Source organism: Triticum aestivum, chromosome 1A (assembly GCF_018294505.1).
Source record: "Triticum aestivum cultivar Chinese Spring chromosome 1A, IWGSC CS RefSeq v2.1, whole genome shotgun sequence".
Lineage (NCBI taxonomy): Eukaryota > Viridiplantae > Streptophyta > Magnoliopsida > Poales > Poaceae > Triticum > Triticum aestivum.
The window spans coordinates 589,103,319-589,175,407 of NC_057794.1; the positions used below are offsets into that span (position 1 = coordinate 589,103,319).

Below are 72,089 nucleotides of genomic sequence, written 5' to 3' on the forward strand. Positions count from 1 at the left end.
TGTCCCGGTTGGGGAACCGAGACTAAAGGGTCGTTACTAATGCCCTAGGCCTTTAGTCCCGGTTCTTATACTAACCGGGACAGATGGGCCTCCACGTGGCCGCTCCGGCGAGCCCAGGCAGGAGGTCCTTTGGTCCCGGTTTGTAGCACCAACCGGGACCAATAAGCTTCCACGCGTCAGCATTTCAGGGGCTGTTTTTTTAATGGAGGTGGTTTAGGGGTTTTGGGGGTTAATTTAGGTTGTTATAGGTAGCTAATAGAGAGATGTGTCCTCTCTTATCTCCGTGCTACTACTACTGCTATGCCTAAACATGACTTAGATTGAAGTGAGGCAACATGTGGTGCATGTCGAAAGTAATACTAATCCTAACTTGATCAAGTTTGGATTGTACTACTTTCGACATGCACCACATGCATGTTTCCTTCACTTCAATCCAATCCATGTTCATTTCACCCACATATATATAATAACTCTTCATGCTCGCATCATGCATCATCATAATAACAAGTCCTACTAATCATCATCATACAACTTCTACTCGTTATTAATAACAAGTCATACAATCATCATCCTGATAGTCATCGAACCAACCGTACTTAATTGTTCTTAGCACATGATCATCAGTATTAGGCAGGACCTAAATACCCTATTTAAGGTAAAATAGCATAAAACAATATAGACCATGACTCTCCATTATGGAGAATGGAGATCATCCTGTCTCCAATTCTTGCGCGGCGCTTCCTTTTGCTTCCAAGAACCTCCTTATGACTGTCCATACATTTTTTTTTCCATTCTCTGATTAGCATGTCTCCACTTCTTTTAGAAATTCGGTATGGACAGTTGAGATTCGTAGGATGACCTGGATATATGTTCAAAACACGAAGGCTGTTATTCTGATACATCAAATGAGGCACACAATCCTCTGGGATTCTCTGTTGAAAAACATAGTAATAACTTCATAGTTAGCAATGATGTACTAGTTTTAGAAGTATGCAAAAGATGCACGAATGTCGTAATAGTAAAAAATCTTACCAGGGTATCTCCATGGTAGTTACCGTAGTTCAACACGTGCACTAGTGGCACGTATTGACCATAGTGTTGAGGAGTTTAATTGTAGATATTGTAATTCTCAAGATCAGTACAAAATCCGACCAGATGATTTTTCTCCTGATAAGTTAACGTGGAGCCATCGGTGTAGTGGGTTTTATCTACCATGTTCCGCATATTGTTTGAACAATGAAAATAAGCTGTCAATGGAAATAAGTTGTCAACTATTTTGAAATAAACAATATAAATTAGTTAATAATTAACTATGTTTGAGAAACTCACATAGCGGTAGAACTGGAGGCGTATCAACAAGGATCCAAATGTCCATATTGTCTTGGTCGATGTCAGGATCACCAAGATCCATGGTGACAAGCATACCCTCATCAAAACCATACGTATTGCAAAATGCTTCTCAATTTTTGCAACTAAAATGGGTTACGCTCTCAGCATTATATAGATTTACTTGAAAATCCACATCATGATGGGTCCTTAGGTGGATTTTCTTCGTTTCAAAATTTCCATGGTCTTCAAAATCCATCCTCTCCAAGACATAGCGTCTTGCATGGCATGGGATAAGCTATACTCGAATTGTAAAAGATGAAAATTACACGTTGAAATAGTTGAAGTCATGCTTAATTACGAAAAAACACTTGTCGCTGTTGCGTACCGTTTCAACATCGAAGGTCTCCTCGAGCTTAATGCTGAAGCGTCGATCATCATCCAGGTGAGGCCTGTCGCACAAACCTCGATCATCGTGGCACCAGCGGCACTCCCCCGGGAGACTTTCATCGTCCAATGACGACATTTCCTACGTTCATAATTCAAAGATTAAACTTGTACAATTAAATATATGTACTACAAAAACTAAATTAGATCATTATTATTCATCACGGGTTGACTATCGGCCTGTCGAGTCTTTTCTTGAAAACTCTCAGCTCACGTGGTGTATACATTTGACCGTTGGTGATGGTCGCTCTTCCATTCGTCCCCGAGTGCATTACACCAAAATGTCTAGCACATGGGAACGAAGGAGAAGCGACCCCCACGACAACAGTCAGGATTCTTCGTCCTCTCATATATATATGGTGGAACTCTCCCTCACTGATTCCTCTCTGACATTTGTGACCGTCGGTGATGGTAGCTCCTACTTTCATTCCCGAGTGCATTACACCAAATTGTCTAGCACACAGGAACAAAGGAGAAGCTGCCCCACGACAGCAGTCGGGATTCTTCGTCCTCTCATATATGGTGGAGACTCGACAGACTTAAAGTCAACCCAAAATATCATTTAATTATCTTTCTAAAAAAGGATTTGGCTGCTCTCACCTTGAGGTTGGAGGGGGTCGGTGACGGGGACGACAGCGGGGATGATGGAGGAGGGCTCCTAGATTTCCGCGACAACAAAAACCCTATAAGCTATGAACTAATCATATGCATACGCCTTGCATAGTGCTCTCTAATTTTAGTATTCAAAGTAGGAGTAGTTTTCCAATTTGAGCATTCAATAAGCAAAACCAAATCGTAAACTAAAGTAGTATTCAAGTTAGCATGCATTCAATTATAAGCAAAACTACATCATCTCTTCCGTCCATACATCGTTGAATATTATCACTAATACACCTCGAATACTATCATACATATATATAGCATCGCTAATACAGCTAGAACCGTAGCGCCCGACGGGTATTGACGCGGGCGGTGGACACCCAAAGGGAAGGAACCATCACAGGATCATAGCTCCAGTGAGATCCCTGAAGAACCTGCCAGGTATTGTCGAACCTGCCCTCCAACGCATCCATGTAGCGACGGACATGCTCGTCCTCCTCGCTGGCACGGTGACGTACCACCTCCGCGGTGTCCGGAAGCCTAGGCACCGTCACTGGCCCACGCGACCGCCACCAAACAAGGATCGGGTCAACGACGGGCTGGCTCCTCACCAACCTATGCCCCCCGGAAGGTAGCACCTCCCAATACCAGCCCGGCGAGCCCAGTCTCGGACATGGCCCCTCTGATCAAGCCGGTCTCCTCCGCCGAGTCGATGACGAGGATGCGGGATAGGCATCGTCGACGTCGATGCGGGAATAATTGCTTGAACTAAAAAATAAACTAGTTCTATTCATTTTCTTGCTAAAAATAAACTACTTCTATAGTAAAATAAAGTAGTTTTATTAAATCAACTATTTCAACTACTAAGCACTTACTATAAATAAAATAAAGTAGTACTTACTAAAAATAAACTACTTCTATAGTAAAATAAAGTAGTTTTATTAAATCAACTAGTTCAACTACTAATTAAGCACTTACTATAAATAAAATAAAGTAATACTTACTAAACGTAAACTACTTCTATATATAGTAAAATAAAATAGTTTTATTAAATCAACTAGTTCAACTACTAAGCACTTACTATAAATAAAATAAAGTAGTACTTACTAAAAATAAACTACTTCTATAGTAAAATAAAGTAGTTTTATTAAATCAACTAGTTCAACTACTAAGCACTTACTACAAATAAAATAAAGTAGTACTTACTAAAAATAAACTAGTTTAACTAGTTCTATTATTTATCGACCCCCGCTCATGTTGAAGTTATCGGGGAGGGGTATATCGACAACGACATACCCGATAAAAAATAAGAAGAGAAAGAAGAAGAAAAAAAAGAGGAGAAGAAGAAAGGAATAGAGGAGAAGGTCGAAGAAAAAAATAAGGAGAAGAAGAAAGGAATAGAGGACTTTATTCCTTTCTTCTTCTCCTCATTTTCTTCTTCTTTTTTCCTCTTCTTATTTATTTCTCCACTTCTTCCTCTCCTCTTCTTCTTCTCCCTCTTCCTCTTCTTATTTTCCTTTTTCCTCTCCTTCTTTTTCTTCTTCTTCCTTCTTCCTTCTTCCTCTTTTCTTCCTTTTCATTATTTTACATTTCCCTCTCCGATCCACTAACCTAGAATCTACTATCCTAAAATGCACTAACAGTAGAACTAATAACCAAAAATGCACTAAATCAATTAACCTTAAATGTAACTTTTGCAACACAATTTTTTTTTCTAAATATGCACATATATCTATGAACATATATATACATAAATTGACAAAAAAAATCTATGAACAAAAAAATCATACATCAATGCATACACATCCATGGATCATACATACATCTGCATATTTATACATATACATACAACATCCATACACACACACACACACACACACACATCAATGAACAAAAAAGTGTATGAAAAAAAACAGAAAGCAAGCCGGGGCGGCGACGGCGCGCGGCAAAGCAGAGCAGCCCGGGGCGGTGGCGACGGCGCATGGTAAGCAAAGCAGGCAGGGGCGGTGGCGCGGAGGAAGGGAGGGGGCTCACTGGGCGTCGATGACGAGGCGCGGTAGAGGGTGGCGACGATGAGGTCGGGGCAGAGGGCAGCCACGTCAGGGCAGGGGTGGCGCGGGGCGGCGACGGCGTCGGGGCGGCGCGGGACGACGTCGGAGGGGCGCGGATGGCACGCGACGACGACGAGGCAGAGGGGCGGGATCGAAGAACTGAACGGAAATTTTCACAAGTGTTGATTATATAGACAGAGCATTGGTCGCGGTTCGTGCCACAAACCGGGACCAATGCCCACCTTTAGTCCCGGTTGTGCCACCAACCGGGACCAAAGGGTGGGCATTGGTTCTGGTTGGTACCATGAACCGGTACCAATGCATACCTTTAGTCCCGGTTGGTGGCACCAACCGGGACTAAAGGCCTTGTGCTGCCCGCGTCGCGGCACGAAAGTTTAGTCCCACCTCGCTAGTTGAGGGAGCTTGAGAGTGGTTAATAAGCCCCACTCCCGCTGCCCTCTCGAGCTCCTCTCAAATGCAGGCTTTCGGGCCTACACACACTGTATCTGCCTGTGGCCCTATTGGGCCTTCTACGGGCCTGAATCATGGCCCATGGGTGGGTTTCTAGTCATATTCACGCCATGGTGGTCCAGTAGGTGGCTTTTTATATTTTCCCCAGTTTATTTCTTTTCTTTTTTTCTTTATTTATTTTATTTTGTTTCTAATTACTACAAAATACTTATTTATTTTTATTTTGTTTCTAATTACTTATTTATTTTATTTTATGATAATTGTTTTTGCTATTAAAGTTTCTAACAAACAAAGTTCTTTATGAAAATTCTTTTTGCTTTAAATGATTTTGAACAGAAAAAAAACTTTGATAATTTTAGTTGCATCAATTTTATATAATTTTAGTTTCTATAATACTAGTGGTTGCTTATAATATTTTGAACAGAAAATACGTTGATAATTTTAGTTTCATAAATTTTATTTATGTTATTAAAGTTTATTTTATTTTGTTTCTACTTATATAGTTTATTAAAGTTTATTTTATTATCTTTCTAATTACTTATTTATTTTATTTTATGATATTTGTTATTTTTCATGTATTTACTGATTATTTTGAGCTATAAGACCCTGAAATTGAAAAGCACTACAAATGAACTCTGAAAAGGTTGAAAGTTAGCATGGTATCAGCATTTCACTCACATAGCATGTGCAAAAAAGTAGAGAGGGTTACGGCAAAAACTGCATGCACTTTGTGTACAAAACGGACAATCTCTTTTGAAGTATCAGAGTTTCATACGGAAACTCGTCTGTTATAAAGAGATTTCATTTTTTAGAACTTATTTGAACTTCATAGTTTTTCTGTGTTCAAAATGCACCATACAAAGCCACATCATCAATTTTCAACCCTTTCTGACTTTATTTGTTATTTTCCATGCATTTACTGATTATTTTGAGCTATAAGATCATGAAATTTAAAAGCACTACAAATGAACTCTGAAAAGGTTGAAAGTTGGCATGGTATCATCATTTCACCCACATAGCATGTGCAAGAAAGTAGATAGGGTTACGACAAAAATTGGATGCACTTCATGTACAAAACGGACAATCTGTTTCAAAGTATCAGGATTTCATACGGAAACTCGTCTATTACAACCGGAATTTCAAATGAACTACGAAAAGGTTCAAAGTTCGCATGGTATCATCATAAATAGTTGTGGAGAGAAAGTCTTTACTTTTTTTCGCTTGTGTGCTTTGCTTATTACGCCGTAACCATGGATAATCTTCATCGTTTATCAGGATGCATGGGTCTGCCTTGACTTTGAAGGGAGGAATTTCATGAAACTTTTCATAATCTTCAAACATGTCTGTCTTGCCCTCCACTCCCACGGTGTCCCTTTTTCCTGAAAGAACTATGTGGCGATTTGGCTCATCGTATGATGTATTCGCTTTCTTATCTTTTCTTTTTCTCGGTTTGGTAAACATGTCCTTCACATAGATAACCTGTGCCACATCATTGGCTAGGACGAATGGTTCGTCAGTGTACCCAAGATTGTTCAGATCCACTGTTGTCATTCTGTACTGTGGGTCTACCTGTACCCCACCTCCAGACAGATTGGCCCATTTGCACTTAAAAACAAATGGACCTTAAAATCATGTCCGTAGTCAAGTTCCCATATGTCCACTATGTAACCATAATATGTGTCCTTTCCCCTCTCGGTTGCTGCATCAAAGCGGACACCGCTGTTTTGGTTGGTGCTCTTTTGATCTTGGGCAATCGTGTAAAATGTATTCTCATTTATCTCGTATCCTTCGTAAGTCAATACAGTCGAAGATGGTCCTCTGGACAACGAGTACATCTCATCACAAACAGTGTTGTCACCTCTGAGACGTGTTTCCAACCAACTGCTGAAAGTCCTGATGTGTTCACATGTAATCCAGTCGTCACACTGCTCCGGGTGTTTGGAGCACAGACTGCTCTTGTGTTCATCGACATACGGGGTGACCAAGGCAGAGTTTTGTAGAACTGTGTAGTGTGCTTGAGACCAAGAATGCCCGTCCCTGCATATTATTGAGTCCGCTCCTAGCGTGCCTTTTTCAGTCAGTCTCCCATCATACCGCGATTTAGGAAGTCCTATCTTCTTAAGGCCAGGAATGAATCAACACAAAACCCAATGACATCCTCTCTTTGATGGCCCATGGAGATGCTTCCTTCTGGCCTAGCACGGTTACGGACATATTTCTTTAGGACTCCCATGAACCTCTCAAAGGGGTACATATTATGAAGAAATATGGGGCCCAGAATGACAATCTCGTCGACTAGATGAACTAGAATGTGCGTCATGATATTTAAGAAGGATGGTGGGAACACCAGCTCGAAACTGACAAGACATTGCGCCACATCACTCCTTAGTCTTGGTATGATTTCTGGATCGATCACCTTCTGAGAGAGTGCATTGAGAAATGCACATAGCTTCACAATGGCTAATCGGACGTTTTTCCGTAGAAGCCCCCTCAATGCAACCGGAAGCAGTTGCATCATAATCACGTGGCAGTCATGAGACTTTAGGTTCTAAAACTTTTTCTCTGGAATATTTATTATTCCCTTTATATTCGATGAGAAGCCAGTCGGGACCTTCATACTGAGCAGGCATTCAAAAAAGATTTCCTTCTCTTCTTTGGTAAGAGCGTAGCTGGCAGGACTTTCATACTGCTTTGGTGGCATGCCGTCTTTTTCGTGCAAACGTTGCAGGTCCTCCCGTGCCTCAGGTGTATCTTTTGTCTTCCCATACACGCCCAAGAAGCCTAACCGGTTTACGCACATGTTCTTCGTCACGTGCATCACGTCGATTGAAGAGTGTACCTCTAGCTCTTTCTAGTAGGGTAGGTCCCAAAATATAGATTTCTTCTTCCACATGGGTGTGCGTCCCTCGGCGTCATTCGGAACATCTAGTCCGCCGGGGCCCTTTCCAAATATTACGTGTAAATCAGAGACCAGAGCAAGTACCTGATCACCGGTGCGCATGGTGGGCTTCTTCCGGTGATCTGCCTCGCCTTTGAAATGCTTGCCTTTCTTTCGACATTGATGGTTGGTCGGGAGAAATCGATGATGGCCCAGGTACACATTCTTCTTTTGGTGTCAGCTAAACAGTGCGTGCATGCGTGGTATCCCTTGTTTGTCTGTCCTGAAAGGTTACTGAGAGGGGGCCAATCGTTGATGGTTACAAACAGCAACAGATGCAGATTAAATTCCTCCTGTTTGTGCTCATCCCACGCACGTACACCGTTTCCATTCCATAGCTGTAAAACTTCTTCAACTAATGGCCTTAGGTACACATCAATGTCGTTGCCGGGTTGCTTAGGGCCTTGGATGAGAATTGGCATCATAATGAACTTCCACTTCATACATATCCAAGGAGGAAGGTTGTACATACATAGAGTCATGGGCCAGGTGCTGTGATTGCTGCTCTGCTCCCCGAAAGGATTAATGCCATCCGCGCTTAAAGCAAACCATGCGTTCCTTGGGTCACTTGCAAACTGAGCCCAGTACTTTCTCTCGATTTTTCTCCATTGCGACCTGTCAGCGGGTGCTCTCAACTTCCCGTCTTTCTGACGGTCCTCACTGTGCCATCGCATCAACTTGGCATGCTCTTTGTTTCTGAACAGTCGTTTCAACCGTGGTATTATAGGAGCATACCATATCACCTTCGCATGAACCCTCTTCCTGCGGGGCTTGCCCTCAACATCACCAGGGCCATCTCGTCTGATCTTATACCGCAATGCACCGCATACCGGGCATGCGTTCAAATCCTTGTACGCACCGCGGTAGAGGATGCAGTCATTAGGGCATGTATGTATCTTCTCCACCTCCAATCCTAGAGGGCATACGACCTTCTTTGCTGCGTACGTACTGTCGGGCAATTTGTTATCCTTTGGAAGCTTCTTCTTCAATATTTTCAGTAGCTTCTCAAATCCTTTGTCAGGCACAACATTCTCTGCCTTCCACTGCAGCAATTCCAGTACGGTATCGAGCTTTGTGTTGCCACCTTCGCAATTGGGGCACAACCCTTTTTTTGTGATTCTCTAACATGCGATCGAACTTCAGCTTCTCCTTTTCACTTTCGCACTTTTCCCTTGCATGAACAATGACCCGGCAGAGATCATCATTGGGCATATCGTCTAGTTTCTCTTGATCTTCAACTTCCCCCGTTGCAGCATCACCGTATTCAGGGGGCACATAGTTGTCATCGTCCTCATCTTCTTCGCTGTCTTCCATCATAACCCCTATTTCTCCGTGCTTCATCCAAACATTATAGTGTGGCATGAAACCCTTATAAAGTAGGTGGGTGTGAAGGATTTTCTTGTCAGAGTAAGACCTCATATTCCCATAATTAGGGCATGGACAACACATAAAACCATTCTGCTTGTTTGCCTCAGCCACTTCGAGAAAATTATGCACGCTCTTAATGTACTCGAAGGTGTGTCTGTCACCGTACATCCACTGCCGGTTTATCTGCGTGCATTATATATAATTATGTGTGTCAAAAATAAGAAAATTAGACAAGTATCTATCTAAAGTAAGATTTTTTTTTCTTTCAGAAAAAAGATAAGAACAAGAGCCTCAACACGGTGGTGCCGGCGACGAGATCGGCACGGGCGATCGAAGGCGGTGAAGACGAGGACGGGGCGTGACGGACCGCTAAACCTAGACAAATCGCAGAAAAAATGGAGCTCAGAGGTCGAGCTTCGAGAGGAGAAAGCTTAACTAGTGTGGCTCGGACATTTCATTAAACACCTCACATGCATAAGAGGTGAGTTAGAGCACCCAAATGCCCTTCCTCGTCGGCCAGCAAAAAACAAAGCATTGTGGAGTGCTCTGCTCGCCGGTGATGGGGTATATATAGGCAACTCATTATTCCAGTTCGTGGTTAGAACCGGGACTACAGGCCACCCTTCTGTCCTGGTTCCTGCCACGAACCGGGACCAATGGTTGTGGCCCAGGAGCAAGGCCCATTGGTCCCGGTTCATGCCAAGAACCGAAACAAAGGGCCCAGACGAACCAAGACCAATGCCCACGAGGCCCCGGCCGGCCCCCTGGGCTCACGAACCGGGACAAATGCCTCCATTGATCCCGGTTCGTGGCAGAACCGGGACTAATGGGCTGGTCAGACCCGAACGAAAGCTCCTTTTTCTATTAGTGGCTGGGCCTAATACGAGTAACCAAACATGCCACTAATGTAGCGAACTCCGGCTGCTTTCGCATACTGTTGGTCCGCCACAGCGATCGTTACACGGGCGCTAGAAGGTGAGCAGGTGCATAAGATCTCGCGTGCACCCAGGAACCACTGCCTCCTTTTTTCCCTCTGTCTTTTACATTTTTATATTCCATTTTTTACTTTTGTCTACACTTACAATTATTATATATATATATATATATATATATATATATATATATATATATATATATATATAGTGTTGCTATTCATCACCCAGGGTGCAGAATAAGTAACTCTTCATCCGAGATAATCTTACGATCATTTCATAATTAAATTACGTTTTGAATTCAAATAGTTACATTCCTATTGATTCACTACGTAAAATTTGACATAAGAAAATAAAATTATAGATCATAAGACAAGAAAATTTGTAGTTTATGTGTATTTTAGACTATGTTTTTACGTTTGTAATTTTACATAACATAAAATATTTTTTATGGCGATTATATATTTTCTTACGGTCCCTTTTTGCGTCGGAAATAAGACAAAACTTACGGAATGTAAAATTACGGTGCATTGATGGTAAAATAGAGGGGGTTGAAGAATAACTATTCCTCATTCAGGGTGACGAATAGTGCAACCCTATATATATATATATATATATATATATATATATATATATATATATATATATATATATATATATATATATATATTACAAATATATTCTACACATAATGTTTTGAAAAATGTTAATCATGCATTTGGAAAATTTTAAACTTTTCTATAAAAATGTTGTCCATTTATATGAAAAATGTATACAAAAAATCTACAATGTGTGTGAAAAAGTTGATCATTTATTGAAGAAAAATGTAATCAAGCTTTTGAAAAAAATATTGACCATTAGTCAAAAAATAAATTGAACATGTATTTAAACAATGATAAATGTGTATTGAAAAAAAGTTAAGCATGTACTAAAAATATTAAACTTGTTTAACAAAATACTTAATATGTATAAAAAAATGTTGAGCTTGTATTTGAAAAATATTAAATATGTATAGAAAATATTGACCATGTATTCAAGGAAAGTTAAACTTGTATTTGAAGAAAAGTTAAATGTGTATATAAAAATGTTGACTATGTATTTAAAATATGTTAAACTTATATTTGAAAATATTAAATGTATATATAAAACATGTTAAACTTGTATTTGAATTTTTTAATCAAACATTTGAAATTTTTTAAACATTTATAGAAAAAAGTGTTAACCATGTATTAAAAATAATAATCTGGTATTTGAAACATGTTAATAAAACATTTTAAGAATGTTAGACGTGTTTTATAAAAAAATATTAGATATATGCGGAAAAAGTGTATAGAAAAAATAAACCCGAGTGAAAACAAGAAACAACAAACCCAGAGAAAAATGAAGAAAAAGGGAAATAAATGAAAAAAAATTCATGAAAACCGAGAAAGAAAGAAAGAAAACTTAAGAAAACTTAAGAAAACAATGGAAAAATAAAATGAAAAAAATATGAAAATAAAAAAGAGGAGAAAAACCTGTGGAAGAACAAAAGAAGAAACAGAAAAGGAGACCTAGAAACCTAGTGGAAAACCCGGCTCGTTTTGTGTCAAGTAGGTAGCCACCCGACTACTTAACACGAACCTGACACGATCAAAATGGCTAGCAGCGCTGGGCGTCTTAGGCCTTATACAATGCAAATGTGCTTAGAGAAATAAATCAGGCTTTCCTTAAGCGCTGATGTTTATTTGTATAGGGTGCTCCTTTCCTGTGGAATAGGCACCAGTGCTTCAGAAGAAACCCAGTTTATTTTTCTAACATCTCTCTAAGCACCTAGTATTGTACAAGGCCTGAGGGAACTTCGATCCCTTGGACGCTCCCCTTTTCCTTCTCTTATTTTTTTTTCAACCGTGCGCGAATGGGCCAGCCCAATTACTATAGATGCTTCAGCGAGAAAGAAGGAAGACTTGTTATAAGACAGATATAGGAGCCACTAGTTAACGAGCGCTCTTTCGGAAACCTCGCAACGATCAGCGCCACTTGGCACGCTCTCAGTCATTCGCCATGTGTCGCGCTCTGGGCGCTCCCTCCGGATTTTGTTTTTTTATTTTTCCGCACGCGTTTTCGGCTATTTTAGCAGTTTTTTTCCGGGTTTTTTTTGACGTTTTGGTTTTCCACCGGTCTTCCTTAGCTTTTAGACAAAAAAAATTCTAAAAAAAAATTTGCGCGAAAAAACACGTTTTTTTTTCTTTCATGAGAGTCACGATTTTGCTTCCGCGAGAGTGTCGTGCCTCTCGGAAAAGGGAAAAAAATGCGTTTTCTATTTTTTTCCTCTCGTGAGAGTCACAGTTTTGCTTCTGCGAAAGGCACACTTTTGCTTTCACGAGAGTCACGGCCGTGCCTCTTGGAAACGAAAAAAAAACGCGTTCTTTAATTTTTTTTTCCTTTCACGAGAGTCATGGCCGTGTCTTTTGGAAACGAAAAAAATGCGTTTTTTTCCTTTCGCAAGAGTCACGGTTTTGCTTCCGCAAGAGGCACGGTTTTGCTTTTGGGAGAGTCACGGCCGTGCCTCTCGGGAACGAAAAAATGCGTTTTTTTTCCTTTCACGAGAGTCACGATTTTGCTTCCGCGAGAGGCACGGGTGTGCTTTCGCGAGAGTCATGGCTGTGCCTCCTCGAAAACGAAAAAAAACGCGCTTTCTCTTTTTTTCCTTCCACGAGAGTCACGGTTTTGCTTCTGCGAGAGACACGGTTGTGATTTCGTGAGAGGCACGGGCGTGCCTCTCGGAAAGGGAAAAAACCCGTGCTCCCGGTTCGGTTTTTTCGGCCGGTGTTTTTCGTGAAAAAAAGTTTGCCAAAACCTATCGACATGGTATCTAGTTTTGAAGATCTCAACGCGAGAAATCCATGGTATCTAGTTTATTCATGTCCGCATTTCTTATAGAGGTTAGTAAATCAGCAATAGTGTCCTTGCCCATAAGACTCTAATTCTAGGTTCCTCCTAATTTTTCTATAATCAACATGTTTTTTTTTTCATTTTGGATTTTAAAACATATACGTAAAACACAATCTACTAAATTAATTCTTTGGTCTCAATTTCGCCTACTAGTATTTATAATACTTCAGGAGCTAATGAAACTATTTTGGTAAAATTCAATTCTCTCAATTCCTCGGCAATCGCGCCAAAAACTCGAGTTCCTTTTGGATTGCCTTTTTGATCAATTATAACCGCAGCATTGTCATCATAGCGGATTATTATACCGTCTTCGCATTTGAACTCTTTACATGTACGTACAATTACAGCTCGAATTACTTCGGATCTTTCTAGAGGCATTTGGGGCAATGCGTCTTTGATTACAGCAACAATTAAATCACCAATACGAGCATATCGCTGATTACCAGCAGCTCCTATGACTCGAATACACATCAATTTTCGAGCTCCACTATTATCTGCTACATTTAAAAGGGTCTGAGGTTGAATCATATTATTTTGATTTCAATTTGTTATTTCAATGCAAAAGGATGAAAGAAATATTGTCTTTCCAGAAAGAAAAACCGGGCATTTTTTTTATCTTCCATACCCCTTTTAGGGTTCTATATCTCTAATCGAATAAATTGACTTCGTATGGGCATTTTACTGGCAGCTATGGAGATAGCTGCTCTAGCTACAGTTTCAGATACTCCCCCCATTTCATAAAGTATACGACCAGGTTTAACAACGGATACCCAATATTTGGGGGACCCCTTTCCCGAGCCCATACATGTTTCCGTGGGTCTTAGTGTAACCGGTTTGTCTGGAAATATACGTACCCATATTTTTCCACCACGGCGTGCATATCGTGTTATTGCTCTTCGTCCTGCTTCTATCTGTCTCGCCGTGATCCAAGCGGGTTCAAGTGCTTGAAGAGCATATCTACCAAAACAAATACGATTGCCTCGGCAGGATTTTCCTTTCATTCTTCCTCTATGTTGTTTGCGAAATCTGGTTCTTTTGGGGTTATAGTCGATGGTTCTCTTTCTTAGTTCCATCTCTACTGCAAAACTGGACATGAGAGTTTCTTCTCATCCAGCTCCTCGCGAATGGAATCGGAAAGCATGTAAATTTCTCTAATTCATAATATTCCAAAATATTACGGTACGGATAGATACACATTAATAGATAATAGAAAAAGTTCGGTTTTTTATATTGAATTTGTTAAAACAGAAAAATATAATATATAGTCAAAAAAGAAGATCTAGAATATATCCAGATGTCTGTGTATATTTATGTAAATTCTATATTTATAGATAATGTAATTCTTCTTAAAAAAATCCTTATTTTTACTCTTATTGAATCGCGGTAAAGTATTCTAATTCAATAAGAATTTCGCGGGCGAATATTTACTCTTTCCTGTCTTATTTGTTAATTTATAAACTTACCAAATAAGACAATATTTTTGGTTTGTTCCGCCATCCCACCCAATGAAGTGTTAGGATTCTTTTCAATAAAATCCTATGGAATCATAGGTTCTGTCGTTCCCACTGCTTCTCCTTGAATGGTTAGGTCTGGATCTCGCAACGGAGCTTCCAAAAAATTTCTTTCCGAGTTAATTTTCTCAGTTTTATTAACCCGGGCGGCTCTTTATTATTGCTTTAAATTTGTAGTTCTTGTTTCAAGTTACAATTTTTAATTCTCTATTATTTTTATTATATTGATGCTTTATCACATTGCCTTTTATGATGTAATTCATAGACCATACATAGTGGAATCCTATATCTTATTTATTTCCTCTTCCTTCTTTCTATCATCCCTCCCTTTATCCACATCCCTTTAGTTTTTCTTCACAACCAAGAATCCCTTTTCTTTTTTAGAGAAAAAATTGCAGTTGCTACAACTATATGACACATCTACTCATTTATGATAGAGGTATTTATTCATATAGTGACTGTTTCTTAGTTAGGATCTCGACAATACGAAGCAATAGGTTGGTTATTAGTTAATTTTCTATAATTACTAAGTTTTTTTCTTAAAAAAAGAAAAAAATAACGAGTCACACACTAAGCATAGCAATTATATTAAATGATTTATCAATTTTCATTAAATCTTATAGAAAGAGGTACAATTTCTTCTTTTGCAGGGATTTCAGGAAAAAAGTCTCTTGTCATTTTTTATTCTATCAATGGACAGAATCCGAAGACAAGATTACTTATTCTTCGTCTACGAATATCCAAATTTTTACACCTAATACTCCATAGATAGTCCGAATTGGATAGCAACAATAATCAATTTTAGCGCGAATTGTTTGGAGGGGAAGTCTACCCTTTTTAATGGATTCGGCGCGTGCAATTTCTTTTCCTCCGAGACAACCCGCAATTTTTACCTTTACTCCCCTTATATCTGCTTTTTTAGTTAATTCAATGCCTTTTTTCATTGCCTTTCGGAATGAAACTCTATTTTTTAATTGGAAAGCTATATATTCTGCAAGAATGTTAGGCTGTCTATAAGGTTCTTTAACTTTTTCGATAGAAATATTAAATCTCTGGTTTACAAAGTTAATTTCCTTTTGTAGATCTTTCTCTAATTCTTCGATTGCTTCTTTTTTTCTTTAATAAATTTAGGAATCCAATATGGATTATGACGTGGATCGTATCGATTTCTTTTTGGATTTCTATATGCGACAAATGGCTCACATGCAATGTGCCATTTGTCACAACCTGAAGTTTTTCTTTTTTTCGTAGATCCGTTTATTCAAAACGTTTTATCTCTTAAACCATGGGTCCAAATCTCAAACCGCTTTCATCGCAACATGGGGTGTTGGAGTGATCTTTGCAACGAATACTCCTCAAGTAGTGATTTCGGCTAGATATAACCTTTTAATTGTTTTCACGCGATGACATAGGCCGTCTGAATCCGGTTCCACGTTGCGCTAAGCTTGGCCGTAACGCCTTATAGTTCTTCGAAATAAAAAGGGTAATCCACCATTGATACAAGCCGAGGAAGGGTACGTGCCATCATCGATCGATCATGGTGGCCGTGCTTCGACTACAGGCGGCGGCAAGGATGCTCCAACAATCGACGACAGAGCACCGGCGCCGCAGCAGGCTCTTCCACGACGCCGGTTCACCCTCGACCCCCTCCGCTGCTGCCGAGGTACGTACCTACATCTATATACTGTTGAAAATATGAGCAATTTACCGAATGATTTTATTAACAGAAATAATAGATAAAGCATGACTAATATAGTAGAGATAAAACAAGTCATGCGTTCTGACAGAGAGAAGGAAAATAACTTCTGCATATATGAATCGTAGCTTATCATATCTATAGCAGACAGTAGAATTAGTTGCATATATGAGGTAGAACCTAACATATTTAGGGCAAGTACTAGTACGAGAAACGGTGGCAGGATATGTAACAGAAAGAAAAACACATACGGGGCAGCAACAGCAGTAGCACTGGACTTGGGGTCGGTGTCCTCGCCAGCCATGTCGTCGAGGAGGTTGTCGACGTCGGGGAAGAAGTCGTCGGAGTCCAGGGCGTCCGTGACGAAGGAGTCAGTCAAGTGCGTGGCAAAAATTTAGACATCGACTCGGCTCATTCCCGCGGCGCCGCGGCGGGCAGCGGAGGAGGAGCGCGCGTGGATATCCCTCTTGTTCTCATGCTCGTACAAGTGGAGAAAGAACCTCCCTTATAAGGAGGTCCAACCTCCACTAAACTAGCAATGTGAGACTGAACTTTAGTAGTATCCCTTGCCTTGCACAAATGGGCTAAGTGGGCCTCTAGGATTTATTAGGAATTTCTAAAAATAGTTATTGGGCTGCCTAAAATAGACTAAATTCCAGCACATACGGCATCATCATGAAAACTAAAACAGACAAAGACGAACTACGACGTATTTTTCCTCAACAAAGCCTCGTACATCGGTACATGTACTCACTCGTGTTGCGTTGCGTCCGTTGATGACCAGAGGCTCTCGTTGCTGCAACTACACGAGAGGCAGCAGGAGCTGTCGGAGGAGCTGTACCCCGGCCCGTGCCGCTGGAGCTAGAGAAGAGAATACTAGGCAAGAGAGTGGTTCTTCTACACCCACTCAAGAAAACATGTCAAAATATTTTTTAAAATCCAAAACTTTGTGTAAATGATCATCAACAAATGTTAGAGAAGATTGCAAAATTTAGTGGTCAAACAACATTCGAGGAGCTCTCTACAAAAAGACAAATTCACTGAAAATTAGTCAAAATATAAATGCACTGTTTGAGCAGATTTTATAATTTTGCCTTTTTTGTAGAGATCTTCTCGAATGTTATTTGACCATCAAACTTTACAATCCCTCGTAACATTTGTTAATGATCATTTTCATAAAGTTTCAGATTTTTTAAAAACTTTTTACTATATTTTCTTGCGTGATTGCACCGTGGGTGCATCGAAGATGAGTGTAGCCACTATTTTCAAGGCCCGCGGCCTGTTGCAGAAAACCAGATACTCGGACCTGCTCAAGGTGGTCAAGAAGCACGTCGAGCCTAGACCAAACAACGCCGACTGGTAAGTACGTATGGTATACGACGTACATACGCCTCCTATTTTCTCGGCGCTGGTTAGCTAATCACTAGCCTTTTCTTTCATATAATTGCAGACGGTGGTTTCCATCGAAAGTGAGATTCTTCAATGGATGCGAGTGGGCGGTGAGTCTGGGGTTCCTACATTGCGTGTGCTTCCATGATCTCACCCTGTTTGCTGCAAAAGAGACTCCCGTGGAAGATGAAGAAGATGATGTAGAGGAGGAGGAGGAGGGACAATTTTCACATATCTCGATTGGTGTCATGTCTTTAGTTTCTCTATATATAGTTTATATGTCATGTTTTTATCATATCAGTTTTTTCTGGAATGCAGGGGGTCTAGGAGACCCTAAGAAACAAATCTTTATTGCTAATTTTGTTAGAAATTATAATTTTAGTTTTGTTGGTGTATCTGAAACTAAGGAGCAAATCTTTTACATATATGTTTTTAGACATAATTAGTTGTTATACTTATTTTGAGTGGATTTTTTTTCTCCCGCTAGGTGCTAATACTAATGCTTTTAAGGTATTATTAGAAAATGAAATTGGCATTTATTTTGTTAGAGCTCCGGTAAAACATTCAAACAACTAAACGGAGATGTCAATACGGCGTAACACGGCGTACTTCCAGGCCATCGATAATGCCAATACGGCGTATTTCCATGCCATCGCTAACGGTAGAAGGCGCCATAACACCACCCCCCCCCTCCTCTGGGACGGTGACACCGTTTTACAGTGGTCGTCCGACATCCGCGCACATGTCGATGGCTTCTACAAAGCTCTCTTCTCCTCCTCCCCTAGGGGAGGCGTATCCCTGGCCCCATATTTCTGGGCTGCACACTTGCCTATCGCAACTGAGGAGAATGCGACCCTCACGGCTCCATTCTCCGAAGAAGAAGTGTGGTTGGCCATCAAGGGCATGAATCTGACATCTGCCCCAGGTCCGGATGGACTCCCAGTTAGGTTCTTCGAGACCTTCTGAAATGTGCTCAAACCCGAGGTGATGGCTATCTTGAGGAATTTTATGTTGGATCCATTGACCTTGCACGTCTAAACTACGAGATTATCACGCTTATCCCCAAGGTCCCTAGGGCCTCGGACTGTTGGAAATATGCCCTAGAGGCAATAATAAAAGCATTATTATTATATTTCCTTGTTCATGATAATTGTCTTTATTCATGCTATAATTGTGTTATCCGGAAATCGTAATACATGTGTGAATAACAGACACCAACATGTCCCTAGTGAGCCTCTAGTTGACTAGCTCATTGATCAACAGATAGTCATGGTTTCCTGACTATGGAGATTGGATGTCATTGATAACGAGATCACATCATTAGGAGAATGATGTGATGGACAAGACCCAATCCTAAACATAGCATAAGATCGTATAGTTCGTTGCTAGAGTTTTTCCAATGTCAAGTATCCTTTCCTTAGACCATGAGATCGTGTAACTCCCGGATACCGTAGGAGTGCTTTGGGTGTACCAAACATCACAACGTAACTGGGTGACTATAAAGGTAGACTACGGGTATCTCTGAAAGTGTCTGTTGGGTTGACATGGATCAAGACTGGGATTTGTCACTCCGTATGACGAAGAGGTATCACTGGGCCACTCGGTAATGCATCATCATTATGAGCTCAAAGTGACCAAGCGTCTGGTCATGGAATCATGCATTACGGTACGAGTAAAGTGACTTGCCGGTAACGAGATTGAACGAGGTATTGGGATACCGACGATCGAATCTCGGGCAAGTAACATATCGATTGACAAAGGGAATTGCATACGGGGTTGCTTGAATCCTCGACATCGTGGTTCATCCGATGAGATCATCGTGGAGCATGTGGGAGCCAACATGGGTATCCAGATCCCGCTGTTGGTTATTGACCGGAGAGTCGTCTCGGTCATGTCTGCCTGTCTCCCGAACCCGTAGGGTCTACACACTTAAGGTTCGGTGACGCTAGGGTTGTAGGAATATGTATATGCAGTAACCCGAATGTTGTTCGGAGTCCCGGATGAGATCCCGGACGTCACGAGGAGTTCCGGAATGGTCCGGAGGTAAAGAATTATATATAGGAAGTACTATTTCGGCCATCGGGACAAGTTTCGGGGTTATCGGTATTGTACCGGGACCACCGGAAGGGTCCCGGGGGTCCACCGGGTGGGGCCACCTGCCCCGGGGGGCCACATGGGCTGTAGGGAGTGCGCCTTGGCCTACATGGGCCAAGGGCACCAGCCCCAACAGAGGCCCATGCGCCTAGGGTTTAAGAGGGAAGAGTCCCACTAGGGGAAGGCACCCCTTAGGTGCCTTGGGGGGAGGGAAACCTCCCTTTGGCCACCGCCCCCTAGGAGATTGGATCTCCTAGGCCGGCGCCTCCCCCCCCCCCTAGGCCCTCCTATATATAGTGGGGAAGGAGGGCTTTTTAGACACGCCTTTGGTTGCCTCCTTCTCCCTCTCCAACACCTCCTCCTCCTCCATAGTGCTTAGCGAAGCCCTGCCGGAGTACTGCAGCTCCATCACCACCACGCCGTCGTGTTGCTGCTGGAGCCATCTTCCTCAACCTCTCCCCTCCCCTTGCTGGATCAAGAAGAAGGAGACGTTACGCTGATTGTACGTGTGTTGAACGTGGAGGTGCCGTCCGTTCGGTGCTAGGATCTCCGGTGATTTGGATCATGTCGTGTTCGACTACATCATCCCCGTTCTTTGAACGCTTCCACTCACGATCTACAAAGGTATGTAGATGCATCCGATCACTCGTTTCTAGATGAACTCATAGATGGATCTTGGTGAAACCGTAGGAAAATTTTTGTTTTCTGCAACGTCTCCCAACAGTGGTATCAGAGCTAGGTCTATGCGTAGTTCTTCTTGCGCGAGTAGAACACAATTTGTTGTGGGCGTAGATGTTGTCAACTTTCTTGCCGCTACTAGTCTTATCCTGCTTCAACGGTATTGTGGGATGAAGCGGCCCGGACCAACCTTACACGTACGCTTACGTGAGACTGGTTCCACCGACTAACATGCACTAGTTGCATAAGGTGGCTGGCGGGTGTCTGTCTCTCCTACTTTAGTTGGAGCGGATTCGATGAAAAGGGTCCTTATGAAGGGTAAATAGAAGTTGACAAATTACGTTGTGGCTTTCACGTAGGTAAGAAAACGTTCTTGCTAGAACCCTATTTCAGCCACGTAAAACTTGCAACAACAATTAGATGACGTCTAACTTGTTTTTGCAGCAAGTGCTTTGTGATATGATATGGCCAAAGTTGTGATGAATGATGAATGATCTATATGTGATGTTCATGCTATTGTAATAGGAATCACGACTTGCATGTCGATGAGTATGACAACCGGCAGGAGCCATAGGAGTTGTCTTTATTTTTTTTATGACCTGCGTGTCATTGAGAAACGCCATGTAAATTACTTTACTTTATTGCTAAACGTGTTAGCCATAGTAGTAGAAGTAATAGTTGGCGAGCAACTTCATGGAGACACGATGATGGAGATCATGATGATGGAGATCATGGTGTCATGCCGGTGACAAGATGATCATGGAGCCCCAAGATGGAGATCAATGGAGCTATGTGATATTGGCCATATCATGTCACTATTATTATTTGATTGCATGTGATGTTTATCATGTTTTGCATCTTGTTTACTTAGAACGACGGTAGTAAATAAGATGATCCCTCATAATAATTTCAAGAAAGTGTTCCCCCTAACTGTGCACCGTTGCGACAGTTCGTTGTTTCAATGCACCACGTGATGATCGGGTGTTTGATCCAAACGTTCACATACAACGGGTGTAAGACAGATTTACACATGCAAACACTTAGGTTGACTTGACGAGCCTAGCATGTGTATAGACATGGCCTCGGAACATAGAAGACCGAAAGGTCAAGCATGAGTCGTATAGAAGATACGATCAACATGAAGATGTTCACCGATGTTGACTAGTCCGTCTCACGTGATGATCAGGCACGGCCTAGTTGACTCGGATCATGTTATACTTAGATGACTAGAAGAGGGATGTCTATCTAAGTGGGAGTTCATTGAATAATTTGATTAGATGAACTTAATTATCATGAACTTAGTCTAAAATATTTACAATATGTCTTGTAGATCAAATGGCCAACGTAGTCCTCAATTTCAACGTGTTCCTAGAGAAAACCAAGCTGAAAGATGATGGCAGCAACTATACGGACTGGGTCCGGAACCTGAGGAGCATCCTCATAGCTGCCAAGAAAGATTATGTCCTACAAGCACCGCTGGGTGACGCACCTGTTCTCCCTGCAGAACAAGACGTTATGAACGCTTGGCAGGCACAAACCGATGACTACTCCCTCGTTCAGTGCGGCATGCTTTACAGTTTAGAGCCGGGGCTCCAAAAGCGTTTTGAGAGACACGGAGCATATGAGATGTTCGAAGAGCTGAAAATGGTTTTCCAAGCTCGTGCCCGGGTCGAGAGATATGAAGTCTCCGATAAATTCTTCAGCTGTAAGATGGAGGAAAATAGTTCTGTCAGTGAGCACATACTCACTATGTCTGGCTTACATAACCGCTTGACTCAGCTGGGAGTTAATCTCCCGGATGATGCGGTCATTGACAGAATCCTCCAGTCGCTTCCACCGAGCTACAAGAGCTTTGTGATGAACTTCAATATGCAGGGGATGGAAAAGACCATTCCTGAAGTATTTGCTATGCTGAAATCAGCAGAGGTAGAAGTCAAGAAGGAACATCAAGTGTTGATGGTCAATAAAACCACTAAGTTCAAGAAGGGTAAGGGTAAAAAGAACTTCAAGAAGGACGGCAAGGAAGTTGCCGCGCCCGGCAAGCAAGCTGCCGGGAAGAAGCCAAAGAATGGACCCAAGCCCGAGACTGGGTGCTCTTGTTGCAAGGGAAGTGGTCACTGGAAGCGGAACTGCCCCAAATACTTAGCGGGCAAGGGAAGTGATATACATGTAATTGATGTGTACCTTGCTAGTACCCGTAGTAGCTCCTGGGTATTTGATACCGGTGCAGTTGCTCACATTTGTAACTCAAAGTAGGGGTTGCGGAATAAGCGGAGACTGGCAAAGGACGAGGTGACGATGCGCGTTGCGAATGGTTCCAAGGTCAATGTGATCGCCGTCGGCACGCTACCTCTATATCTACCTTCGGGATTAGTTTTAAACCTTAATAATTGTTATTTAGTGCCAGCTTTGAGCATGAACATTGTATCGGGATCTCGTTTAATTCGAGATGGCTACTCATTTAAATCCGAGAATAATGGTTGTTCTATTTATATGAGAGATATGTTTTATGGTCATGCTCCTATGGTGAATGGTTTATTCTTAATGAATCTCGAGCGTAATGCTACACATATTCATAGTGTGAGTACCAAAAGATGTAAAGTTGATAATGATAGTCCTACATACTTGTGGCACTGCCGCCTTGGTCACATAGGTGTCAAACGCATGAAGAAGCTCCATGCAGATGGACTTTTAGAGTCTCTTGATTACGAATCATTTGACATGTGCGAACCATGCCTCATGGGTAAGATGACCAAGACTCCGTTCTCAGGAACAATGGAGCGAGAACCAACTTATTGGAAATCATACATACTGATGTATGCGGTCCAATGAGTGTTGAGGTTCGCGGTGGCTATCGTTATGTTCTCACCCTCACTGATGATTTGAGTAAATATGGGTATATCTACTTAATGAAACACAAGTCTGAAACCTTTGAAAAGTTCAAGGAATTTCAGAGTGAGGTTGAGAATCAACGTGACAGGAAAATCAAGTTTCTACGACCAGATCGTGGAGGAGAATACTTGAGTCACGAATTTGGCACACACTTAAGAAAATGTGGAATAGTTTCACAACTCACACCGCCTGGAACACCTCAGCGTAATGGTGTGTCCGAACATCGTAATTGCACCCTATTAGATATGGTACGATCTATGATGTCTCTTACCGATTTACCGCTATCTTTTTGGGGCTATGCTTTAGAGACTGCCGCATTCACTTTAAATAGGGCTCCGTCGAAATCCGTTGAGACGACACCGTTTGAATTATGGTTTGGGAAGAAACCTAAGCTGTCGTTTCTAAAAGTTTGGGGATGCGATGCTTATGTCAAGAAACTTCAACCTGAAAAGCTCGAACCCAAGTCGGAAAAATGCGTCTTCATAGGATACCCTAAAGAAACTGTTGGGTATACCTTCTACCTCAGATCCGAAGGCAAGATCTTTGTTGCCAAGAATGGATTCTTTCTAGAGAAAGAGTTTCTCTCGAAAGAAGTAAGTGGGAGGAAACTAGAACTTGATGAAGTGTTACCTCTTGAACCGGAAAATGGCGCAACTCAAGAAAATGTTCCTGAGGTGCCTGCACCGACTAGAGAGGAAGTTATTGATGATGATAAAGATACTTCTGATCAAGCTCCTACTGAAATTCGAAGGTCCGCAAGGACACGTTCCGCACCAGAGTGGTACGGCAACCCTGTCTTGGAAATCATGTTGTTAGACAACGGTGAACCTTCGAACTATGAAGAAGCGATGGCGGGCCCGGATTCCGACAAATGGCTAGAAGCCATGAAATCCGAGATAGGATCCATGTATGAAAACGAAGTATGGACTTTGACTGACTTGCCCGTTGAACGGCGAGCCATAGAAAATAAATGGATCTTTAAGAAGAAGACAGACACGGATGGTAATGTGACCATCTATAAAGCTCGGCTTGTCGCTAAGGGTTATTGACAAGTTCAAGGGGTTGACTACGATGAGACTTTCTCACCCGTAGCGAAGCTAAAGTCCGTCTGAATTATGTTAGCAGTTGCCGCATACTATGATTATGAGATATGGCAAATGGGCGTCAAAACGGCATTCCTTAATGGTTTCCTTAAGGAAGAATTGTATATGATGCAGTCGGAAGGTTTTGTCGATCCGAAGAATGCTAACAAGGTGTGCAAGCTCCAACGCTCGATTTATGGGCTGGTGCAAGCATCTCGGAGTTGGAACATTCGCTTTGATGTGATGATCAAAGCGTTTGGGTTTACGCAGACTTATGGAGAAGCCTGCGTTTACAAGAAAGTGAGTGGGAGCTCTGTAGCATTTCTCATATTATATGTAGATGACATACTTTTGATGGGAAATGATATAGAACTCTTGGACAGCATCAAGGCCTACTTGAATAAGAGTTTTTCAATGAAGGACCTTGGAGAAGCTGCTTATATATTAGGCATCAAGATCCATAGAGATAGATCAAGATGCCTCATAGGTCTTTCACAAAGCACATACCTTGATAAGATATTGAAGAAGTTCAATATGGATCAGTCTAAGAAGGGGTTCTTGCCTGTGCTACAAGGTATGAAATTGAGCTCAGCTTAATGTCCGACCACGGCAGAAGATATAGAAGAGATGAGTGTCATCCCCTATGCCTGAGCCATAGGTTCTATTATGTATGCCATGCTGTGTACCAGACCTGATGTAAACCTTGCCGTAAGTTTGGTAGGAAGGTACCAAAGTAATCCCAGCAAGGAACACTGGACAGCGGTCAAGAATATCCTGAAGTACCTGAAAAGGACTAAGGAAATGTTTCTCGTTTATGGAGGTGACGAAGAGCTCGTCGTAAAGGGTTACGTCGACGCTAGCTTCGACACGGATCTAGATGACTCTAAGTCACAAACCGGATACGTGTATATTTTGAATGGTGGGGCAGTAAGCTGGTGCAGTTGCAAGCAGAGCATCGTGGCGGGATCTACATGTGAAGTGGAGTACATGGCAGCCTCGGAGGCAGCACATGAAGCAATATGGGGGAAGGAGTTCATCACCGACCTAGGAGTCATACCCAATGCGTCGGGGCCAATCAAACTCTTCTGTGACAACACTGGAGCTATTGCACTTGCCAAGGAGCCCAGGTTTCACAAGAAGACAAGGCACATCAAGCGTTGCTTCAACTCCATTCGTGAAAATGTTCAAGATGGAGACATAGATATTTGTAAAGTACATACGGACATGAATGTAGCAGATCCGTTGACTAAGCCTCTCCCTAGGGCAAAACATGATCAACACCAGAATTCCATGGGTGTTCGATTCATCACAATGTAACTAGATTATTGACTGTAGTGCAAGTGGGAGACTGTTGGAAATATGCCCTAGAGGCAATAATAAAAGCATTATTATTATATTTCCTTGTTCATGATAATTGTCTTTATTCATGCTATAATTGTGTTATCCGGAAATCGTAATACATGTGTGAATAACAGACACCAACATGTCCCTAGTAAGCCTCTAGTTGACTAGCTCGTTGATCAACAGATAGTCATGGTTTCCTGACTATGGACATTGGATGTCATTGATAAAGAGATCACATCATTAGGAGAATGATGTGATGGACAAGACCCAATCCTAAACATAGCATAAGATCGTATAGTTCGTTGCTAGAGTTTTTCCAATGTCAAGTATCCTTTCCTTAGACCATGAGATCGTGTAACTCCCGGATACCGTAGGAGTGCTTTGGGTGTACCAAACGTCACAACATAACTGGGTGACTATAAAGGTAGACTACGGGTATCTCTGAAAGTGTCTGTTGGGTTGACACGGATCAAGACTGGGATTTGTCACTCCGTATGACGGAGAGGTATCACTGGGCCCAATCGGTAATGCATCATCATTATGAGCTCAAAGTGACCAAGTGTCTGGTCACGGAATCATGCATTACGGTACGAGTAAAGTGACTTGCCGGTAACGAGATTAAACGAGGTATTGGGATACCGACGATCGAATCTCGGGCAAGTAACATATCGATTGACAAAGGGAATTGCATACGGGGTTGCTTGAATCCTCGACATCGTGGTTCATCCGATGAGATCATCGTGGAGCATGTGGGAGCCAACATGGGTATCCAGATCCCGCTGTTGGTTATTGACCGGAGAGTCTTCTCGGTCATGTCTGCCTGTCTCCCGAACCCGTAGGGTCTACACACTTAAGGTTCGGTGACGCTAGGGTTGTAGGAATATGTATATGCAGTAACCCGAATGTTGTTCGGAGTCCCGGATGAGATCCCGGACATCACGAGGAGTTCCGGAATGGTCCGGAGGTAATGAATTATATATAGGAAGTACTATTTCGGCCATCGGGACAAGTTTCGGGGTTATCGGTATTGTACTGGGACCACCGGAAGGGTCCCAGGGGTCCACCGGGTGGGGCCACCTGCCCCGGGGGGCCACATGGGCTGTAGGGAGTGCGCCTTGGCCTACATGGGCCAAGGGCACCAGCCCCAACAGAGGCCCATGCGCCTAGGGTTTAAGAGGGAAGAGTCCCACTAGGGGAAGGCACCCCTTAGGTGCCTTGGGGGGAGGGAAACCTCCCTTTGGCCGCCGCCCCCTAGGAGATTGGATCTCCTAGGCCGGCGCCTCCCCCCCCCTAGGCCCTCCTATATATAGTGGGGAAGGAGGGTTTTTCAGACACGCCTTTGGTTGCCTCCTTCTCCCTCTCCAACACCTCCTCCTCCTCCATAGTGCTTAGCGAAGCCCTGCCGGAGTACTGCAGCTCCATCACCACCACGCTGTCGTGTTGCTGCTGGAGCCATCTTCCTCAACCTCTCCCCTCCCCTTGCTGGATCAAGAAGAAGGAGACGTTACGCTGACCGTACGTGTGTTGAACGCGGAGGTGCCGTCCGTTCGGTGCTAGGATCTCCGGTGATTTGGATCACGTCGTGTTCGACTACATCATCCCCGTTCTTTGAACGCTTCCGCTCGCGATCTACAAAGGTATGTAGATGCATCCGATCACTCATTGCTAGATGAACTCATAGATGGATCTTGGTGAAACCATAGGAAATTTTTTGTTTTCTGCAACGTTCCCCAACACGGATATCCGCCAGTTTCGCTCGATCAACGTGATGAGTCCGGCGTGAAGGGACACGGTTCGACACGAGAGGCAACCCCGGCGTCGTCATCTTCAAGGCATGCCGGCGTGTGGGAGTCGCCGATGAGGAGTGCACCGGGAGCTACATGCCAACGGCAGCCCGATGTCACCGTCGTCTTGAGTGAAGAGCACACCATCATGGGCGCCGCGTCGTCGCTGGTGATGAGTTTGGCGTAAAGGGATCACCAGGGATTGCACACGAACGGCAAGCCCGGCACCGTCGTCGTCTTGAATGAAGGGCGCACCACCATGGGCGTCGCGTCGTCGCCGGTGATGAGTCCGGCGTGAAGGGATCGCCGGGGGTTGCACACGAACGGCAACCCCGGTGTCGTCGTTGTCACTACAGGAAATATGTCAACTTGTGACCTTGACTATTGGTCACTGAAAGGTCATTATTTTTCATTTGCGACCTTTTTGTGACCAAAAACAGAAGGTCAAAAGCTGACGGTCGTAAACTGAAATTAACAAGAAGGTCGTAGACGTTTACGACCAAAACAGAAGGTCATTGAACCCATGACCTTTTGTTTTGGTCACTGGCTGTCTGCCCAGGCCACGTCGGATCCGGTGTGGGAATCTGACGTGGAAAAATTGCGACCAATTAAAAAGGCCGTTGATAAGATTCAACTCGGTCCAATTAGGTATTTTACATGGGCCGAGCTCAACAATTCAACCTATTTGTATTTTTTCTCATATTAATTTTGGTCGGGTAGATGGGCCAAGCCCAACATTTCAGCCTCGTTATTTTTGGGCCTAGGCCTTTTTGTTTTCTTGGCCTTCACCTTTTCACAATTGATTTTTAAGCAATTTTATTCATTTTCCTGAATTGTTTGATTTGTGGCCTTTTTAGGGCCCAAATAGTATTTGTTTCATTTCTAATGTATCAGCAATTAATGATCTGATCCTAAAAACACAATAAATAATCAACATTTCCAATATTCCAATCACATAAATTTTCACAAATGGCGACCAAAATGAGTATATTATATATATTACAATCATGCGATAGTTCACATCGTCTAGTAATTTACAACACCCAGGAAGTGCAAATACCTAGGAACATCAAGGAACATCTCTGAAGTAAACACCTAGGAACATAAAACACCTAGGAAGATAAAACTAGCTACAAAGATGAAGTGTTCCCTTCTTCGAACTTCTTTAGCCTAGAGCTCCTGTAGAAGAGAGGAAATTATGTTATCGTGGCTGCCAATGAAAGCAATATCTTCCAACAAAGAACAACTAGGAAAAGAATAATAAACAGATACACAAGCAGCTAGGAGCATGGATAACAGTAGTATACTGCTGCTGAGGCATTAGTATGGATAACAGAATAATGAAGTATGGATAACAGTAGCAACACTAGTATACTGCTGCTGAGGCATTAGTATAATGAACAGAACTTCCTGAAGTATACTCCTGCTGCTGAAGTATACAGTTGCTGCTGCTGAGTTTGCATCAGTTTGCAAATCTTATAGAATAATTTGTTTATGCCAGGAATGCATCAGTTTGTACAATACTAGAAAGGGCAAATAAAACAACAGAATTGCATAGGGCAAATAAAACATTTTAACCTGTTGTTGTTCTACACTTCAACATGGATAACAAATCTAACAACGATGGTTGGCATCATCCTTGCGTTGGCTAGTTAAAACTAAGAGCAGCAGAGCAGATATGTGTATTACGCAGACAAATAGGGGTGCTCCTGTTGGGTTGCAACATGAAAGAGCCAGGTTTTTATTACTGCTAAAAAATACTTAGCAACCACAACAAATTATGATCAAAGGAATGGCAACGAATCTAAGGGTTTATTTTTGGCAAAATATCCAAGGTTGAGAAATGCAAAAATGCAAAAAACGCCGATCTACTGTAGTTTGTTTAACCATCACCACACTAATGAACATGTGTTCAAGAGAGTCGTTTGATCCAAAGAATTGAAGACGAATAAACAAAAGAGAAATATTTCAATTCTATTCAGAAGTATAGTCCAAGCTATATTTGACTTATGATGAAATGCATAGGTCCAGCCGATGACTACACAGCAGCAACTACTTCAGACATTGGCTGGAGAAATGCTTATCTTTTTTATTCTTCAACGACGTAAAAAGAAATGACAACGCATCACCAACAAGAATAGACTCTCACCCAACTAATATACTAGAACTAGATCAACCAAGCATCAGTTTTAAAAAGCTCGGTTGAAGATACTTCAACGACGTAAAATCTCATTAGCATCTCCTTGTAACATGATATGCTCAGCTGACAAACGATTCACATGCAACTCCTCTACTTTATATCACACAAACACACAGAGCTGCATCTCTAGATGAGGAACAAAAAAACGTTGATGGCATGCTAAGCATCAGTTTTAAAAAGCTCAATTTTAGATCATCAAAGACCGGAAAGGCCGCAGTGGTCTAAATGTTTCACATCCTCTGCCCAGCACAACATCATCATCGTCACGGAAATTCCCTAAATAGTCAGCTATCCACAAAAACATAGTGACCCACATCACCAATGAGCTACTGTGAGCATGTAAGGACCAGATACTTTGCAGAGCTACTAAGCAAATGGGATCGGGCGGAAGGGCAAAGAGAGGGAGGTGGCTACCTTCTCCACAGGGGAACTTCCTGGTGGTGATGTTGAGCAGCATCCTGACGGGGCCCTTGACCTTTAGCTGCTTCTCCTTGGCGCCCTTCACCAGATCTGAGGTCACTGTTCAACACACGCACACACAAACGCATCAGATCGGAGGCGCACAAATCCAGCCTCATCCAACCAAGCACTAACAAACACATGAATGATACTAACATAAGCCATATAGTAGTCTTGGAAGTGTGCAATGAATTTGCACAGGAGTACGTACGTACAACACAATAGAAACCTCAAGAATCATGGTGTGGAATACAATGAGGAATGTTTGTTTGGTCGAGGATGGGTCAGGCGCCCTTGATCACGACGACGGGGCAGCCCAGGCTGTTGATGCAGTACTTGCTCACACTACCCAAGAACATCCTGTTCAACCAAAGGAACCGGATCAGCTTGTTTCTTTCATACACGAAAGGTGACGCCTATCACACAAGCAGGCAGGCAACTGTCCTAGAAACTTCATGATCTAAATAGATTACAAGATGAACTCCCCGAAAAAAAATCGCTAAATGAACTGATCTAGAAGGTTACTACAGTGCTACTACATGGCTGCACTAAAGAATGTGAAGATGTAGTTTTAGATCCGTAGGATTTGAATCAATTTTGGTTGTACAAGTAGAGTTCTTCACTGTGACCGTGAGAGATTTCCATGAAGCAATGCAAGTTAGTTTTCAGTAGCTACTACTAAGACTGACTGACTGAACAGTTCTATCCGCGGCATTCAGTTCTATGGAAAGAAAAATGCTATGCCAAGGCGCAAATGCGCTACAGATCAAGAGAAATTTATCTATACACATGCAGTCTCATGTCTGCAGGAGCAGATGTAACACATACTTCACACTGTATCAGATTCATACGCAAAATGATGTTTATACAGTAGCACAGTTCTCTGATAATCTAGTTTTGCCCAAATATTATAGTGTCTCAGTAAACACGGATGAGATCTGCAGTCGAATTTGGAACGAACGAATTTCACTACAGTCTACAGGTGTTGTACTGGCAAGAAAACTTATTTCAGAAACCGCAATTTCGTTTACAATTTGCATTTGAGCCAGGCAGCTAGTGAGCGCCAGAACAATCAGAAATTCAGCTCACCAAATTGCAGAAGACAGAGCTGGTATATCCATTACCTTGAGGGGGCCGAAAGCACGACACCCCATGATGAGCAGAACGGCCTTTTGTTCGGCCACCACCTCGCAAATCTTCTCCTTGGGATCCCCCACCACCACCTGCATCTTCACCTCCACCTTCAACAGACCAACAATCCGACCCAATTTAAGCACCAATTAAGCACGAGCAGCCGGGGGAAGAGAAAAAATCAGCAATCGGAACAGAGACGTCTCGTTTAACCGTCACCTTACATTCTTATCGGAGCAAATCTTGAGCGCGTGATCCGTCGCTGGTGCGAATCGATCGCCTGCGTGAACGCCGGCACCTTCGCCACACCTGCGCAACACCGAGACCCACCGAAGAAGCGGTCCGCGATGAAGGGTCGAGGTAGCCGGATGCGGATGGGGCGACGCGGATCCAGGTAGCCGGATGTAGATGGGGCAACACGGATCCAGCTAGCCGGATGCGGATGGGGCGATGTGGATGGAGCCACTTGAGGGCGGGGAGGCGTGGTGACTCGGGCTCCTCGTCGTCGACACAGGGGTGGAGGCCGTCCATGGTGCGGCGGCGGGGGCGGCGGCGGCTAGGGTTTTCGCGAGCGGGTGTGGGAGAGAAGGTGGGGATTGGAACAAGTTGTGGCCTTGTGGGTACGGTGGGGAGTGGGGCTATGGGGGCGTGGTGCTACGTGGGTGAGATGGTTAAGGGGTGAGGGCTACCATTGGATCCATAAGCATCCGACGGTGGTTGATGCATGATCCGTGTGATATGGCTATGGACCAATAAGAGCGCACCAAATAATTTGAAGACCTTTTGACCATATAAATTGGTCGTGATTGATTACACACAAATTTTTCATTCCATTTTTCAATGCTTAAAATGAGTTTTTTTAAAAACCTATCAAATATTTGTTCAAATGATGTCATATTTTGCGCAAGTTTACATTTTAGGTTGGCAAACAATATTGACAAAGGGAGTTTTTATTTCTTTTGCATGAAAAAATAATTTTCCATTTTTTGAGTGCCCAAAATAAGTTTTTTTAAGGACTTACCATATATTTGTTGCAAAATTGTACCAAATCAATTTTCTAAAATACTAGGCCATATATAATGCACAGTTGACCAAATGGTTGGGTGCCAATAGTTTCGATCCACCTCGTGAAAAAGACAAATTTCCGCCGATTCAGCGGGAAGCGGGTCAAATTTGAACTGCAGCTGCCTTATAGTTTGATCTTTATTTTTTGAAAAAAATCACTTCTAGGTACATACGTATCTATTTAATCAGAGAAACACCAATTTTTTTCCAAGATTCAACCAGTAGCTAGGAACGGTCATGCCCGCCGTTTTGACCGCATTTTAAAACGGGCATAAAAATTCAAAAAAAATCCAAAAATTGGAAAACCTTCACATTGTGTCATTATATGTGGCCAAGTTACCAGGAAAATAATAAACTTGTAATACAATAATTATTTAAAAGAAGTGTTCTCAGAAACGAGCTATCATGTGTGAAGATCAATGGCTTTCAAGCCAAATGATCAATCTTATGGCCACATTCATGGCATAGTTTGTTCAAATGGTCTCATATTGTCCACAAGAGTGCATATTGGAATGGCAAACAATGTTGCCTAAGGAAATTTTCATTTTCTTTGGACGAAAAAATCATTTTCCATTTTTCGAGTGCCCCAAATGAGGTTTTTTTGTGAAGAGCCTACCAAATAATTGTTGCAAAATTGGACCAAATCATTTTTATAAAATACTAGGCCATATTTAATTCACAATTGACCCAATGGTTGGGTGTAAAAACTTTTGATCCACCTCTGGTGAAAAAGACAAATTTCCACTGATTTAGTAGGAAGCGGGTCAAATTTGAACTGTAGCTGCCTCTTAGTTTGCTCTTTATTTTTTCCGAAAATCATTTCTAGGTACATAACTATCTATTTAATCAAAGAAACATCAAAAGTTTTCCAAGATTCAACAACTAGCTAGGAACGGTCAAGCTCGCCGTTTTGATCGCATTTTGAAACGGGCATAAAAAATTCAAAAGAATCAAAAAATTGGAAAACCTTCGCATTGTGTCATCATATGTGACCAAGTTTTCGGGAAAAATAATAAACTTATAATACGGCAATTATTTTTAAAAAGTGTTCTCGGAAATGAGCTATCATGCGTGAAGATTCATGACTTTCAAGCCAAATGATCAATCTTATGGCCACATTCATGGCATAGTTTGTTCAAATGATCTCATATTGTACACAAGGGTGCATCTTGGAATGGCAAACAATGTTGCCTAAGGGAGTTTTCATTTTGTTTGCACAGAAAATTCATTTTCCATTTTTCAAGTGCCCGAAATAAGGTTTTTTTAAGGAACTACCAAATAAATGTTGTAAAAATGAACCAAATCAATTTTATAAAATACCAGGCCATGTTTAATGCATAATTGACATAATGGTTGGGTGTCAAAAGCCTTGATCCACCTCTGGTGAAAAAGACAAATTTCCGCTGCTTCAGCAGGAAGCAGGTCAAATTTGAAATGTAGCTGCCTCATAGTTTGCTCTTTATTTTTTCCAAAAATCATTTCTAGGTACATAACTATCTATTTAATCAGGGAAACATCAAAAGGTTTCCAAGATTCAACCACTAGCTAGGAACGGTCAAGCCCACCGTTTTGACCGCATTTTGAAACGGGCATAAAAAAATTCAAAAAAAATCAAAAAATTGGAAAACCTTCGCATTGTGTCATCATATGTTATCAAGTTTCCAGGAAAAATAACAAACTTATAATACAACAATTATTTTAAAAAAGTATTCCCAGAAATGAGCTATCATGTGTGAAGATTCATGACTTTCAAGCCAAATGATCAATCTTATGGCCACATTCATAGCATAGTTTATTCAAATAATCTCATATTATGCACAAGGGTGCATATTGTAATTCCAAACAATGTTTCCTAAGGGACTTTTTATTTTCTTTGCACGGAAAATTCATTTTCCATTTTCCGAATGCCCGAATTGAGTTCTTCTTGTGAAGGACCTACCATATATTTGTTGCAAAATTGGGCCAAATCATTTTTCTAAAATACTAGGCCATATTTCATTCACAATTGACCAAATGGTTGGGTGTCAAAAGCCTTGATGCACTTCTGGTGAAAAAGACAAATTCCCGCCGATTCAGTAGGAAGCGGGTCAAATTTGAACTGCAGCTGCCTCATAGTTTGCTCTTTATTTTTTCAAAAAATTATTTCTAGATACATAAGTATCTATTTAATCAGAGAAACATCAAAAGTTTTCCAAGATTCAACCACTAGCTAGGAACGGTCAAACACGCTGTTTTCATCGCATTTCGCAACGGGCATAAAAATTTCAAAAAAATCAAAAAATTGGGAAACCTTCGCATTGTGTCATTATATGTGACCAAGTTTCCAGGAAAAATAACAAACTTGTAATACGGCAATTGTTTTAAAAAAGTGTTCTCAGAAATGAGCTATCATGCGTGAAGATTCAAGGCTTTCAAGCCAAATGATCAAACTTATGGCCACATTCATGGCATAGTTTGTTCAAATGATCTCATATTGTTCACAAGGGTGCATCCTGGAATTCCAAACAATGTTGACTAAGGGAGTTTTCATTTTCTTTGCATGGAAAATTCATTTTCCATTTTTTGAATGCCCAAAATGAGTTTTTTTGTGAAGGAGCTACCATATATTTGTTGCAAAATTGGACCAAATAATTTTTATAAAATATTAGGCCATATTTAATGCATAATTGACAAAATGGCTTGGTGTCAAAAGTTTTGATCCACCACTTGTGAAAAAGACAAATTTCTGCCGATTTAGTAGGAAGCGGGTCAATTTTGAACTGCATCTACCTTATTGTTTGCTCTTTATTTTTTCCAAAAATCATTTCTAGTTACATAAGTATCTATTTAGTCATAAATACATGGTTTGGTGGCGATACGCCGAGGTTTGGATGTGGCCCAGGGCCCCAACTCCAAAGCGCGTAAACTCGCATGCCCGCCGTGTGGTCACCATGTGACCTTGGTGTTGACATGCGTTCTGGGAGGGCTAGGCATGTCTAGTGGGTTGGGCACTCCCCAGGTAGGTGCTAGGAAGAAAATTACAACAGAAGAATCTCACGAGGGGACTGACCTATGCTTAAAGATGAATTAGCAGCCAAGTGTTTGATTAGCGGTACGGGAAATGCACATGGCCACTGGGCGTGAGTTTTGGCTGAGGATAATCATCTACTAAGGAGAATTTCTTCACAAATTTTTAGCTCAAAAGGAGGATCCTAGGTGGTACTTGCTTTGCAAAGTACCACGCTGGACAAAAATACAAAAGTTGAAGCTGGGCTCAAAATAATGAATGGATTGAGCTGAAATTTGGTGGAGGATGGTTATTTGGGCATAGGAAAGCATTGTAGAAAATTGATAACATTTGGACATGCCAAAGTAGTACTTCCTTCACAATGCTCTTCTATGGACAGAAACTTGGGGAGACTAGTGAGAGAGATTGGATAAATGAAATGAGCTCAAAATTGGTGTAGGTAAGTTACATAGGTATGGTCATGCGCTGGTAAATTTTCAGATCATTTGGGTAAGCCTATCTAGTACTTACTTCACAAAGCTTCTCTCGAGGTAGAAACTTTGGAAATTTCCTGAGAAAGATTTACTAGGAAAATTGAGCTGAATATTATCATGTGGCAATGATTTGGGTATGGAAGAGTGCCCAAAAAGTTTGAGGGTAATAGGAGGGGTCTATATAACACTTGCTTTGCAACGTGCCAATTTGGCCATAAAATATAAATTGAACATGGGCTCATATAGATGATTTGACTGAGCTGCAATTTGGAGGAGGGTGATAATTTGGGCATATGAAGAAACTGAATAAATTTCATGTCATTTTGACATACAAAAAAGGTACTTTCTTCACAATGCTTCTAGGTGGACAAAAACTTTGGAAATTTGCCGAGGAAGATTTGCTAGGCAAATGGAGCTGAATTTTGTCATACGGTAATGATTTGGATAGGAAAGAGTGCCAAAAAATTCCGAGGGCAATCAAGAATATATAAATAGCACTTCCTTCATAAAGTGTTGTTGTGAACAGAATAGAAAAATGAACATTGTTGAATTAGTTTTGAACTAGGCAAGGAATGATTTTTAAATATTTGATGAAGATATGACCCAAAGAATTTATGAGATTTTTTTGGGAATTTTGGAAATGACAGAAATATAGGTTGCATCACAACCTAGGGCAAAAATTGACACATAGACATGACATATAGGCAAAACTGATGAGGTGGCGTCAAGTCATACCAATCCACCACAATTTACAAGGTTATGACCATCTATATTGGTCATGATCAGCTAGAAAAAAGGCAGCGGATTAGTGTTGTCTGCTTTATGCCATTTCGTGTAAGGAAATTACGACCTTTCTGACCAAAATGGTCGCAACGGTTTAGGGTTTGGAGCCCCCTGAACAATTTTTGACCAATTGGTCTCAGATGGTCATAGATCTATGACCAATTCTTTCAGGGTCACTGACAGAAGGTCACTAGTTGACATATTTCTTATAGTGTGTCTTGATGAGTGAAGGGCGCAACACTACAGGCGTGTCGTCGCCGCCGGTGATGAGTCCGGCGTGATGGAATCGCCGAGGGTTGCACACGAACGACGACTAAGGCATCGTTGACTTGAGTAAAGGGCGCACCGTCTTCAGGAGTATCGAGTGCCAATGCCGGCATCCGGCTTCGTCTCCGGCCGTGCGGCAGCAGCTCCGGTTGCGATCATCGAGATGTGGAGAGAGAGGAGAGATAGAAAGAGAGAGATGGCATAAAGGAGAGCTAACCATTGTAGAAGATGACCGCCATGGCCACGTTGCTCTCTCCTGACGGTCTGTCGGCTCACGTTGCCCGCGCGCTCGCCAGCATGAGCTCTCCAGCGATCTGAGGCCGTGCACGTTGTTCACGTACGCGAGCTGTCCCGCAGCAGCGATCTATGCCGCGTATACACTAACCCCTATGAACGCACATATATATCCTACCCCTATAAGCATCTCCGAAAGAATGAGCCGACATATTATCTTGAAATTTACGAAATCACCGTAGGCACCTCGTCGTCGACGGGAACATCTCCTCGCACTAAATGCACATCGTCGAAAATCCTGAAATAAATACATGACTTGAACCCTGGTGGGCTGGTGATACCACAGTTCCTCTAACCATCCAACCACATGTTGGTTCACGTTTAAGATAATCAAGGCCGGCCCTGAGGGGGCGCAGGGGGGCGGCCGCCCCGGGCCCCCAAGATCTAGAGGCCCCCGTCCAGGTGTAATATACGTATAAAGGTAAGTATAGTAGCAGGCCATATCTTCACGTAGAAAAAAGAAGTAGCCCAGCCCAAGAAGGAAGGTAGCAGCGAACGCACATAAATCAGGGTACGATCATGCGGAAACAAATCAGCGTACACACGTAAATCCCGTCGGCTCATTCTCTTTATTCCATAACTACCGTGAGACATTCTCCCTCCAAAAGAAAAATAAACGATCATGTGACGTGAGGTCATCCCTAATTCCCTCTATTCTCTGTTCTCCGCAAGCTCCAAACTCCAGATCCCAAATCGCTTAGGGGTGACTAGTCTCTGTTAGGTTGATCTCTTTTCCGTTCGAGCCCAACGGCTTGACGGGACCGTGCACCGCTGACCCCCACCAACATCCCTACCGATCTAGGGTTACCGCGAGCCGATGGGATGCTCCACTGCATCCACCCTAGCGCACACACAACCCCACGCCGACGACTCCACCATGGCCGCCGCGCGCTGGTTCCTCGAGCCAAGGAGAAGGTGATCTCCTCCCTCCGCCGTCAATCCTAGCATACCCGACCCCACATCATCTATCAGTCTCCGGGCACTGTATGCGGCGACGACACAGCACGAACATCACCTACCCCAGAAAATTGACATTGCCGGCCCGAGCGCACATGTACATCCTCGAGTGTCTGCCACCAGAAATCTACATCACATCATCGCCGAGCGTCCAATGACTGACGCCGATCTAATCAATCTCAGGTATGTCAATAGTACTATTCCATACAGTTTAAAGTAAAACTTCGTGCTTTGAGAAAGAGAGAATTTGATAAAAGTAGTTGCCATGAAGAATCTATAAGATGCGGATGATTTTTTTTTTGCATGTTACATATCTGTTTGTTTTGGTTGATATGAATCACTTCATTGAAGAAAGGATATAACTCACTGTGTTGAAAGATTGTTCAGATTTACTGTGCATGTGATTGTTGCATCAGCTAAAAGAAGCTTTTCAAATTTAAAATTATTGAAGAACCATCTGGGATAAACAATGAACTAAAAGAGTTTAAATGGTTAGGCAACATTATGCATCGATAACAAACTATTGGATGATATTGACATTCACACAATCATAAGTGATTTTTCATTGAAGAATCTTACAAGAAAATTTGAAGATATGCATATTATGTTTATAACAAGGGGCCCCAAATTATACTTTCGCCCCGGGCCCCCAAAATCTCAGGACCGGCCCTGAAGATAATCGTGTTGGTACTTATCTGTTGGGCCTGTGGGTATTCGAGTATTTTCTTTTTGCAGAAATGGTTTTCGAGTATGTACGCAGCACTCATACATACGCGCATATACTCATCCCTATGTACACACACATCGTACTCATATGGGCACCTTCAAGAGACTGAGCTGGCATAATATCTTGAGATTTGCAAAGCCATTGTAGATGTCTCGTCATCGACTGAAACGTCTCCTTCCACTAAAAGCGCATCGCCGAAAATTTTAAAATAAATTTAGAAATAATGCGAGCACGAGAACTTAAACCTGGTGGGATGGTGGAGATACCACTCTCTCTAACTATCCAACCACTCTCCCGGGGACGCAAGCATTCACGTATGTATTCGTACACCCACGGGAGTACTTGAATCGCGTACGACGCGGCCGAGACGTGCGCACACACATATCTGCACCCAGTTTGCATGCATGCACATGCTAAGCCAAAACATGCATGGCCATGCATTACTTTGCATCCATCAGCCCATGTGCTAGTTATACATACGTTGGTTCTTTAGCCATCATGTACGTAAATGATTGAGCTACCTCATTAACCGGTTAATACTATCCCATTAACCTTCACTTCAATCACGGGCACTTCAGAATGTATACCGTGCAATTCTAAAAAAAAAAGGAATGTATACGTGCACATCAATGGCTTCTTCAACATAAACATGCGCACGTGCAGGGGCACTCCTTGCTCCATGCATACAAATGTACGTGTTATTTGTGCAAATTATCATCAAACAACTCTTTCTTAACAAGGCAATGTTGATCTATTCTTTTTATTTTCATACTCCCTCTGTCCGAAAATACTTGTTCTCGAAATGGTTGTATCTAGACTTATTTTAGTTATAGATACATTCATTTTATCCATTTTTAGGACAAGTATTTCTGGACGGAGGGAGTACTATTTATAATACAAAATCTCATCAAACAAATGCCGCCCATTGAGTCGAGTTCGAGTGCAAAGCAAATCGTACTTGACTTGGTGAGAAATAGATTTTTGTCCACCAATAAATGGGACGCAATCTGTATAGCTGATATCCCTTGATTAGTCATATACTACTACATGCATGTCTATATGTGTTGTTGGCAAGGGCATCATGGCGAGCAGGACAGGAAATCGACGCCCCGTTTTGCACCCGGCCGGCAAGACATGCATGCGGCGGCCTCCGCGGCGCTGCTACGCCTCCGCCAAAGCCAGCCACAGCGCCGGCGGGCTCCGGCGGGTTACTCCCGGCATCGTGTTGGCCGAACAATAAACCATGCGACGGGCACCTCTGCACCGTCACCTTTCTGTTTCTGTTTATACACAACGGGAACCGGCCCGGAGAATACACTTGGCCGCAGATCACCGTTCAGATGGCATATACCAAGGAAATACTCTCCTGGCTCTCAGCGGATGATTTCGTCTATGCTGAGAAGAGAGAGAGAGAGAGAAGGTACTAGAGAAAGAAGAACAAATAAATATATAGAGGAAAATACCTTGTTGAGCCACGTTGTTGCCGTGGCGCCTGACAACAAAGTAGACTCAGGGTCTTCCTCAGTGCGTAGCGAAAAGCCGTGTCGCCCTCTGAAGGTTTTATCAGATAAGTCAGGACCGTTTAGTTGCATGGTGCCAGCCGACGAGACCGAAGGGTCTCACAGCTTCGCGCTGACCGCATTGGCCAACGCCAAAGCCAAGAATGGTTGAGGTACCTTGTTGGGTCGTATTGCTGCTACGACGCCAGTCAACAAAGCTTCCTCACATCATTCTCAGCTCGTGGCGAAACACCATGCCACATGTCGAAGGTTCTATCAGACAAGTCGGGACCGTTCAGCTGCACGGTGCCATCGAACAAGGCTGAAGGGTTTCACAACTTCGCACTAGTGCGCTACATTGTTCCCACAATTAAGCTCAACATGGCCATGACAGACGGGGCATCAGAACGCCATCGATGTCTCACCCTATCCCCGAGTGTGATAGGCCGGTGAAAAGGCCGACCTGGTGTGGCTATGACAGCGTTGTGCAAGCCCGTTGTTGCCGCCGAAGATGTTTGAGGGCATAGCATTGCCCTCGGTGATGTTGTTGTAAAATTGTTGTAATACCGACAACTGAGGGGCGGGGCCACCTTGAGCGTCAGCATCATGGTTTGAAGCTTGGTGTTGTCGTAGTTGACGATGCCTACGGCTTGTGGTGTTGAAGACGATGTCGTGAAGGGATGCCGCCGTCGAGCGAATCATCGAGGGCCTAGCGTTGCCTCCGGTGTTCTCGTTGTTGTGGAGGCGACGAAGTGCTAACACTGAGGGGCGGTGCCGCCTCGACGTCAATGTTGATCTATTCCTTTTATTTTCAAACTATTCCTTTTATTTTCAAACTATTTATAGTACAAAATCTCATCAAACAGTCACCATCGCCCTAAGACATGGTAGTCACATTGATGTCGGTCTTGCAGAGTGCCACTCATGCATGGAATCATGGAACTTTAAGATGGTTTACAGTAATCTTTTTTGTTGTTCACCGTAACCCTTTTGAATCATGGTAATGATAAACTTGTATGGTACAATGTATGGACAAGTCACACGGTCCTACTATGTTTAACACCTGGTGGCTGTTTCCTTCTTGGTTGGAGTCATCTCCTTCAGTATTATTATGAAATAGTTCACATGTACCGTTTTATCCTCATGCATGCACACTATGATACTTGACGGAGAATAGCACAAAGTGGAGCTCGCATTCGGTGCATTCCAATGACCAACCATCACTGTCGGTGTTTTTAATTTGTTGTAGTAATGTGCACATTCGGTGGTTGCTTTATTTATAAAACGAGATGAAAGCCTTTTTTGATAGTAATGTGCACATTTGATTGTGTGTCTGTGCTCTGTTCGAGAATGAAGAGCCATCTTTCATTGTAGTAGTGTCTTTCCACACCTATCGCACCAAAGAGCCCAGTCGCAGCTTGGACAAAGGGACAATATCATTCTATTTTATTTCTTATTTTTCATAAACTTTTTTCCACCCATGATTATAAACACGTCACGTCACCAAGACACACAATATTTTAGCCATAGAGAATGAAATTAAGAGACGAAACATGCAACCACATGAAACGTGCGGTAAGCAATCCAAACAATTCAAAAAAAAAAGACGAGACATGCAAAGACAATCACGAGCACTGCACACTCCAAAGAAATGAAAGTCAGATCAAATGGAATCTACGGTATCATTTTCGCAGCGGGAAGAGGAGGGATGCTCTGCTCATTCCTGAAGAAATCATGGGGATCCACCATGGTCTTCACCGCTGCCAACCTCTTAAAATTTCCTTTGAAATACTTGTCTCCCCAGCTGACTCTAGCCTTCTCATAGCTCGTCACGTCACCGTCCAACTCATTCGTCCCCAGGTCAAGGTCCCTGTAGTTGACATACACAGCCCTTGGGTTCTTGGACACGTAAGGCTCCATCTCCTTGTGCAGTCCCCTGACCCAGCTCATTCGCTTCTCCGCTACTGCCGTCCCATTCTCGTACCAGAAGGAGTAGTACTGGAGCTGGTAAAGGTTCCCCTGCCGGTGCGGGAACGGCGTTTCCGATGGCGAGATGCTGCTCATCAAGCCACCGTAAGGGTCCAGCATGAGCAGCGCCGCCTCGGGCTTCTCGAGCCACGCCGTCCATATGCTCTCCCACACGTCCCTTGGAATGGGCTCTTGCACGTGGTCGGACTTGACCTTGAGGTAGTAGCGCGGATTGCTGCTCCTGTTGAGGAGCTGCACCAGTGGTATGGACGTCGCGGAGAAGCCAAAGAAGACCGTGGACTGGACCCAGCTCACCTCCCGGCAGTTTTGCTCCGTCATTCCAAGCTCAGGGAAGCGATCTTGCATGAGCCGACGGAGGTCGCCGCACCGGCCAAGAAACAGCGCCTGGAAATTAGCCTGCTGGTTCAGCACGAGCACGCGGAGGTACAGTTCTTGCGGTGAAACCGGCGCCATCTCTTGCCATTTGGTAATCAATTCGATGGCGGATTGGTTCCTTGACCGGACAATGCTGAACACCGTGACGGTCTCCGGCACGGGTACTAGCCGCACCTTCCACGACAGCACGACGCCGAAGCTCTCGCCGCCTCCGCCACGGATAGCCCAGAAGAGGTCCTCCCCCATGCTGCTCCTGTTCATCAGCCTTCCGTCGGCGTCCACCACGAGGGCGTCGAGGACGTTATCGGCAGAGAGGCCGTACTTGCGTGCCAGCGAGCCGAACCCGCCGCCGCTCAGGTGGCCACCGATGCCCACGGTGGGGCACGAGCCCGCCGGGAACCCGAGCGAGCGGCTTGCGGCGCCGACGGCGTAGTAGAGCTCGCCAAGGGTGGCGCCGGACTCGACCCACGCCTCAGCACGTGCCGGGTCGACGTGGATCGCCCGGAGAGTGGCGAGGTCCAGCACCGCGAAGGGCTCGTTGTGCTTGTGGAGGTGGACGGAGGCGTAGGAGAGGCCCTCGTAGTCGTGGCCGCCGCTGCGCACGCGGACGCGGACGCCGTGGCGGCGGCCGCAGCGCACGGTGGTCTGCACATGGGCGTGCTCGGTGGCGGCGATGATCCCTAGAGGCTTGGAGGTGTCCGGCAGGATGTAGCGGAGGTTCCGGGCGGTGGAGAGCAGGAGGGCAGAGTAGGACGACGGGGTTGCAGGGGTCTGGATGAGGCGAGACGGGATGTCCGCGGAGAGGCAGCCAAGGAATTCATCGATCGCAGCAGTGGAAGCTAAAGAGGGCGTGTTTTGACCTGAGAGGATGCAGAGGGTTAGGACAAGGTGGTGTAAAATTGTTGTCCTCGGTGTCCTTGCCATGATTGATTGATCCGCAAGTCAAGTGGCAACTATGGCTGTGAGCGCTATGTACAAGGCGGCAACTATATATATAGTTGAAGCATCATCTGTATGAATTTTGATTTTGCCAACCACATGTCCCATGCGGTAGTTCAAGCATCATCTTTCATATATAGTTTTTTTTTTGCGGGGGATCTTTCATATATAGTTGACGGAGTGGTTCCACAACTGGCCAATATGTTCCGTACAAGAAAAAGCAAAACGGTGGAGGAAATCAGAGACCAACTTCGCAAAGTTACTAGAATAGTACCAAGAGTTTATAATACTCCTATATGTTTTGTGTCTAATCTCACCTATACTAACCCACTTCACCCCCATTGCAGTAAAGCTCCATATCCCCAGTACTATTGCCTACGCCTACCTTCGGTGAACCTTTTTTTTTTTTTGGAAAACAGAACCATTGGGCTGGGCTGTTTTGGTTTCCTCGTTTGGTAGAGCTCCTGCAAAAGATGCTGCCCCTATTCTAGTTATTGAGTAACTTTTGTTTGCAACATATTTCAAATTAGAGGGACATCTTCTTTTTTTGCAAAACAGAGAGAGATCTTTTTGTTAACTCAGTTACTAAACATTCTTCAAAATGTTTGTTTGCCATTTCTTATGAACAATTGGGCCATCTAGTAGCATGGGCAAAGTGGGCGACAGAACAGGGCCCCCAAATTTGTAGGGGCCCCAATTATAATTGAGGTCTGCTTCGGTACACCCCCCCTAACGTATAAGGGCATTCTGGTCATACAGTGCTTAGTGTATGCTGCGTCGTATGCGCCCATCGCCCGGCGTCGCGTACAGCCGAGCCGATACGCCGCCCTCCCCAAGCCGGCACATGCAAACAAACAAACAAACAAACACACACCACGACCTAGCCCGGCGTTCACGCGGCCCGATTCAACATCGCCCCTGCCGGTCGCTGCCATTGCCCGCCAGTTGCAGCCCACGGTTACCACCCCCATCGCACAATAATTCTACACTTACGGGGCATAGGCCACGGAAGAGAGGTTACGGGCTAGCGTGTCTGCTCCTCATTAACCTCTCTCCCTCCTTCAATTTCGTTAGGGGTGCCACCACTAACCAACCACGGGTTTACACTTTCGTCCGTAACTCCTTCCATGCCAAAACTCTCCGTAAGTGTAGCATTTCTCCCATGCAGCAAAGCTAGCTAGTAGCTTGATTGATCTTGCATGCAAGAGTACACGTACGTACGTACGTAGGTGACCTGGTTAGAGGTTAGAGCTGGCTTGCCGCGATGGATGGAATCAACTCAGCTCTCTCAACGAAACCTCTCAACAAGAACGAACGAACGCTAAGGCACTAAATCGTTGTGATGGCCACAGGTGCCTATCGCATCTGTTGATAGGATCGGGGTCAGGATGGAGAGAGAAGAGTTGAGGCCTATTCAAAGTGAACGGATTACCTCCAACTCAAAACTTTAGAAGTAGGAAAGATGCTTACGATTTCTGCTAGGTTGGATTGTGATTTGATCCAGAAATTCATTGTACTCCGGTACTCCCTGACAGTTTGTGATTCTACCCCCACTGCAGTATGGATCAATCTTGAGCCATTATATTAGAAAGAATGAAACAGTCCAAACTTATTTTCAAGTATCGTAAAAGATCTTCAAAAATGTTCTGCCAAATCAATCAATGCTTCGCTTAATATAAAAAGAACTTGGAAAATGGTGGATCAGATCGATGATAAGTTGGATCCATGTTGGCACGATCTATAAAAAGTAAACAATGCAGTATCAGTCAGACCAGACCCCTTGCAGAATAGAGGAAAAACAATCAAATTAGTAAGAGTTTGATTATTTGTTGGCACCAGACAAATTAAGCAGCAGTTGATGCAATCAAGTTACAGTCAACACCGAAATCCATTGACCCGTTTATTCATATAGGCACATGGTTACATGTGGTGTGCGATATATGACAGTTGAGCTATATTTTAATAACTGGTTGTTGTGAGAAAGGAAAACTTGATCTCCAGTACTCTGTCTTCTACTAGTGGATTTGATACAATTACTGCATAGCCTGATACTATGTTTCCCGGGAGAGATATGGTCAAGACACATACCCTTTTTGTTGGTTGTATCTGGGCTTCATCTATAGTTTCCAGCTCCGATTAAACAAGCATGTGATTTTATTCACCGCGTGGACTAATTTGTTCTTTTTTCTGGAGGCTGGTGAGTTCTTATAAGCTTTTCATTGAAGAGATGTTTTTCATTTCGCTAATGTTGTATTTTTTTTCAAAACAAGGTGTCTTTTGGAAAATAGAAAATTGCAAAGCAAAGTAGAACCATGTCTAGACAAGGTTTTGCCGCCAGATTCAATCTCTCTACCTCTTGAACCTGCTTCCGTTTTGTTACCAGCGAAACTATTTTACTCAAAAGGAAATTGAACAAAAATGCCTAGCTCTTAGAATGTTAATTATTGTCGGCTGCATATACCTCAGGGTGCCGTGAAACCATAAACTTATCTAACAAGTAAACCAAACAAGCTCTTTTCTAATGATACAATATATTTAGCTCGTTAGTAAGATTAATAGTTGTGGCTCCCTGGAAGAATTTTTTCTAGACCTCAAGAAACAACTATAGCCCAGCAAACGACAAGCTTGTTGGTGTTTGGCTCATGGCAGCTTGCTTAATAGTCCAAGAAAAATAAAATAAAGCTTTTGAAAATATGCTGAAATTTAGATGCTAGTTTATTAACATTCAAACTACTTTATAAAAATATTGGAATGATAAGTTTGAAAACCTTATATTACAAGTTTTACTTGAGTGGAGATTTTACCAATTTATACCTACGTTCCTAAATGTAAGGTTCATTATTATTTTAAAAAGTGAAACTTCTCTAACATTGACCAAATTTATAGACGAAAATATTAATGTCTAGAATACCAAATCGTTATTACTAGAATCACCATGGAATGTGTTTTTATTTTATATATTTAATATCGTAAATCTTGATATATTTTCCTATAAAGTTGGTCGAACATAGACAACCTTTAACTTTTTGAAAAACTAATACACCTCATATTTAGTAACGAGGGAAGTAGTTAATAAAAACATTATTTTAAATATACAACTATTCAAAGAAAATCATGAGGTGTTATTATATGCATATATAATAGAATTCCATCAGATTGGTGATTACAAGCTAATTACATTTGGGTCATTACATGTGAACTTTAAATTGAAGGATATAGATTAGGCTTACATAGAGAGGAAATTGAATGTCATCCTTTTCTTAATCAAGGGATCACTAGTGCAGAACCGGGCAATAGCACCGGTTCGTAAGGCCCTTTAGTGCCGGTTTAGGAACCGGCACTAAAGTTTCGGCACTAAAGCCCCCCCCCCCCTTTAGTACCGGTTCAGCACGAACCGGTGCTAAAGGGAAACCACGTGGCATGAGCCAGCTCCAGGGGCCGGGAGCCCTTTAGTACCGGTTGGTAACACCAACCGGTACTAAATGGTTGTGGGTTTTTGTTTTATTTTGTATTTTTCAATTAAATTTGTGTTATCAATTTAATTTAGGATTGTTTTACGTTATAATGAGTTGTAGTCGTCGTCATCATCATCATTATCGCATATTAATAAATAAATAAACTCTAGCTAGCTAAAAATCATCATAGTCGTCTAATTACCACTATTTAATCATCAGTCATTACCGCTAGCTATCTAATAATCGTCAACGCTGGCTAGCTTAAAGAGGAAACATTCACTTTGTAACAGAAGCAAAGATATCATCAAGTTCAACATAATCATCACCAACATCGAAGTTCAGGACACGGACATGAGACAAATACTAATTAAGAGCATGAACTAGTAGCTACTGATCCTGCTGCTCCCTCTCAGGTAGAATAGCATATAACATGTATAGCTCTCCTGATTCATCATACTGGAGCATGCAGATGAATCTGTCTCCTAATCTCGGGTTGCGCTTCTCCTTGCTGCCCCCTAGTACTTCTCTGCGATCGTTAACAATTTTGCTCCAATCTTTCACTATTAAGCATTCTTCGCTTTCAGAAATCCTGAATGCACTCATGTGCAATGTAGGAAATCTTGGTCGTAAGCTAACGATTGACATGCGACCTTTTGTCTCGATCCACTGAGGCACAACTGTCATCGGAAGTCCCTGTTGAAGAACATCGTATAGTAACTAATATACTAAGCAATGAAAGTTTAGCTTCAAAAATAATGTATGCAAAAGATGCACTAATTAAGGACAAATATTTAAAATCTTACCATCTTTCGATTATAGATGTGACCGTAGTTCAATACGATCACCATTGGTCGCACGTTTTGAGTACTAACATTTCTAAGTTCAGGAAATTTTTTTGTCTTGACAGTATTAAGATCCTCAAGCCATGAAACATAATGACTTATCTCCTCGCAGTTTAGTTGAGCCCCGGGGCGGTAGTAGGTCCTGTCTACCAAGCGCCGGACATGTTTGCTTGAACCGAAATAAGCTGACAATACAAATTAGTTGTCAACTATTTTTGAATAAACTGTATCAAAGACATAAACACATATGCATGCATGGTTGAGAAAAACTCACCAAATGATAGAACTGGAGGCGTTTGCACATCGACCCAGATGTCTATATTACTTTCAATATCATCTTCCGGACGAATATCAAAGGTAATAACCATATCAGGCTCAAATGCATAAGCCTTGCATAGTGCTTGCCAAGTTTTGCATTCAAAATGGGTGTATGTGTCTTCATTATATAATTTGACGTTGAAAGTATACCCATGCTCCGTCTTCAAGTAAACTCTCTTTACCTCCATATCATCTATAGCACTAAAACCTATCTTATCCAAGACAAAAATTCTTGCATGGCAGGGGATGCGCTAGTAGAATAGTGAAAATTTAAAATTATAAGTTGAAGCAAATGAAGCATAAGTTTTGCATTCAAATAATAATTGACAAAGTGACTTACTGTATCAACTTCGAATGTCTCATCCAGCTTGATGCTGAAGCGCCTACCATCAACAAGGAAATTTTTGTCGCACAGGCCGCGCTGGTCTTCACAGTGTTCGCACATAATGAAAACTTTTTCATCGTCAGATGACATTTCCTATGTTCATATAGGTGAAACATTAAACACCTATATCTAGCCAAATATATATTCAACTAACATTTGACATTAATATATCTAACTATATTCATCTCTAACAATTGACATTACTTTTCTATCTAATTCATTTAACATTCGACATTAATCTTACATTTATATAAACTCAAATTATATTAAAAAATTAAATAAACAGAAAAACGTATTAACAAATAATATTTTATTTAGATCATCAAATCTCATATACCTAAATTTTCTTACTAAAAATAAACTAGTTATATTAATTATTGAACTAGTTCAAATCTCATATACCTAAATAAACTAGTTCGACAATTTTCTTACTAAAAATAAACTAGTTATATTAATTATTCAACTAGTTCAAATCTCATATACCTAAATAAACTAGTTCGACAATTTTCTGACTAAAAATAAACTAGTTATATTAATTAGTCAACTAGTTCAAATCTCTAGTTCGACAATTTTCTATCTATAGCTAATTCATCTAAAATTCGATCATCTAATTAACTTTTCTAAAAACAGAAAATAAGTAAAAAAATGTGTGTGTGTATGTATGTGTGTGTACGTATATATGTGTGTACGTATGTGTGTGTGTGTGTGTGTGCATGTATGTGTACGTATATATGTGTGTGTATATGTGTGTGTGCCCCCGTACGCCGCCGCACCGTACGTACGAGCGGGGGCGCCGGCGTACGGGGCGGGGGCGTATGGGGCGGCGGCGTACGTGTGCGACGACGACGGTCGACGGCGGCGGGGAGAGCGCGAGAGATGTACCGCGAACGATGACGGGGACGAGGGGCGGCGGCGGGGACGACGACGACGACGACGGACGACGGGCGGCGGCGACGACGATGGGCGACAGGCGCGCGCGAGAGGTTGAGACGAAAGAAGTGGAGATCTAACTGAATTTTCGCAAGTATTGTATATATAGGAAATGCCTTTAGTACCGGTTGGAGCCACCAACCGGTACTAAAGGCCAACTTTGGCCAGGCAAAGAGGCGGAAAGAGCAGGCCTTTAGTACCGGTTGGTGGCTCCAACCGGTACTAAAGGGTGATCTTTAGTACCGGTTGGAGCCACCAACTGGTACTAAAGGCCTCACGCTGCCACCCCAAAGTTTAGTCCCACCTCGCCCGGCGAAGGGCAGCCGCACTGGTTTATAAACCCAGCCGCGGCTATCTCTTCTAACTCCTTTATATAGCAGGCTTCTAGGCCTAATTAATTAGGGCGCGCTGCCCTGTGAGTTTGCTGGCCCTTTTGGACCTGTATTTGCACACCCTAGGTCTGGCAGGCCCACTGGGCAGCGCGCCAACAAATTTTTTATATAATTTTTTTTTCTGCATTACTTATTTTCTTCTATTTATTTTTGAGTAGTTTTTTATATAGTTTTTTCTTTTCTGCATTATTTATTTTCTTCTATTTATTTTTGAGTAATTTTTTTGTATAATTTTTTTTATTTTCTGCATTATTTATTTTCTTCTATTTATTTTCTTCTGGAAATTGAATGCTGCATACTGAACAATTAGGTAAATGACCGAAAAACAATAAATGATGTCAAAACATGTTGGAAATTGATGACATCACTTTAAATGCCGCAGAACACAAAAGAAGTCCGGAGTTCAAATAAGTTTAAAAAACATTGAAGTGGCCATGTAACAGATGAGTTCTCGTCCGAAACCCTGATACTTGGAAAGAGTTTGTCCAGTTTGTACACGAAGTGCGTCCAGTTTTTGCCGTGACCCTCTCTACTCTTTCGCTCATGCTATGCGGGATGATATGATGATACCATGCCAAGTTTCAACATTTTCAGAATTCATTTTGTAGTGATTTTCAATTTCACGGTCATTTAGCTCTCTAAACAATTAGGTAAATGACCGAAAAACAACAAATGATGTCAGAACATGTTGGAAATTGATGACGTTGCTTTGAATGCTGCATACTGAACACAAAAGAAGTCCGGAGTTTAAATAAGTTATTAAAAATAAAAAAGAGGTGCAATGCTGGTTAATTTGCTTCAAGCCATTCGGAATAGTGTAGACTGCACTGCACATGGCTCAGTGCAATCTATGCTATTCCGCAAGGCTTGAAGCTAATCAACATGTAGGTGAGCATTGCAACTCTTCGTCATTGTCTGTGCACTCACGGCTTATAAACCGCTCATACTGCCTCTCTCTTGGCGAGGTGGGACTAAAAACAGCTTGCCATAACCTCATTAGTACCGGTTCGTGGTACGGATCGGCACTAAATGGTGATGGTGGAGCCATAGCCTGACCGCAGGCTGACACAGCCTCTTTAGTACCGGTTCGTGGCATGAACCGGTACTAAAGATTCGCCACGAACCGGTACTATCGATCTCGCCACGAACCGGCACTAATGTACACATTAGTGCCGGCTCTAATTCAAACCGGCACTAATGTGCTTCACGTTTGACCCTTTTTCTACTAGTGGATTGTAGCTTTTGATTAAGTTAGAAGATATGGGTCATGGTAAAGACACTATATAGGCGTATATTTTCTTACTTATTATGGGTGAAATTGATTAAAAATTGCTAGTTGAATGATCTTAACTTCTTTTGGGCCAATAACTAATAATTCCAACAGAACCAGGACAGGGAAAGGAAAGGGAGAGGAAGCATAATCTAAGGGCGATGCTGACATGTACTTCTCATTTTCCATTCATTTCATCTTCTGTTTGGGTATCAAGCAGCAGCGTAGTTGCGAGGATAGTCATGTTTATGCCATCAATGAGAAGATGTGAAGAGTGCGCTTGCTAGGTTTTTAACTTATCTAGCCGAAGACTGATGCATGAGAGCTTCTGGACTTCTATGTCCCCTACCCCCACCCCCCAGCCGCCGATGGCCTTTGCTGTGCCAGTGTCGGCTACCTCTAATGATTTGTCTGGCCATGCCAATGCTAATAACAACAAAAATAAGAAGAAAAGGAAGAATGCTAGGGTGCCCTCGACGCAAAAGCGTGCCGTCGCTGCCGCGTTGGAAAAATCAAACAAGGGTTTCCCGGGCTCGTCCCGAGCCACCATATCGGGAGCACCCCGCCGACAGCAGATCTCCGGCCAGAGGCCCCAAATCGGGCGAAGCCAGCGGAGGGAGAGCGGAGAGGGGTTTGAGTTGAGATTCTCATATTGAAATCCATTGATTTTTCGTCCGTATGTGCTCTACTAAAGGACAAAATCACATATTAATTCTGTAATAATGCATGGACTAGAAAACAAGATCACAGAGAAAATATAGCATTAAAACTTCTAAGCTTCACCTAAAATAGTGTACCCAATAGCAAATGGACCGACAAGTCCGATGTCAGTACTACAAAAGGTTGTAATTCCGCATCTAGTTGGCTTGGTGGCTGAGGTAAAACATAGAACCACAGGTAAGTTCGGCGTCATTTTAATATATATAGGTGTGCTGCCTCAAGAATAAGCATGTTCTCACATGCCTGCAACGTTTTAGCAATAATATACCCTCTTATTTGTTTCAAAAATGAATAAAAATATGGATGTTTGTAGAACTAAAATATATCTAGGTACAATAATTTTTTCGATAATTATTTTCGGACGGAGGGAGTAGTAGAAATAACGGATAGCAAGGCACTCAATATGACTAGCCCTATAATCATGATCAGCAAGGCTCATCTCATAGAAAAAGTGTATAGGGTGCGGTTGCGGCATGTCATGGGCGTAGCGAACATCAAACCATTGTTGTTAATGAAGCCAAAGTGATTGCACCGGTCCGTGAGAGACAGGTCGATATCCTGATCCGTGAGGCGGAAAACAATGTGATCCTTGCGTCCAGTGGGCTCACGCCCGACGGTGTGTGATGGGGTGCTCAGGAATTTGAGTGTCAACGGGCAATAGGTTCTAGGGTCCTTAAAGACAAAGCGCTGCAAACCAATAGTAGCATCATGGTCGGCTCTATATTGGGATTTTATATTTTGGGATGTTCAATCTCAATCCTCTTATTGTATTTTGGGATGTTCAATCTCAATCCTCTTATGTTATGAATCAAATTTTGTGAATTTTGAGAGAGAAGTTCATTCCTCGATGGGTCAGTGAGCAATTTCTAGGATAAACCATAATTTAAAACCCTAACAACTAGTAATCAAACATGTTTCGCTGAATCGATGGTACATGCAAGAAGACGAGGCATGCCTGAGATGAGAATGGATGTGGGCATACAAGTTTTAGGCGGGTGTTGCGAGAGGTTGGATGACGAGAGCTCACACGTCCCTCCTTGCCTTTGTTGCCTTGAGATGTGGGGAGGCGCTGATACACAGTCGCAACCACCATTAAGCTTCAAGACCAACTGACGAGATCGCGAGATGTGAAGTCCCGATGGCGTGCCCCTGCATGTGCCCCGTCGACCGCATTTTCCCCCCTTCTAGACATTTCCAACACCGAGCCTCAAACCGCTCGCAAACTTCAGACCTGTTTTGCCATCCAACAGGGGCTATATCGGTTCGCCGACCGGTTCGAACGTAATTATACCCGCAAACCGGAAACAAACCGGGAGGGGGGGGGGGGTCTTTGCAGGCGTCCGAAAAAACTGCACGCGTGGGCGTGATTCGAACAGGCGACTCATGGTTCTATGTACGCAACGCTAACCAACCCAACCACCTCACCTAGTGTGTTTACTCACACCGTTTTCCTTCTTTCTTTCTTTTTTCTTTTTCGAACGGTTTCGTTCTGTCTTTTTCTTGTAACGGTTTTGTTCAGTTTTTTATTTTTATTTTTTCCTTTTAAATTTTTATTTTTATTTTTTTCTCTTTTCTAAATGTGTGAATGTTTTCTTCAAATTTGTAAACTTTTTACCAACATTCATTAAAAAAATTCAAACTCATGATTTTTGTTAAACCGATCAATTGTTTTTCATATTTTTCATGTTTTTTGAAAATCCTTGAACTATTTCCAGATTTGTTATTTTGTTTTCAAATCGGTGAACATTTTTTCAAATTTGTGAACATTTTTAGAATTGATTAAATTTCTTTGAAATATGATGATTTTATTTTCAAATTTGATGAACTTTTTTTTCAAGTTGATGATCTTTTTTTAATAATTGATCAACTCTTTTCAGATCCTTCAACTTTTTCAAAATAAGCTGAATTTTTTTGAATTTGTGATTTTTTAAATTGATGAGCTTTTTTTGGAAAATCGATGAAATTTTGATGAACTTCTCCAAACTTGTAAAACTTTTTAAAATTTGTGAACTTTTATTTGAAAATAACCTTGAACTTTTGTTTGAATTCATGATTTTTTTCAAATTCATAAACCTTTTTTCAATTTCGTGAATTTTTTCGTAGTCCTAATTTTTTTTCCTTTATTGTTTTAAGTCGACGGTCAACACTCCATGTCCTCGGGCAATGGTCAATGGTCGCTGATCAATGGCCCTAGGTTAGAGTGAATGATCAAAGCGTGTTTGTAATCGATGCGATTCTAATGTAGTGAACCCCGGTTGCATTCACGTTCTGTTGGGCCGCGCACAACGATCGTCACACAGGTGCTAGAAGGTGGCTGGGAGCAACTAGTTAACGAGCGCTCCTTCCGGAGCCTCGCAACGATCAGTGTCACTTGGCGCTCTCAGCCATTCGTCGCGTGTCGCGTTCTGGACGCTTCCTCCGGATTTTGTTTTTATTTTATTTTTTCGCACGCGTTTTCGGTTTTTTAAACGGTTTTTTTGTTTTTTTCGGCGTTTTGGTTTCCCCCCGGTCTTCCTTAGCTTTTCAATAAAAAAAATTGGAAAAAAAATGCGCTTTTTTTCCTTTCGCGAAAGTCACGGTTTTTCTTCCGAGAGAGGCACGGTTGTGCTTTCGCGAGAATCACGGACGTGACTTTTGGAAACAAAAAAAAAACGCGTTTTCTGTTTTTTTTCTTTCGCGAGAGTCACGGTTTTGCTTTCGCGAGAGGCACGGTTGTGTTTTCGCGAGAGTCACGGCCGTGTCTCTTGGAAAAGGAAAAACAAAACGCGTTTTTTGTTTTTTCTCTTTCGCGAGTCACGGTTTTGCTTCTGCCAGAGGCACGGTTGTGCTTTCGCGAGAGTCATGGCCATGCCTCTCGGGAAGGGGAAAAAATACGCGTTTTCTGTTTTTTTCTTTCGCGAGAGTCACGGTTTTGCTTTCGCGAGAGGCACGGTTGTGCTTTCGCAAGAGTCACGGCCGTGCCTCTCGGAAACGGAGAAAAACGTGTTTTCTGTTTTTTCTTCCTTCCACGAAAGTCACGGTTTTGCTTCCACGAGAGGTACGGTTGTGATTTTGCGAGAGGCACGGGCGTGCCTCTTTCGGTAAGGGAAAAAATCGTGCTTCCGGTTCGGTTTTTTCGCCTGGTTTTTTTTTTGAAAAAAAAGTTCGTCAAAACCTATCAACATGGGATCTAGTTTTAAAGATCTCGACGCGAGGAATTCAATGGTAAAAGCGGTTCGAGATTTGGACGCACGGTTTAAGAGATAAAACGTTTTGAATAAACGGATCTACGAAAAAAGAGAAAACTCTCAGGTGGCGACAAGTGCCGCGCTATGCGACAAGTTCCGCGCTACATGTGCGCCACTTATCGCGACCTGTGAAATGGAGTGTTCTTTGCAACGAGTACTCCTTAATTAGTGATTTCGGCATAAGGTTCCCTATAGGAGCTCTCAGGAACCACGACACAGGCTAGAGGAACTGGTGGACTGTTTGCGTGGTGGCCCGATGACCTCGAAACTTGCAGCGAAGAATAAAAGGTAATTTGACTTCTTCAGAAGGGGCGCGGCTATATCTCCTTCATGTGAGAGAAGCTTGCGACTAACTGATACGACTTGCAGTGGCGCGAGCATATGTGACGACCCAGTGTGTGGGAGGCCACTGCCTCATTTTTTTTTCACTTTTTATTTCATTTTTATCCTTTTTTCGTTTTTTCTACACCTACAAATATTCTAACCATACAGGAGTATATTACAAATATATTCTTTACTGTTGTCTACACTTACAAATATTCTAACCATTTATATTAAAAAATGTATACAAAAAATCTACAATATGTGTGAAAAAGTTGATCATGTATTTAAGGAAAATGTTAATCAAGGTTTTGAAAAACAATATTGACCATGTAATAAAAAAATGTTAAACTTGTACTTGCAAAATAATATATGTGTATTTAAAATAAGTTAACCATGTATTAAAAAAGTTAAAAATGTATTTGAAAAATACAAAAATTGTTGACCATACATTAAAAAAAGTTAGAACTTGTATTTCAAAAAATGTTAAATGTGTATAGAAAATTATTGACCGTGTAGTAAAAAAATAAACTTGTATTTGAAAAGAAGTTAAATGTGTGTATTAAAAATATGTTCAACTTGCATTTGAGAAATTTAAATATGTATAGAAAAAATGTTGATCCTGTATTAAAAAATGTTAAACTTGTACTCCCTCCGTCCCAAAATTTTTGCGTTAGATTTGTCTAAATACGGATGTATCAAGTCACGTTTTAGTATTAGACACATCCGTATCTAGACTAATGTAAGACAAGAATTTTGAGACGGAGGGAGTATCTGAGAAATGATAATCAAGCATTTGAAAAATGTTAAACATGCATAGAAAAATTATTTACCATGTATTCTAAAAATATAAATATGGTATTTGAAAATGTTAATAAAGCATTTGAAAAATGTTAAACATGTTTAGAAAAAGGTATTAGATATATACCAAAAATGTGTATAGAAAAAGAAACCCGAGAGAGAAGGGAAAACTGATGATAAAGGAGAAAGAAAGAAAGAAACCCGAAGAAAAATGAAGAAAAAGGATAGAAAAGAAAAGTTAAGGAAAATATTAGTGAAAACCGAGAAAGAAATAAAGAAAACTTTTGAAAAAACAACGAAAAAAGAAAAGAAAAGAACCTGTGGAAATAGAAAAAACCTAGAGAAAAACCTGTGGAAAAACAAAAGAAAAAACTGAAGAAAAATCCCGGAAACCCAGTGGAAAAATTGGCTCGTTTCGTGTTAAGTAGGTAGCTCTCCTACTACTTAACACCAAACGGACGCAGCGCTGGGCGTCTTAGGAGACCAGGGTTCCACCCCTTGCGCGTTCCCTTTTTCCTTCTCTTATTTCATTTACGCGAATGGGCCAGCCCGACCGATTGCTGTAGACGCTTCAGTAAGACTGAAGAAAAACTCGCTGTAAGCGAGATATAGCCTTTTAATTCTTTGCACGGGATGACATGGGCCGTCTGACTCCGGTTCCACGTTGTGCTAAACTTGGGCCCGTAACGCGTTAGAGTTCTCGAAACAAAAAGGGTGATCTCCCATCGATACAAGCCGAGGAAGGGGTACGTATCGTCATCGATCGATCATGGCGGCGGCGGCGAGGATGCTCCAGCGATCTCCGGCGGAGCAACGGCTCCGGCTGCTGCCACGGCTCTTGCACGGCGCCGGTTCACCGTCGACCCCCTCGGCTGCTGCCGAGGTACGTACCTACATGCTCCATCATCTCACGAAACTAAAATAGACAAAGACGTACTTTTTCTCATTAATTAAAGCCTCGTATATACAAGTACTCACTCGTGCTGCGTTGCGTCCGTTGGTCACCAGAGGCTCTCGTTGGTGCAACTGCACGACAGGCAGCAGGAGCTGTCAGAGGAGCTGTACCCCGTGCTGCTCGAGCTAGACAAGAGAATACTAGGCAAACACCACAAGGCCACCGGCTTGATCTTCCACACCAGATACTCGGATCTGCTCGGGATCGTCACCAAGCACGTCGATCCTAGACCAAACGACTCCAACTGGTACATAAGTATGGTACATACTACCTCTGTCCTGGTTTATTGGTCCCTTCATAATTTATGCCAAATTTTGATCAAAGATTTAAATAATAGAATGTTAATGCATGTCAACAAAAAATATATCGTTGGATTTGTATTTAAATTTAATTTTCAATAATATGATATGCATAAATATTTTGTTAGTTAAATTTATGGTCAAAATTTGGCACGAAATACAATGAAGACCAATAAACCAAGAGAAAGATAGTACATACATACATACACACCTATTTTCTCTGCGCTCTTGTTAGTTAATCAGTAGTCTTTTCTTTCATATGCATGCTTGCAGGCGGTGGTTTCGAGCCAAAGTGATATTGTCCAATGGGTGCGCATGGTTGGTGGGTCTGGGTTTCCTACATTGCATGTGCTTCCATGATCTGCTTGCGGAAGAAGAAGAAGAAAATGATGTAGATAAAGAGGAGTGATAAAATTTCATATATCTCGGTTGGTGTCAGGTCTTTAGTTGCTCTATATAGTTTATACATCATGTTTTTATCATTCAGGTATTTTCTGGAATGCAAGGGATCTAGGAGATCCTCGCACACAAACCTTTATTGCTAATTTTATTAGACATTATAACTTTAGTTTTGTTGGTGTATCTGAAACTAAGAAGCAATCTTTTACATATATGTTTTTAAACATAATTAGTGATTATACTAAATTTGAGTGTATTTTTTGTCCTGCCAGGTGTTAATACTAATGCTTTTAAGGTATTAGATTAGAAAATGAAGTTGGCATTTATTTTGTCAGAGCTCTGGTAAAACATTCGAACAAAACAATAACATTTGGAATATAGTATCTGTTTGTGGGTCTGCTCTGTGAGGAGAAAGATGTTTATGTTAGAGTGTAGAACAAAACAATAACAGTTGAAGTTTGGGTGCCGGCAATTGTATCAAGCGAGTCAACTCTTTGCAAGTCTTTTGTCTTTATTTTGTATCATTTTGCTAGCTAAGCCCCTTCTTGCTAAGACTTGATCTGGTCTCTATGGCTTGTACTTTGTTAGAGCAACTCTAGCAGACCCCGCATCCGGCCGGCCCGCAAAACGCGTTTGCGGTTCGTGGAAAACGGCCTTTGCGGGCTGGCTCGGACCGCCGCAGATGCAGACCCCACATAACGGATCCGTAAAAAAAGATATTTGTGGAATATGCTCTTTTACGGGTCGGCTTTGCGGGGTCTGGTATGGCGCAGCTACTCCCGGCCCGGAAAACCTAAATTTGATCCGACATAATGCATTTCTTTACTTTTTCAACAACATTGGATACATAAGACGTCACCAAGTCTTTGCTAAAATAGCAAGTCCAAAGAAAACAAGAACCACAAGTATGCGTTTTAGAAGATTTCCAACTTCCATAACTCCTCCCACTAGTTGAAGCAATATCTTCTCTATGCATTCATTGTTGATCTGCGGATTCTTGATCTTGCATTCTTCATTCTTCATCTTTGGTTCAAAAGAAGCAGACGTCGCTTCCCCTCTAGTTGCACATGCTGCATCATTACCTTTGATTCTACTAAGGAGTGCATCAACATCTATTAAGTTTCTTTCTATCAATAAATCAATGTATTGACCTTCCCAAAACCAAAATGAGCATCCATCTTGGCGGTTATTTTGCGGGTCGAGGCGGGACGCGGGGTTTGCTAGAGTTGCTCTTAGGTCTATTCCCATAAGATCAAGCATGTATGTTAAGAGAGCCCAGTTAGAAAAATTAGTAACTAAACTTTGCTGAAGTTTTAGCGATTCAACTCTATGGCAAGTCATCCCATCAAAAAAAAAATCTATATGCGATGTCTTTGTTAGTCTTCATTTTGTATACATGCATCAGTAATGAACAGTTGTAGCTTCTCCTTGCTGAGACTTGATCCAGTTTCTATCGCTTCTATATATTTTGCTTGGCATATCCTGATAGGAAATCTCTTCTTTCCCACCGACTGATTTTGCGTGCGCGTAAGTCGTCCTCATCGCTTGCCACGTGCCCCGGCCCGAGCGTCCGCCACCTACCTTTATCCAAAGATGAGCGCTGCTCCACCACCCATTCTTTTCCATCCCTCCCACGCATCTCAGCTCCTTTGCTTTCCGCTGCGTGCTGCTCCGCATGGCCTTGCGAGGAGCTCCGCTACATCCTCCTACACCGTCCCGCAAGGCCGCTCATTGCGTGTTGCAACAGGACTCAGGGCCACCGGCGCTACTTTTCTCATCCCAATCACCGGCGCTGCAAAGTCGGGGCCATTGCTTCTTGTTAGAATTAGAGATAGATTGTAATCTCAACTGTTTATCCCCTCTCTCTCTCTCATAACAACCTTGGTCTCTATCTCCTTGTACCGAACCCGTATCCTAGCGATCGGGCAAAACCTTGGACGCCACAGCAAGGGCTCTTCTTGTCCTCAATCAATATAAACCCACGCGACTCTATACGGAGAGTAGGAACGCTTCCATCTGACATGGTATACAGAGCCATCCTCTTTCCATCTATCTAGCCAAAGCTCCATCGATCTCCAAAAATCAGATCGCCATGTCCTCCTCGGCTCCCGTCGCCCTCAACCTTGGTGCGCCACCTGCCAAGAAGCTTACCAAGGGGAACTTTCTCCTATGGAAGGCTCAAGTGATGCCGGCCTTGCGAGGAGCGCAGGTCACCGGCCTCCTAGATGGAACCGACGCAGCGCCCCCGAAGACGGAGGAGCAGCAGCAGTCGGACAAGACGACGGTCACGGTGCCCAATCCCCTCTATGCGCCATGGCTGTCCAAAGATCAGCAAGTTCTCAGCTATCTCCTGAACTCTCTGTCGAAGGAAATCCTCGCCCAAGTTGTGAGTAAAGAAAATACCTTTGATTTATGGACTGCTATCATCACTATGTTTGCCTCGCAGTCTCAATCTCGAATCACGAATTTGAGAATTGCTATCACCACCACCAAGAAGGGCTCCATGTCAAGCTCCTCCTACATCGCCCGGATGAAAAATCTGGGGGATGAACTTGCTGCAGCAGGCCGGCCTGTCTCCGATCCAGAGATGGTGGACTATGTCCTTGCCGGCCTCGATCGGGACTATGATCCGGTCGTGGCGGCGATTGGCGCCGTCAAAACCTCCATCACCGTCGACGAACTTTTTGCCCAGATCGCTGCCTTCGATCAACGGGTAGAGATGCTAGGCGACGGTCCAGAAGCTGGCTTCAACACCTCCGTGAACCTAGTGTACAGGGGGCGTGGTCAGCCTCGTGGCAGAGGGCGCGGGCGCGGCAACAGAGGCCGCGGCCGAGGGAGACGCTCGCCCTCCTCCTCTTCTTCAAGCGGCGGCAACAAGAGAGGTGGTCATCCCCAACAACAGCAGCAGCAACGTCCACAACACCGGGACTATCCCGAGTGCCAAATATGCCTCAAGCATCACCGCGGAGGAGCCCGTGAGTGTTGGGATCGCTATGAGGACGATGAGTATGAAGAAAAGGAGGCAAACATCGTCACCGACTCCTACGGCGTCGACACAAACTGGTATGCGGACTCCGGTGCCACTAATCATATTACAGGAGAACTCAACAAGCTGACCGTCAGAGACAAGTACCGTGGACATGACCAAGTGCACACGGCAAGTGGATCTGGTATGAAAATCACTCACGTTGGTAGTTCAATTGTTAAAACCCCCATGAAAAACTTGCATCTTAAAAAAGTTCTATATATGCCCACAACATCAAAGAATCTCCTTTCTGTTCATAGATTTACCCTTGATAATCGTGTTCTCATTGAATTCCATCCATATTTCTTTTTGGTAAAGGATTTGGACACGAGGAGAATACTTCTTAGGGGCAGATGCGTGGGAGGTCTCTACCCGCTCATATCTTCATCGACACCATCAAATAAACAGGCTTTAGTAGCTGTCAAGCCTTCATCGTCAAAGTGGCATAGTAGACTAGGTCATCCTTCATCAGTTATTGTTAAATTTGTTCTTAGCAAGAATAATCTTCTGTACTCTCATGAGTCCAATATTGAGTCTGTTTGTGATCCATGTCAACAAGTTAAAAGTCATCAGTTCCCATATCCCATATCTACCAGTATTTCCACTGCACCATTGCAACTTGTGTTTTCAGATGTGTGGGGACCAGTCCCCATCTCCGTTGGTAGACACTCATATTATGTTAGTTTCATCGACGACTACAGCAAGTTTACATGGATCTACCTCCTCAAGAAACGATCCGAAGTATTTCAAGTTTTCAAGAACTTCCAAAATCTTGTTGAGCGCAAACTAAATACTAAAATCATCGCCATGCAAACCGACTGGGGAGGTGAATACAGAAAACTAAACTCTTTCTTTTAAGAACTTGGCTTCTCACATCATGTTGCATGTCCTCATGCACATCAACAGAATGGCTCCGCTGAAAGGAAGCATCACCATGTTGTTGAAGTAGGGCTAGCTCTAGTAGCAAATTCATCTATGCCACTAAAATTCTGGGATGAAGCCTTTTTAACTGCTACATATCTCATCAACTTACTACCCAGCAAAGTCATAAATTTTGAAACTCCCATCACACGCCTCTTTGGCATCTCTCTTGACTACAATTCGCTACGTGTTTTTGGTTGTGCGTGTTGGCCCAACCTTCAACCATATAATACACGCAAGCTCGCTTTCCGTTCAAAGAAATGTGTGTTTCTTGGGTATAGTCCCATTCACAAAGGAGTCAAATGCCTAGATGTTTATACTGGCAGGGTCTATATCTCTCGTGATGTAGTATTTGATGAGTCAGTATTCCCTTTTGAGTCCCTTCATCCCAATGCCGGAGCACTTCTCAAACAAGCAATCCTTCTTCTTCCACCACATCTCCAAAACTCTGATCATGGGGGCGACAATTGTACTAATCCAACTGATGATCCTACTAGTAGGACTGTGCCTCCATGTGTGCATGATCATGCAGCAGAAAACGGAGCAGAAATTGGTGGAGAAAATGATCAAATTTTTGCAGAAAATGAGCCTATATTTCATGCACCAGAAGAGGACAAAGCTGGTGCGGAGCACGAGGTGGATCCGGAGTCACCTGGAACTCCTGTTCGTCTGACTGCCTTGGATCAGGTGCGTAGATACGCGCCGAGCTACGCGCCTGGACTCCTCCTGCCGCGCCAATCAGCAGGCGTCGTGTCGTCACGTGCGAACGAGCCGCGCCCTGCACCGCGTCCCACGCGCAGGCAGGCGACAGCGACATACCTGGTGGGGTCCGCATCGGGATCCCCATCTCACACGCATGCGCCAGCGATCAGCGGAGCGACAGAAGATTCGGTGGGGTCTGCGTCGGGATCCCCGTTCCATGTGCGCGCGGCAGCGACCAGTGGCGGATCTTCTGCAGCCATATACTCCAGTGGATCAGACACACCTCAGGCCACGGGATCTGCTGTGGAAAGCGAGTCTAGGCGCTCTTCTGGATCTTCTGAGCCGGAGCCTTCTGCGCCATCTCCTGTAGCACGACCAGCACACGCACGTCGAAGTCAGCCCCAACAAGTTACAACTTCATGTGTCATGACTCGGTCGCAAAAAGGTATAAGAAATCCAAAAATCCGAGCTAATGGTACTGTTCCATATGGTATGCTGTGTATCGCAGGAGAACCAACAAAATTGGAAGATGCACTTGGGGATCCCAAATGGAAAAATGCAATGGATGATGAATATTCAGCGCTTATGAGGAACAAGACTTGGCATCTTGTACCCGAAAAAAGAGGTAAAAATATCATTGACTGTAAGTGGGTTTACAGAATCAAGAGAAAAGCAGATGGCTCCATTGACAGGTATAAAGCTCGTTTGGTTGCAAAGGGTTTTAAGCAGCGCTATGGTTTGGACTATGAAGACACTTTCAGTCCTGTTGTCAAGGCTGCAACTATTAGACTTGTGTTAGCTATTTCTGTGTCCAAGGGATGGAGCTTGAGACAGCTATACGTTCAGAACGCGTTTTTGCATGGTGTTTTGGAAGAGGAGGTTTACATAAGACAACCACCTGGGTATGTAGATAAAAAGGCACCTCATCATGTGTGCAAGCTGGAAAAGGCACTTTATGGCCTGAAGCAAGCACCAAGGGCATGGTACTCAAGGTTAAGCTCTCAGTTAAGGCGTTTAGGCTTTGTTGCATCTAAGGCTGATACTTCATTGTTCATCTACAACAAGGCAAACATAACCATTTTTGTACTAGTATATGTTGATGATATTATAGTTGCAAGGTCATCGCAAAGTGCTACTAATGCATGATTTAAGCTCAGAATTTGCTTTGAAGGATCTTGGTGATCTACACTTCTTCTTGGGCATTGAGGTAAAGAAGAATCAAGATGGCATAGTACTAAACCAGGAAAAATATGCCACTGAACTTCTAGCTCGTATGGGGATGAAAGATTGTAAGCCTTCACCTACACCACTATCCTCTTCAGAAAAACTTTCAGCTTTTAAAGGTGATCCACTCAAAGAGGAAGAAGTCACAAGGTACAGAAGTGCAGTAGGAGCCCTACAGTATTTTACATTGACAAGACCAGATATTTCCTTTGCTGTTAACAAGGTTTGTCAGTATCTTCATGCACCCACTACTGTACATTGGACAACTGTTAAAAGAATTGTACGGTATATAAAACATACTGTGAGTTTAGGCCTTCAAGTTAAACGCTCCAACTCCACTCTTGTTAGTGCCTTCTCTGATACTGACTGGGCAGGATGCAGTGATGACAGGAGGTCAACTGGAGGTTTTGTAGTATTTTTTGGTTCTAATCTTATCTCTTGGAGTGCTAGGAAACAAGCCACAGTATCCAGGTCAAGTACTGAAGCTGAATACAAGTCATTAGCTAATGCTACTGCTGAAATCATTTGGGTTGAATCGTTGCTCAATGAATTGGGGATTAAACAACATCGTGTGTCATGTTTGTGGTGTGATAATCTACGTGCCACATATCTCTTTGCAAACCCAGTGTTTCATGGCAGAACCAAGCATATAGAAATTGACTTTCATTTTGTAAGAGAAAGGGTTGCAGAGAAGAAGTTGGACATACGATTCATTCCCTCCAGAGACCAAGTTGCAGATGGATTCACCAAAGCCTTGCTAGTCAAGCCATTCGAGGAATTCAAGAAGAATCTCAATGTAGGATATTTGAGATTAAGGGAGGGTGTTAGAATTAGAGATAGATTGTAATCTGAACTGTTTATCCTCTCTCTCTCTCGTAACAACCTTGGTCTCTATCTCCTTGTACCGAACCCGTATCCTAGCGATCGGGCAAAACCTTGTATGCCATGGCAAGGGCTCTTCTTGCCTTCAATCAATATAAACCCATGCGGCTCTCTACGGAGAGTAGGAACGCTTCCATCTGACACTTCTCATCCCGGCGGCACCGGCGCTGCTTCTCACCCCGCCCGCTGGCGCTGCAAAACCAGGGTTGCGTCCCAGTGGATGGATCTCGCCATGGCGGCCGAGCTGCAGTGCAGCACAAGCGACACCCGCATATCTCACCGGCGGCAAATGCTCCAACGCAGTGTCGTCTTGGTGGTGACCACGGTGCTAGACTCGCCGATGATGGCAGATGCTGCGTGGTGGACACCACGGTGCTCCAACGACGGAAGATACTGCAACCTGCAACGCAATGTCGCTCCCCATGGTGACCATAGCGCTGCAACTCGTACCGAAGGATCCCACCCTCGGCGGCAATGGAGCACCGCCAGAGGCGTTGAAGCCTGTATTGGAGCGTCGTGGGGGCTGCATTGGAGCGTCGCCGGAGTTGCAATGGAGCACCGCCGGAGGCGTTTGAAGCTTGCAATGGAGCGCCGTGAGGGCTGCAGTGGAGCGCCGCCGGAGTTGCAATGGAGCACCGTCAGAGTCGTTTGAAGCTTGCAATGGAGCGCCATGGGGGCTGCTGTAGAGCGCCGCCGGAGTTGCAATGGAGCACCGGAGCTGCAATGGAGCTTCGTCAGGTCGTCGTCGGTGCTGCCGTGGAGCAGCACCCGGTGGCTTCCGGTGCTGCGATGCAGCTGTCGCTGGCGCTACAGTGAAACGGCATCGGCGGTGATGCAAGTGTTGCTAGGTGTCGTCGAGTGCATGCTGCAAGGCAGGGCATCGCCGGTGCGCCGCCGTGCTGGTAGGCATGCCTGGAGCGCAACCTTTGGGGCGCTGCATGGTGATGCCTGTGGAGGAAAGTGTGCGTGGAGAGGGATTTGCGGTCCACGAGACAGCGAAGCGAACGACTATGATATGCACGATCGAACGATTGTCAAGGCGGCTTATAGGTGCGAGCTATCAGCCGGCTTACGCCTAGCATCGGCCATCCTGATAGCAAGCCGCATATGCTAATGAATCTCTTCCTGCATGATTTACGAAGTTAATTATATGAAGGATCAAAGGATGATTACCTTTCGATTGATGATAGTTGTCTAAACTAACTATTTGCCGAGTTTATTGTCCACAACCCTCCGTCCAAATATTGTGCAGAAAGCACCACTTATTATCATGACCGTCCACATTACCCACTTTGCCAAAGTTCGTCGACCAGTCGAGGCGGGCGGGGGGAGGGCCCAAGCGCTTTCCCGCCTGACGCTGGTCAGCGTCGCTGAGCGGACGCGCCCTTTCACTTGATCCGGAATTGAAACAGCATGACGCGTCCTCTCACTAGAGCTTGGGCATCTCAAGGCGGACCCGCAAACCGCATGCACCCATCCAGACCGCGCTATTCGGACCACGAAAGCCATTCAACATGGGCCCGTATCGGTACGCAGGGCGGTTCGGACGAGATTTCTCCTGCAAACCGGAAACAAATGTGGGAAAGGTTTGCTAGAGTCGGGACACGCGAAACGTAGGTATCCGACACCCCCGACCCATCCAAAACCCTTCCTGGACCGGGCGACTCCACCCCCCATTTTCTCTCCTACCTTATTTCTCTCTTGCATTCACCGCCGCTCCACCACCCCGCTCCCACGCCACACCCCTGCCAAAACTCTTTCTCTGTCACCTCCAGTGCTCCAGCAGGGCTCCACCTCGCTTCTCCTCTGTCTCTGTTCAACCACTATCCTCTGAGAGCTCTGGCAGGTACCATCCGCTACTGCTATTCTCACCATGCCCGACAACTGTTCGATGAATCGTCAGAGCTAAAAAGAGTTGTCCCTTCTTTTTTCTAGCAAATAGATCCCTATTGGAGTACATAAATGAGTAATATGTTGAGTCACCCGATGGCTCGTCGGACAAGGAGTACTCCGATGAGACAACGACGATGCAGGCAGTCCTTGAAGATGCGGAGCGTGCGGAGGAGCATATTCTAAATTTCAAGGGCTCAATCAAGGGTCATCGAGTGCTCAACCGTAACAGGGTGCGCGACCATTTGACACTGATGGCCGGCTACTTTGCCCCCGCGCATTTTCGTCTGTGTTTTCGTATGCGCAAGACTGTCTTCGATTGTTTGTACCATGGAGTCCGGTCCTACGATGACTACTTCATCCTGAAGAAGGACACCATGAGAACGATTGGCTTCTCTGGTTACCAGAAGTGCACGGCCGCACTCCGGATGCTTGCATATGACACGGCCGCTGATTCATGGGACGGGTACCTATAGATGCCTAAGAGCACATGCGAAGATGTCATTCTCAGGTTTGCAACGGTCGTGGTCGAGATTTTAGGACCTCAGTACTTGAGAGAACCAATTGTGGCAGACACTGAGAGGCTCTAGGCAATCTCAGAAGCTAGAGGGTGGCCAGGTTTGCTTGGATCGCTTGACTGCATGCATACAAAATGGAAGAACTGCCCTAAGGCTTTCAAAGGTCGATATTAGGGTCATGTTAAGAAGCTCACCATCATTCTTGAAGCAGTTCCATCACAGGATCGTTGGATTTGGCATGCTTTTTTGGCATGCCTGGGTCTCACCATGACATCAATGTACTGCAACTATCACCTTTGTTTGCAAGGTCGACCGAAGGAAAAGCTCTTTCTTGCCATTTATAGTGTCAATGGACTTGAGTACAATATGGGTTACTATCTGGTTGACGGTATCTTGTGGGCTACGTTTGTCACCATCTCAAACCCAGTTTGCCAGAAAAGGATCACTTTTCCCAAAGACAAGAAGCAACTAGAAAGGATGTCGAGAGGGCATTTGGGTTTTTGCAGGCCTGTATTGCAGTTGTTTGTTGACCTACTAAACAATGGGATTCGAAGACATTATGGGAGGAGATGACATGTTGTGTGATCATGCACAACATGATCGTCGAGGATGAGGGTGATGATGCTATTGCAGAACATAGGTGATCCTATCCAACTTACAAACCAGAATTCGGCCACATTTGAAGAGTTTATTCAAATGCATCAACAAATTTGGCACTAACCAACTCATGAGCAGCTGATGGAAAATCTGGTTGAGCATCAGTGGGCAGTTAAAGGGGGACAACAATGTTGGAATCTAATATTTGAACTTATTTAAATTTGAATTACTGTTGCATGTGGCTATTTGAACATCCGTACCCATGCATGTGGCTATTTGATCGTGCGGGCTTGAAAAAAATATGGAAGGGCGGATGTATGTGGCTATGGTTAGATGGCTGCCTCCCGCATTCGTGTCCGCGGAATACAAAAGGGACTGATAAACTAGGACGGAGGTAGTACAAAGCATTAAAGCACATTAGGACATACGCCTCCTCCCCAAGAAAAGTTTAGGGTTCCCCTGACTCCCGCCCCCGGCGTCGGTCTGCCTCGTCTTCAGTGGCCTTAGGGCCATGGCGGCGCGTTGGATCTCGGCCCTTGCCGGCGGGAGGGATATGTTTTCACTTGTTCCTTCGCATTTTGTTGTGAATTCGTGTCCTGCTCAGGAAGACGAGGCATCGGCGGCTCCCTGAACTGTATAGCCCCCATCCTGATGGTGTGTCTAGCAACATCGGTGAATGTGTTGAGGTGTGTCTCCGACGGATCTGTCCTTTGTGGATTTGCTCGGATCTGGTCGCAGTTCATCTACGTTCATGTATTTTCAGGTTGGATCCTTTCGATCTACTCTACTCGTCATCGGCGGTGGTTACTGTTTTATTGCGCTGATCCTATGGAGCCTTAGCACGAGGACTTCCCGGTTGTCTAATACACCAAGTTAGCCCCGGCTCCGGCAAGGGAGGGGCAATGACGGCGGCGCGCCTTCGGCTCACTTCAGTGCTTGTAGTCGTCGCTAGGTGGTCTACATATCTGGATGTAATTTTTATTATTTCTGATGTTCATTGTACTTCCATGGTTGAAAATGAATAGATCGAAAAATTTCTCGCAAAAAAAAAAGACACGGTGCATACAGCTGTTAAGTACCGATCCAAATAAAATACGAAGTAGATGTAATAGAAACATCGATTCGAGCAAAAGATCACGATGGGTGCTGCTGTTTAGTACAGATCCAGATATAGAAAATGAAGGCACCAAAGACATGGCATAGAGTTGACTAGCTTGATGCAATTGCCAGCATCCAAACTTACCAAGATCCCATCGCAAAGCGTTCAGTTACTTTCCTTGAGCAACTGGTACCATCTCTTTGAATATTAGCAGACACGTCAGCTGAATAATAAAATAGTTGCCATTAATAAAATGGGACGAATAGGTTGAGCATATAGAATTTGAAATGGGTAGACTCCCACCTGCCGTCTCTAAACCAAATTTAGGGCTGTTAAGGCCATCTCCGATACAAATATAACATAATTTAGCTCTTAATCTGTGAACTGGCGACATTGGTGCTGGTAGTATACCAACTACCAAAATGCCAAAATAGGAACCAAACTTACGCAGCAACCCCATTGTAGGTGTCTTCTAGACTTGTCAGGCCAATGAGACGTCATGTGAATAATTTAGCCATGTGTAAAGCTGTACAGTATCAAAAACACAGACGACCAAAACTTCGTATATTATGGGGTTATAAGTACTTTTGGAGATTATTTCAGACGACGCAGCCCAGCAAATAATGCTGTCATCAGAGTAACCGAATCAAAACACATTTAATATACTAGACCGGATCAAAGTGTTAGCAGGAAAATGCCAGCCGAGCTAGTACCACATGATGCGTACAGCTGTTCGCTACCGAATACCGATCAATCACAATGGAGACACGCAAAGACATGGCATAGAGTTGACTAGCTCATGATGCAGTTGCCAGCACGAAACTAGGCATAAAGTTGGTCTATAAGACTATTTTTGCCGATTTTATTGATTTTTATTTCCTTCTGGTTGTTAGATTGTTGGTGTTTGATTGTGTGAATCCTAATTATACATTCGGGTGTTACTCATAATGCTTTGTATCCACTTGATGCTACATTTTAAGTTAATAAATTCGCTCTTTATAAAAAAAGCAAGTATTAGTTTACTATATGTTGCATATTGAATAGTCTTGTTTCTCAATATTGTAACAATAAACAACTACTCTCAAATTCTAATCTGAGACTGAATGCTCGCACTATCACCACTTTCCCTGCCAGACTAACCGACCGATTTGCCATCTCTGATGACCAATATGACAATATAACCGTAGATCTCAATCTTAAGCGGTAAACTCGCTATGGCGGTACCAATAGTGATAGTACATCCATAACAAAATGCCAAAATACGTACCAAGCTTAAACTACATCCCCATTGTAGGTTATTCACACACACACACAAAAACATTGTAGGTGTCTTCTAGACTGGTCAAGCCAAGGAGATGTCATGTGAATAATTTAGCCATGTGTAAAGCTGTGTACGGTATCGATGAACAAAGAAGACAAAAACCGCACTTTCCGGCACCAAACACGCCGTGTCTGAAATGATTGAGACTTGGGCGGCATAACAGCCAAAATCACCCCACGTTGTTAAGTCCTTTTGGAGATTATGAACCCAGCCAATAATTCAGACGACGCAACCCAGCCAATAATACTGCCATCAGAGTAACCCAAACAAAACAAAATTAATATAGACCGGATAAAGTCTTAGCAGGAAATGGCCAGCCAAGCTAACACCACATGATTCTTACAGCTGTTCACCACCGATCCATCATAAGAAATGAAGACGCACAAAGACTTGGCATAGAGTTGACTAGCTCTGGATGCAGTTGCCAACACGAAACTTAACAAGATCCCATCGCAGAGACTTCAGAAACGTACCCTACCATTGTTCTCCCAACCACCTTCCCCCACCCACACCATCCTGAGCGGCGAAAGCACGAGCTGCGGCGGCCATGGCGGAGCTCGGTGGCATGCTTGCTGCGGCCATCCTCAAGGTGGTTGGCGAGCAGATTGGTTCGGCGATCGGAAGTCAGATCGCGCTGCTGAAGAACTTCGACAAGGACCTCAAGAAGATGAAGATGGCTCTAGAGAGTGTGAATGGCGTGCTTGAGGATGCCGAGAGGCAGTCGATCACAGATAAATCAACGAAGCGGCTCAAGGACTTCCTGTATGAGATCTCCGACATGATTGATGAGTTCCAAGCAGACACACAAGCCATCACCCAGCCGTCTGCACGCAAGGTACTTATATATGTGTGCGCCTACAGAAAACACAGTTCATTATATTGTTAGTATGTTACTCTTTTCTTTTTGAGAAACAAGATCCTTATTGCATTAATCGCCTAGCATAGTCACAACCATGCTAAAAGCATGTGTTATTTGGGAACCCTGCCATCTGATGCATCCAGATACACACCCGGTGCTGAGCCATAGCTTGTTTGGCTACACAACTAATAAGCATGCACGTGCAACGCACGCGAATGATCATAGAAAGGAATTTCTTCCGTCATCCTAGTTAGGACACAGTTATTTCAAATCATAATTTGTCTACATATAGCTTTTGCAGATATAGTTTTTTCATGCGCACCATGTCTCAATGGACTTCTCAACCATACAGACTTAACAAAAACACATTACATACCTTGGTCAATTTAGGCCCACAGATTGGCACCTAACTAACACACACATACATAGGATAAAATCTATGAAACGGCTCACACGACTTTGCAGGATAAAATCTATGAGATAGTCTGGAAGGTCTACTAATGTACCAAAAAAAATCGGTATGACTTGCACCCAAAATGTAGGTGAACACATTTATCATCTTGAGCGCTCGTGTAGGTATGATTTTCTAGCTAGAAAAAATCAAAACTCGTCAATGGAGGAGTATCCATGTCATGTTCTAGTTAGATATAATCCAAACTTGCCGAGTACGCTCAATGCACACATGAAGTAATAAGCAAAGATTTACAATCTAATCCTTTTGGACAGAATGCGCGCACCATAATACAATTCACACAAGCATCAACACCAGCACAAACTCTTCTCTTGTTCTTCAATCTCATTTTTATGTACCTCGATATCACGACATCTTCACCTCCACCGACAGTAACCAACATGAGGTTATTCAGTGACCATGAGCCAATATATTTTCATAACAAAAAAAAAACATAGAAGCAATGGAACTGTTAGGAAAAAACTTGCTGCACAAGAGTAGAACATCTAGTCTTCACCTTTGATGGCAAAACACCTTTGAGAATCTGATTACGTAGAACAGAGTATACACAATAGGAAAATGATCGC

General features: G+C 43.2%; 3 protein-coding genes and 2 pseudogenes across 3 annotated transcripts in view; 2 read left to right on the plus strand and 3 right to left on the minus strand.

Moving 5' to 3' along the window:
• Positions 1 to 29,894: 29,894 nt before the first annotated feature.
• LOC123072303 (uncharacterized) lies at positions 29,895 to 29,979 on the minus strand (annotated as a pseudogene).
• Positions 29,980 to 30,477: 498 nt separating this feature from the next.
• Positions 30,478 to 31,855, minus strand: LOC123058469 (uncharacterized; annotated as a pseudogene).
• Positions 31,856 to 41,903: 10,048 nt separating this feature from the next.
• On the minus strand, positions 41,904 to 43,707 carry LOC123182957 (berberine bridge enzyme-like Cyn d 4). Its single transcript, XM_044595661.1, has one exon. The coding sequence runs from the start codon at positions 43,682 to 43,684 to the stop codon at positions 42,071 to 42,073; it is 1,614 nt and encodes a 537-aa protein (XP_044451596.1). The 5' UTR covers positions 43,685 to 43,707; the 3' UTR covers positions 41,904 to 42,070.
• Positions 43,708 to 57,127: 13,420 nt separating this feature from the next.
• LOC123182966 (uncharacterized) lies at positions 57,128 to 58,225 on the plus strand. Its single transcript, XM_044595674.1, has 3 exons — positions 57,128 to 57,243; positions 57,369 to 57,562; positions 57,888 to 58,225. Exons 1-3 carry the CDS (start codon positions 57,130 to 57,132, stop codon positions 58,021 to 58,023), a joined length of 444 nt encoding a protein of 147 aa, XP_044451609.1. The 5' UTR covers positions 57,128 to 57,129; the 3' UTR covers positions 58,024 to 58,225.
• A 12,383-nt stretch (positions 58,226 to 70,608) lies between these two features.
• The window catches only part of LOC123070485 (disease resistance protein RGA2), a 4,961-nt gene continuing 3,480 nt past the window's right edge, over positions 70,609 to 72,089 (plus strand). Inside the window, exon 1 of the mRNA XM_044493724.1 lies at positions 70,609 to 71,027. Within this exon, the coding sequence (XP_044349659.1) occupies positions 70,740 to 71,027 (288 nt within the window). The 5' untranslated portion in view covers positions 70,609 to 70,739. The remainder of the gene's footprint in view (positions 71,028 to 72,089) is intronic.

Bases quoted from the DNA above. Each gene is read 5' to 3' on its own strand.
- LOC123182957 (XM_044595661.1), bottom strand. From the start codon at position 43,684: ATGGCAAGGACACCGAGGACAACAATTTTACACCACCTTGTCCTAACC.
- LOC123182966 (XM_044595674.1), top strand. From the start codon at position 57,130: ATGGCGGCGGCGGCGAGGATGCTCCAGCGATCTCCGGCGGAGCAACGG. The intron at 57,244-57,368 runs GTACGTACCTAC...GTTGGTCACCAG, and splicing joins CCCCCTCGGCTGCTGCCGAG to AGGCTCTCGTTGGTGCAACT. The intron at 57,563-57,887 runs GTACATAAGTAT...GCATGCTTGCAG, and splicing joins AGACCAAACGACTCCAACTG to GCGGTGGTTTCGAGCCAAAG.